The sequence below is a fragment of the Eucalyptus grandis genome, chromosome 8 (genome assembly GCF_016545825.1).
Source record: "Eucalyptus grandis isolate ANBG69807.140 chromosome 8, ASM1654582v1, whole genome shotgun sequence".
NCBI lineage: Eukaryota > Viridiplantae > Streptophyta > Magnoliopsida > Myrtales > Myrtaceae > Eucalyptus > Eucalyptus grandis.
In genome coordinates this window covers 33,748,945-33,821,033 of record NC_052619.1, presented here as the reverse complement: position 1 = coordinate 33,821,033, position 72,089 = coordinate 33,748,945, and the positions used below count along the sequence as shown (strand labels likewise).

The window sequence follows — 72,089 nt, the reverse complement described above, 5'->3', positions numbered from 1 at the left end:
CTTTAGTCATTCTTAAGGATAGCTTATGTGATCAGAATGTCAGTGAGGTTCATATACCTCATGGTTCTTAGGATTTTCTGTTCTTTTCCCTTCAGCACTTTTATAGGACTCTGCATTCTTGGACCCATATATGAATGGCTTGTATGATTCTGTATGTGCTCCAGTTTATGAGCAACAATATGATATGTTTATAACGTCCAAGGGAACATTGACAAGGTAAGAAGAAGCATGACCAGACGCAAGTTTCATTTGTTACTATGATGCCTCCTCAGCATATTGTAGTTTCATTTGTGCATGGGCCAGGGTACTGGACATGCTTTTGATTCCTTTCCTTTCAACATGGATCATTACACCCACTACATGTTGATGTCCTGCCTTTTTTCGCTTTTAAGCTGTATAACTCGTATTATTCTTTTTGCCAAAAAATGCAATCTGATATGTGAAAGATCCCATGTAGTTCACTTACACTGGAAAAGTGTATACTCTGACTTCAATATCTTTGAGCTGCAGATATTCATTAATTGGTTTGAGAGAGCATATAAAAAAGCGCCCCCCACTTGCCACAAGTGAGAAGGTCCAGCAGTATGTGAGGGTAAGAACTAAGCAGTCCTTGACTGAGCTCGTGGTGTCCTGTTTGCGTTTTTTAGTTCTCAAATAACATTTCAAGCAAAAGAAAAATCAGTTATCCACTTCTACGGTCCACAGCTGGTATGGATGCTTTGAGATTCTCCCTAAAAAATATATTTTATAGGAGAAGTTATTTTAGTATTCTTGCAGGAAAATTATGTGTTATTTGTGCATCAAAATAGACATATTCATTCAACTGCCTTACTTTTAGCAAATCTTTTTATACAAGATTACTGGCCAGAAAGTACTAAATATTTCCTTCTTACAGGCTACTGGAAGGGAAGCAATTGTTGCTGGTTTCTATCATGAAGGTTATGAAGAGCCTTTGCTCATGCTTATGAGGAGAAGAGGCATTCAATCTGGCTTGGTGGTCAAGGTTAGGGATGCATTTCTTTTTAAGTTACTTCTGCACGCCCACATTATTATTAGAGGATTCTTTCCGATGATAATTAGATAGTGGATGATGCCAGTCAAGAGATAGTTCTTTCTTTATCATTCTTAAGGCTCATTTAAGGTCAGTGATCTCATCAACCTGAGTCAAGTAAGTAGGGTTTTGCATGTGCTCTTTTGTAGGGTGAGGAAGGAGCGCTTTCCATGACAACAAGATTGCGATCGGCTAGTGTGTCGAAAGGGCTGCCTGTGAACTATTGTTCAGGGTTTCGTTCCTTGAGCACAGCATCTGCTCTTGAAGTTGATGGTCTGTTCCATTTCAGTGGCTCCGTTAGACTTGCCTCTTTTCTATTGATTCCACATGTTCTTTTAGATTTGGGAGCTGTCTCAAATTTTCAATTGAGGAACAAGATTTTATGTTCTCACTTCAGTGCTAACACTCAGGCCAATCATTTTGGTAGGGGTTTCACGGGAGAGCTTTAGTCTCGAGGTTAATGCTAAGGATTATGGTTTTGAGCCCTCTGATACCCCAAGAACTGACAGATCGGTAATCTTTCTGAATCTATTGTAATGCTGAGTTTTATTTTGGTTACTGGTTATACATGTTTAATCATGAAGATCGATAGCAAAATATGGTGGATATTGTTATTTATTTTTCCTTTCTCTCTGAGGTTGCAGTCTCTCAACTACGACGTTATTTCTGAAATTTGTTTTGAATTGAGGATCCCTCGTGTCGACATAACTTGCTTTTAACAACTGAATACATAATTCATTTGGTATGCAAATTGATGTTGACGTGGCATGTACGTTTATCGCTGAAATGGGAATGTCAAGTGAACTTCTTGATTTATATGGCTTGTGAATGCAGATCTCCAGGAACATAGAGTTGGGTTTAGCAGCTCTCCGTGGAGAAAAAGGACCTGCGTATGATCGAATCGTCTTGAATGCTGGAATGGTGGATCACCTGCTTGGATGCGAGGGAGCAGAAGACATCTCTGTGGCCCTGGAAAGAGCCAGAGAGGCCATCGACAGCGGCAAGGCTCTAAAAAAACTCCTAAACTACATCAAGATCTCCCACAAAGTGTAGTAAGACAGAAGCGTTCGCGCACTCTCTTTTGTTTCATTTACTTTTTACATCGGCCTTACGCCCTCCACTGTAATTTGCAATGAAGATGAAGTCAAAAATTGTTCAACTTTCATTTTCTTCTCTTTCTGCCCAATGCTTTCTTGGGAGTCGAAGCATAAGCAGAAGAAGTCATTTTTTAATGATCAGAACTCCTGGGAAAGTCGATTTCGTAAGTAAGAAAGAAAATGCCGAGTGCATGAAGTGCTTGTGCGATGGCTTCCGGCATACAAATTGCGTGCAGAAATTCTATACGCTTCCAGCGAGTCGATGAAGGTGATTTTTCTGGCCCTCTTAGGGCAGGGCTGGCAATTTTGGATCCAACACACAACACGATGGAAGTTCATTATTCAAGGGAAACACAAATCTTATGTTTCAGTTCCGACATTGCTTTGACGCCATTTCAGTTTTGAGACCAATACCTTCGCGGACTTGTGACTTGTTCTGATATTTGGTTGAACTATTTTAACCAAGATCGATGCGTGGCGGAAGTGCGCGGGCCCGTTGTTCATAGGTCCCGGGATCGAAGCATGACTCTGATACTGAATGGGCCTTAAGGTGAACAAGAAGACGAGGATTCAAGACGGATATGTTTCTTGAACCATATGTTTGTTCATGTGGGATCATTTCTTAAGAGAACCGGACAAAAATGATTTGAGTGCCGCATTGGCAATGACTTGACAACAATGTTGCAACAGTGTCCAAAGCACATGTCTAACTGGTAGGAAGCAAGTTTCCGACTGGACTTTTCAGGGGTAGTCCAATAACTCGATACCCAATCTAGATGCATTCTTTATTTTAACGTATCCGTGTCTACGTGCCTTATCCCTCGATTAGAGAGAATTTTTTCCCCTCACTCTTGGGAATATATCCCTGAATTTTACGTCCTAAAGTTCAGACGAAGCAATTTTAAGACATACTCAAGTCCAATCATATGACCATTAGAAACTTGAAAAATTAGATGAGTCAAGTCCAATCATATGACCATTAGAAACTTGAAAAATTAGATGAGCAAACCCCACTAGCAGTTGAGCATCGACGAGGCAGCGCCTGTGGCCACCGTTTGTCATTCTATTGAACCTCGACCTTCGTCCCAAAAATAGAGGTTTTAAGCACCAGTCCCACCATAGCCTACACGGAATGGGCACTTTGTAGATTTTTCGATTCCATAATTCATGAAGAACGACTTGTTTTCGGAGTTCCTTCATTGTCATCGGAAAGGCCATTGCTGCCGCCGCCCTTATCGCTGAAAAGGTCAGCAAGGGCTTGATGAGGGCTAGCGGGAGTCGCTGAGGCCTTGGCTAGGGCCAACAACCATCATCAACATAAGGCGAGGATTGCAGCCAAAGGCCTGCCGCCCTTGCCTTTAGCTTCTTCTCTTCTCTCCCTTTTTGTTTTTTAAAACACTTTTTTATTTTATTCAATAAATATTTTGGTTGAATAAATTAAAAATTTAATCCACATCATCGCCATGTTGGGAGAAAAGTTATTTAAAATAGCCATGTGAACATTTTTTATTAGCGTGAATGAATAGAGTTAACGGAGGTACTTGATTATACCAATTTAATAAATTTTGTGACTTAATTGTATTTTTTGTAAATTTTAGGATTTAGTTACACTTTGTGATCAATTTTAAGGCTTTTAGTGAACATATCTCATAAAGATATAGTTTAAGAATTCAATTCTGAAAAAAAATAATAATGGGAAATATATTGCGCAATTACTATAAATATGAACCACCTCTGTCCAGTTAGTTCAGACTTCCTAAAGGCTAGGGAGCACGAGCAAAGACCTTTCTCTCTAGTTCACATTAGTCTACGCCCAAGAGTGAACGCCAGAGATAAGGACCATAAATGGACCGGCAAGGAATTCTCTAATATAGCAAGTTTGTCCTTTTTTTTTTTTTTATCAGTAAATTAGCAAGTTCAATATAAGCTAGATTAGTCAACATTTACATGTCTAGATGCAACCAATGATATGTTCTTCGTAACAAGTAGTTTTGATGATGTTATCAAAGGATCCATCAGTGCAGACGATGGTAATAAGAGATTAATCCTAACACTCGTTAACAGGAGGCCAATGTCCTGACAAAGCATGATGAATTCTCATTGTTCCGTGTGCAATTCCTGAGCCAGCTTCAAAATCGAATACCATTCTGTGATCATGTAGGAAATCCGTATCTGATTCAGCAACCCTTTTTCGAACGAAAAAAACCTTGAAAGGCTGGATGAATCCAAATGAGAAGGATCACATTAAGAGTGGTGTCTTCCTCCCTACTGTAAGGGAATCCAAAACGGAGACAAATGTATCTCCATGGCGGGGCACCCAAAGGGAGCTAAGTATTCCCAATAACTATTGCACTCGCCAATGCCGATAGCAATCCCAATAACAGCCATATCAATTTGAAAAAAAAATCAATGCAAATGCGTGCCACTCGATAAATACTATTACTGATTCGATGCTTCAGTACACATCGATCAAATCTAAACCTGATTCCCGAAAAAAAAAAAAAAAAAAAAACGAAGAGATGATCAACTAATCATCTTGCTGTACTCTTCACCAGTTATTCCGAAGTTACAAAGATGACATCTCTTACATGGCTGCCTCATTTCCTCAGTTGAGAGGCAAGAATTTTTCCTTTGAAGCCAAATTATTGGCCCACCTATGCAAAATTTACAGAAGAATAGAGGGGAAATACAGGAAAAGAGAGGTTAAATAAGGAGATACATGCTAAATTAAAAGCTTCCTACCTCAGGTCTTACTCTCAGAAATGTCTCTCTTTTTTTTTAAGCCGCAGAAGAAGCAGATCATAGATTCTGATTCTGTTATATGAGCAGACTAGCTGCTATAGAACCAGCTAGGCTGAGAACCTCAAATGGTGGTCTATTCAGTACTTCATTCACAGTTTGAGGGCATGAATCTGTGATCCAAAAGTAGGTCAAGCCATTCTCTGGATTTCCTGGATAAGTGGACAGAACATTAAAAAGTAGAGTCAGAGGCAAGAAAACTACTTTTGACAGAACATTAAGATGTTCCAGTCAACTAATAAGAATAAACATCAAATATGATATTCCAATATATTCAATTATATATTGATTTTCTACAATAAAATTTGATACATGCATCCAGATTCATATTCCATACATGAGATGCAAACCTTCTTTCACCAAGTCACCTCAATGACAATTTTCCCCCACACCACGCAGACAGCAAGGTCATGTAGAGGCAACAGATTCTTCTTGAATCTAAATATAATATTATACTTTATAACAACCGTATCCCATGAGATGGTACCATGAACTTTGACATTTTATTAGTTAAAACCAAGAGAATGCTCAAAGGTCCTATAGGGAAATCTGAAAAAAGGACAGTCTCAAAGCCTTTTTTCAGAAGCTTGCATATCTGATGTAGTGGGAAGGTAGTCCTTGCAGATATTGTCATTTTATTTAGGAACAAGGATAATAACTTACTAGCAATGAAGAACAACAGCAAGAAAATACACAGCAATAAAAGAATGTCTAATGGTACCAATGTACACAAAGATTTGGTGTGAAAAGCAGAGGTTATCATTTCAAGGATATGACATGTCTGAATCAATGCAAATATTACCTCCATTGTCATGCTCAAAGCGCTCCCATGACCTCTTGGGGAAAATCCCATGTGTCACATAAGCACTAATTTTTTCAGCTCCATGGGCAGCCAACAATTTCTAGAAGGTTTAAAGTAAGTTAAGTAGCCATTCAAAAAGAAACCAACAGGTTTATGCAAAGAAGTCGGAGAAAACTTAATCATAGAAGCAATAAATAAATTAAAAAAGAAAAGGAGAAATCACCAGAAATCATGTTGAGGCATGAGAAACACAGTGATGTGGTGATACACAGCACAACTCATTTTCCTACTGTTTTATCTGCCTCAAGCAGGACCCCTTACTAGATTACTAATCCCAGAATTGGAGAATTCCTCACAGTAGCACGTACAGTACATTGTCTTTTGATTAGAATCCACCACTATGAGATGAAATTTACTTGACTCAAGCAGACGTAGCAAGAACTTGTTGATTTTGATGATAGAGAGTTGTGGCAACAACCTTCCAATGCTCATATAATGTGTACCGAGGATCTACTCTTTAGATAACAATTAGAGTTATATTCCTTGTTAATTGAAGAGTTTGAGATCCACTAGGATTTTAATAAGTTTCTGTTCCTAATTGATAGAATCAAACATTACTTTTAGTTTTTTGAATGATATATTGAATTTCCTGAAGAGTTCTTTACTTACGTTAACTTGGAGTAGGATCTGGTAGCATCTTCAAATACATGCTCTTCCTATGGATTTTTCATTGATTCTTTCATTATTACTTCAACTTTTAGGATTCTTTGCTATTGAGTCATGTGATGCAATTCTTTTCTTAGCGGTGATGTTTTTAAAACCCCAAGATGCGATGCTTGCAATGATTTGGGTATGATGCCTAAATATTTTTAAGATGTCTTTGAAAATCGCTTAATAAGTTCCTAATATATTGAATCAAACACTTCTAAAAAACTTATCAGTTTCCGCATAACTAACATGAAGAATCAGCCTCAAACCTTAGTCACTGTTCACGAGTACAATCCTTAACAAGGAATAGTACTTCCGGACCCGGTTGGCATATGATCAGGTTATCCTGCTTTATTAATATTAGACTGTAAGACAGCTTGCCTACAACATGTAACCATCCAATAGCCTACCCTGCAACTGACCTAATATGCCACTTAATTTCATACTTATCAATCTCCTCCATTTCATTGATGGAGAAGAAACAAAGTACAGATCAACTTCAAATGCAATTTACCTGACTTACTCTAGAATTGAACCCATGATTAATTAAAACAAAACCTATGCCTGTCATATCCTTTGAAAAAGCTCACTACAAGTCCAGAAACAGAATTATGATATTCTCTACTCGCTATTCTCCCTATCTATATATTCACTATGAGTTTAATACCTGTGTTAAAGGACTATGAGCTATATACAAGATTCCACACCTAACATGCACCTCACACAAGTCAACTTCCTTAGTTAGATAATAAGAATGTTTCAAAGAAGTAGACTGCATAATAGAAGTTCCAGGGGCCAAAAAAAAAAAAAAAAAAAGGAAAAACAAGTACCTGGCATTCAACTAGAGTGCCACCTGACTGCACCAAATCATCGACAATGACAACATGACGTCCTTTGGGATTTCCCTCCTTAAGGCGTACTATTCGCCGGTCACCTTCCCGAACTTTAGCGCATACAATCTAAAAATTTAAGGTTAAATGGTTTATGATGATCACTTACATAAAACAAAAGCATAACTCCACTGAGATAATGGCATGATGAAGCTGAAGCACATTCGTAATCTTATAAAGAAGATAGTGGTTTCTCACAAGTTTCATACTAGCTTTCCAGATCATTAACAAAGAGAAATAGTTGTGGTGCAGTCACCACTTCCAATTGTTTCCATTAAATGATAAATACCAATCAAACATTGTAAAGATCAAACCTCCCTATCTTCAAGAAAACACATAACTAACTCCACCTCTGTGCACGAAACTTTAATCTATGATTCAGCTGTCTCTATGAAACCAGTAAGCACATGGCAATACAAACTAAAGAACCAACTAACATGATTGTATTGAGATCAAAACAGTATAATCCAACTGCAGTCAGAATTATTGGTCAACTTAACAAGACCACGTCCACATACAACCAGAAACTGGTTCCATTCAGGGATTCTGTTAATGCTATTTCCATCCGATCAAAAAACTATCAATTACAAAAATTTTCTTTGTTAGAAAAATCTAGAAGACATCAAATATGTAGCCCAAGTGGCTAAATATATTCCACTACTTAGAATACCATATACCTGTCATGTAACTCTCAATAGGAGATAATAAGACACGGCATACTATCAAGAGTCTATCAATAAATTTCTTGATGATAGAAAACACAAACAAATATGGTATATGAAACCTCACTATATTTAGCAGTATGTATGCATACCATTGGAAAATGCTGCAGTTGCTTATGAAACCTCTTCCATGAACCATCATCCGGAAAAGCAATAGATATCTGGTCCTCAATAAACCAGCATAAATTGTCAGAAATCACAGGAATAGTTAGAAAATGTATGGGCGAAGCTTAAAACTAGAACATTAGGTAACTCATCTCATGTTTGCCACTATTGTCTAAAACCATAGAAATGAACACCAAATGACAAAGACCAGCAAGAGTAATGCTGCCAACTCTAAGTCAAGACACAGTAATGTTTAGATCTAAAGACATACTATAGTTACCTCCCAATTTCCCTAATAAAATAAATACAAAAATGATCTTCATAAGTAGATAAATTCATCATGACGAGAAGAATAACAAACAAGTACATATCTTCCGAGCCAACAAATAGATGTCTCACATTGTCAGAGTCCGGAAGCTGCTGGAGACGATTCTTAAGCAATGGTATCCCACTCTCGAAACATGGTAAAATGTTATCTCCAAAGTAAAATCTTTCCTGTGAAGATCCATGAAAGAAAATAAGGAAAATGGTATTCAGCACGAAGAGATTGAATGGCATCAAGTGTGATCCGCTTAGTGTGCTCATGGATGCACACGTGCTCTGTGACATTGGCACGCAAAAAGGGTACATGCACCACTATAAACGAACCGGCAAGGCATGGATGTCGAAGATCACTAAGTTAGTAGGCCCGCCCCTCGAGATTGGGACGTTGGACAAGATCCTGGCGAGGGTAAAAGCCGTCGCGACGTCGCCCTCGTCCTCCATGCGCTCGGAAGTGCCCGTCGGGAAGAAGGGCAGCACGAGGGTGAAGGAAGAGACGAACAGCTTCGGCAATGCGTAAATGATGGAGAGCTGCTCGAAGATCACGCCCGGGGAGCTGAAAGAGGCCAGAAAGGCAACGTGCTGTCCCCGAATTCCGTGAGCATTGTGTATGAACAGGTCGGGGAACCCATCAGCAAACTTCCTGAAGAAACCAACACGGAACGAATCAAAACCCTGAATCAAACAACAATGGCGGAGAGATGCAGCGTTGCCGGCCAGACTCTGCTGAGTTCATATCTCCGTCATTACGCGAATCCATCAACCGACATTGCTCGAATTCCGGCATGCCGATCAACAAGCGCGAGACGAAAAAGGAACTCTTATCGATTCAATTGCTCGTTGGATGGCGAGCCTCGAACATGCGTACCTCCAGTTGATGCTGCGGAGCTCGATGGCGTCGGATCGAGCGGCGACCCGCTCCGCGAGCGGCTTCGTCTCCGCGCAGTAGAACAGGCACACCTTCTTCGAGCTCTCGCCGGACGAGTCGCGGGCGCTCGCCGCCACCGACGCCGGAGGGCCGGCCAGGGAGCGCGACGGGGCGGGCAGGATGGTGATCGGATCGAGGTCCGGGAAGCGATCGACGGTGGTCCAGCTCTGGGAGTGGTGGTGGTGGTCAAAGCTCTTGACCTCGCACCTGCACGAGCAGCCGAGCTTGTAGCTCGGAAACGGCTCGCGCCAGGCGGAGGCGGAGGCGGAGGAGGAGGAGGAGGACATGGAGAAGGAGGTGGGTTTGAGGGACTTGGCGAGGGGAATTCGGAGCGGCGGCGCGGCTGCCATGTGTGCGAGAGCGACGGCGGCTGCGAGGAGTGCGTGTGCTTTTGTTGTTTATCCGGCGCGGCGGCGGTTACGGGTAGCGCTTCTAATGGGATTCTTGTCGGCGGCGGCGGAGATTGCGAATTTGAGATGGCAGTCTTCCCAAAATACCCCTGGTTCATTTGAAAAATGGTATCATAACACGCGGATCCATGAACTTAATTTTAATATACAATGCCGCCCTTAAATTTTAGAGTTAATACCTTAAAAAATCCTAAACTGGTACACGTGTAACAAATTTACCCCAAATTATTTTTTTGACCATAAAAATTCCAAATTAATATACTTGTGACAAATTTACTCCGACTTACTATAAAAAAAACCCTAAACTTGTATATTTATAACAAATTTACTCCAAACTAATTTGTTCGACTGTAAAAAAAACCCCCAAAATGGTAAATTTGTGACAAATATACAATTTGCTAAATTGGATTAATATCACAAAAAAAATCACAAAAATTGTAAACTGTGACAAACAGAGCATAAAATCTTAAATTGGTATACTGGTCAACTGTCACGTGTCATTTAACTTAATAATTTGATAATAAAATTTAATAAAAACTAACAAAGGGTAAATTTGTTACAAATATACCAGTTTTGGGTAAATTTGTCAAATGTATACCAATTTAGGGTTTTTGGTGATCAAAAAAATAGTTTGGGATAAATTTGTCACAAGTGTACCAGTTTGGAGTTTTTCAGGGTATTAACCCTAAATTTTAAATTTATGTATAATGTGATCCCTTAATTTTGATCTAATATGTTTTAATTTTTCTGATATGATTTCTGAATTATTAGTAAATATTCAATGTGATCTCTACACCATATGAAAGTATTTAACAATTCATAAGTTATATTGAATGTTTAGGGATTACATTTCACGTTGAACTAAAATTTATGAACAACATTAAATCAAAGTTTAGGAATTATTTGTATGATTCTTTCTCAGAAAATCACATCCTCATGGTCAAATCCAATCTTCTTGGTCCAAAATGCATTGGATGTGGTAAAGTGTGTACATAATCCAATACCCTTTTTGAACCTATGATAAAATCGGATAAAACTAGAATATGAATTGATTAAATCTTAAGTAACTCATAAGCAAGATAATTTATTCAAAATGATGGAGCTATCATAATGTGTGATGTAGGAGAAAATGGAAAAAACAATCCTTAGGCAAGAGATCTTGATTAAATTTGATGGTTTAAATTAGGGGAAATTGGCTAATAAGTTTCAAATTAGGAATCTAGAATCTACTATATCAGAATCGATTCCTAACTTTTGAAATCGGAAATCAATTGGTCCTGAAATTAGCTTAGAACCTTGGAACGATCGCCAATTATCAGGTCAACTTAAGAACTAACCTATCTTTTGTTTATCTATTATTTGATCAAATCAATAAGAAAGTTGATAATACCCACTTACTATAAAAACCTATTTCTAAACACCTAACTATAATCCCATTAACAGGCTTTATGACAGCCAACACCGCAAATTGAGAGCGCCAAGGACGTCATTCAAATAGGTGGGCGAGAATGTCACGATCTTGAGATTTCCTCTAATCGAGGGATGGCGCTTGATCGAGAAAGACTGCCTAAAATCATCTAGAGTTTTCTAAACATTCACTAGGATAGGCGAGATGACAATTGTACCAAGTTCTAGAGCATTCTTGAGTTAAATGTCAGTAGCTAGTGGGAGGGGAGATGTCATTTTGTCCATTAGATCGAGAGTCGATCAACTATTGTAACGAGAGACTTCTTGTATAAAAAAGGGAGCTCTTTCCCTCATTTATAACCACTCAAGCAAATTCAATAATACAAAGCATTCTCTCCAAAGAGTTTCTCTCTAGGATTTTCTTTCTCTATGATTTGAGTGAGCGAGCGAGCCATTAAGAAAATCGATCCTTGCAAAAGGCTTAGTTTAGGCGCTTCACCGATCCAATAAAGCTTAAGTTACCATATGGTCTCAAATAATCCCAAAGCTGACCGAAGACGTCCCTGGAGCAAACGAAAAATCGGCTTAAAAACGCCCATGATCTTTTGGGCTTTTTTCCTTACATGATTATGTCTTTTCACTAGGCATTGAATAATCCAAAAAAAGAAAAGTTGGTTTGGTTGGTGGAGTGTTGACGCTTCCCAGCGCTTATTGGAGCGTTGTAAAAAAGAATATGATTGAAGGAACTCCGAAAAGGCTTAAAAAGAAAATGGCGTGATTCTGTAGTCGATCATAGTGCCGCTAATGAAAGTGCGACAAGTGGTGCACACGCTCTCAGACACAATCGTGGGCGTGAGGCACTAGAGGGCCTCGGGTCTAATAGCCTATTTCTTCTGATAATTTGTTAAAAGAAAAATATGACAGTTTTTGCCACAAAACAAAATCGTATACGTAATTTTGTTGCCTTTGATTAATCCAAATGTGACAAAATTATTGATTTGCGAGAACTAAATTGACAAAATATTATATTTATTGTCATTAATCAAAGCTGGTGTTGTCGCTCTAGGTCATACCTAAGCAACAAAATCAGAGTTTCTTCTATATTTGACGCTGAAACATAGATTATGAATGAAAATTGAATACTTTTTTGTACTTATCAACTAATACAGCACGTGGGGGTACCATTGGAGAAATATAATTTTGACGTAGTATAATTAACTAAATTACTAGTGTAATTGTCGGAATAATTAGTAATTTTAAGTATTATTATATTTTTATTTATGAAAAGTCAAATAAATTAGTTCTTAGCTTACTTAGATTCCAATGAAATCAATTGCATAAAATTTTCATTTATTGATTTCATAAAGTTCTTCGCTAGATTCGCAAGTGGATTATGACTTTCCAATATTCCTTGACACTAACGAATATGCTATTTATCACTTTTTTAAGAATTAATTAACTTTGTCATTGTAAATAATATAATCGTGCTTGTCATTAATTCTAAATAAACATGGCAATGCTAACAGGGGTTACAACAGTAATTGAATATTTATTTCAGTCTTCTCAACTAATACTACACATGCGGTATAAGAAAAAGAAAAACCTTCATAGTATAATTGATGGCAAAAGAAAATTATGTAGTATAATTGGAAATATTTCATTCTAATTATTGCAGACAGTTTTACAAATTATATAGATAGATAAGTAAGAATCAGAATTTATAGTCTTTGACATTTTTTATTAAGAGTGCAAAGAGCTGGTAATTGAAGCTGAAGCTAAACGGGAAAAAGATTAGATAATTAGCTCAAGTTAAAATTGGAATTTCTTTACAAGTAAAAGTTGGTCAATTATTTGCAAATTGTTTGTTAGGTTCGTCATGCCACAACGGTCAGTTTATCGTTGGTAAATAACATAGATAGCGATCCATAAATACCTAAATGAAGAAAAGTTCAACATTTTGACATCATAACTCTAAAACATTATTGTCAACTTTATTGTAAAATTTGCAAGAGGTTACTTATAAATCAATTCGAGATTGTATCAAATTGAATAATCTGCCACTCACCGCAAATTGCAACAATCGATATCATTATTGATTTGCTAAGTATCATACTAAATCCGATCCATCAAATTACTTCTTTTTTTTTTTTTTCTAAAAAGACAATGCATGTAAATCATATAAGCAAATAGATCTATATATAAGTGATTTTGAATGATTATAAAATAGAATCCTCGGCCACGAACCATACCTGCAACCATGCCCGAGAAGCAGAAACATTAAACTAAAAAGCTCATACAAAATGAACACCTAATTACAAAAGGCCACGTACAAATATTGAAGAACCACAAGACTCTGATTTAGTTGAGATGCCTGTGCCCATAAGAAATATAGAGGGTAGCGGTTCGGATCATGTGTGTTGAAATTGATACAGCCAACTTAGGTGGGGGAAGAATGACAAGACATTGAAAGAGACGATGAAAGCGGGAGTTCGACGGTCACGGTACTAGTAATTGGAATCGAACCCAGAACATTTCAAGGACGCTCGATTCATTCCCAAAATTGAGGAACAGAAGCAGTCTACCATTAGTAGCTTTTGGGTAACCTGAGAAGCTGAACACTATCAACAGTTTCTCTGCAAAAGCCAAGACAAAAGGTGGCTACTCACCATCTTTGCCATCTGAACAGTTAACAATCCTATGCATTCACTCAAGCATGGAATAGAAATCATTGAGCAAGTGACTAAATGAGGCAGATTCCTAACTACACATGACCCACTTCACATTGTCAGAAGATACCTTGACCATAGATTTCTGTGGAAATTGATTTGTAAAGTTGGAAAACTAAGGGAACAAATTTAAAGATAACTTTGATCTAATCGATGAATGGAAACTGCTAGCGACATCTGCTATTTTCCCACACGACCTGCTGTGCTTTTTCATTCTGTGCTCCGGATAGTAAACTTAGAAAGGAACAAAATGAGTAATGCAAGTGAGATGTTCCAATGAAGTGAAAATTTGGTTCGATAAGTTGAAGGAAGGTTAGAGCCTACGCAAGAATGTACCAGACAAGAAAAGATATTGCACAACGGCAGAACAATCATCTTATAATGGTTTCCCTCCATTCTCAACCCATTGATTTATATTGAACACCTTCAGTCTTCTGTCTCCTGTGGTGAGACAAAAACAAAACTCGAATATAACATATAATTTACATTACTCTAAGCAAAATTCATCTCAATATAAGGATAAGGATACCCGAAGCAAAATACATTCAGAAGGGAAAGAATGCAACACCCTGTGCTGCTAAGAAGATGAACTTGATAAACCATAAGACGCAAGATCACATCATTTAGGTGGCTTCAAAATGCTCAAAAAGCTTTTACTCACACGAAGGAAGTTGGTGTCACAAAACTTTAGGCTTGTTAGCGTAAATCTCCCTTGCTTCCAGCATATCAGGGCAATATCGTTCTGAAAGAATTTCCACCTGCTCAGGAAATGACTTGCTCCAGTAACTGCCAATGTATTTAACCATTTGGTTCCACCGCTTTTGACATAAATCCCCAGATCTATTCTCAATGAGTTTGTCCCAGTCGACATCTTCAATTGAGCAAGCATCCAGATCAACAAGAGCATTGAGCAACCGATAGTCATCGGTATCTGCCCAAGTGCCTTCGGCTACCATAGGAGATGTTAACTGCTTGTACCACTTCTCACAACAAACAGCATGATTGCGAGAGCCCAAATTGTCACTTATAGCCCCCCAGGCAATATTGTCAAGAAGCATGCCATGCTTTGACTTTCTCTCCTCAGCAGCTTTCATTCGTAGGTCCATGTTTACTAGATCAAATAGTTGCTGGTACTCATCCTGGGACCAAGGTCCTTTCTTATATGGAAATTTTATTCTTCGCCAGGTATCCTTCACATGAAACCTGTGTCTACCAAGAGCATCAGCCAACGTCCTCCAATTTGACCCATGTTGCTCATGAAACTTGCGAACAAGCTCACATTCTTCAGGAGTCCAGGTACGATTCTCGCTTCTTTCAAATAGCAGATGAGCACGATGATATACGCTTTCATTAGGCCTCCAAGGTAAATATGCGCCTATTTCCTTCCAACAATTTCTGGCCTCGGGATGGCTTCCACAGTTAAGTACCATCTTCAAGCCATCTTCACCTAAGTTATGAGCTTCTATATAATTGTAAACAGCCTCTTTGACTAGCTCATCTTCTTCTTTCGAGAATTTCTTACCCCGCACAAGGTTTCCATCCTTGCTATTATCTTCCTCGCTCAGACCATCTGAGGGAGGAAAAAACTCAACATTTTCAGCAAAACTTACTCTCTTTGCTTTCTTTTTTCGATCTTTTCCTTCAATACCACCTTTTGCAGCCTTGTCCTTCTTGCGCTTCCTATCTTTTATTGGCTTCTTCTCTTCACTCCCCATATTGTCATTTGTAAAAGCTTCAGATTCCATGTACTCCTTATCAAGATTTCCACTTGCTACATGACCCTGTTCCTCAATCCGTTTCTGTTTCTTTCTCTTTCTCCTCTCCTTCTCACGAATATCCTTTTTCGCTATCTCCGCATCAGAAGATCTACTTGCTTCCTCCTCCTTTTGGTTATCCCCGACAGGATCACTATCCCTCCTCCCCTTTTTCTTCTTTTTCTTCCTTATACCGCCTTCATCTGTATCTTTTATTTCCTCGATGTTCTTAACCAAAGACTTGTTCTGCTCCTGAACACCCGCCTCATGTCTGTCGTCTGCAAAATGCTTAGTTGCTGAGAAAGCCGCATCTACGTCATCCATCTTCTTAAAATCTTTGTGCTTCTTATTCTTTTTCTTCTTTGTTTGGATCTGCAGTCTTTCTTCCATGTTTTCAAAGTCACCATCGTGCGCCCATCTCCATCTTCGACAATCTGGGGGACCTCTGAGACACTCTTACCTCCGCCGCGTTCATTGCCCTCGCTAAGTGTACTTCCCTTCTTCACCGCCTTCTCGAGCTCCTTCTCGTCCCGGCCTACTTCTCGCTTCCTCTTCTTTTTCTTCTTCTCGCTGCGACCCCCTTCGTTCTCATCACCAACGGAACCCTTCCCATATTCCGCTACAAATTCACTCCCATCCCCAAGAACCTCCCTTTTCGTCTTACCCTTCTTCTTATCTCGATCGACCTTATCATCACCATTCTCGACTCCATCGCCCGCGTCGACCTCACGGCGATCCACACCCATCGCGACACCGATCCGATCCTCCTCTCTTCTCCCTCTCTTCTCCTTCTTCCCTCCCATCCTCGCGCCAGCCACCCCAACTTTCGATCCAACCCCTCGCCAGCACTGCATCTATCAACTCAGGGCGAAACAAAATCTGGATAAAAAGCGAACGCGACCCCGCGATTACAGACGCATTAGACGCACAGAGTCACCTCGAGATGATGGAGAGCGAGATTCGGAGGCGAGCTGGGCCGGGCGACGAGAAGCGATCGGCGGCGGCGGCGGCGGACGACCGTAGAAAACGAGAGAGGCGGAGACAGAGATTTAACTCGGTACGGTGCGGAAGACGAAACGTAGGTGTTTTAGGGTTTTTCCAATTTCAGTCTCTTTTTCCTCTTTTCATATATTATAAGGATTAAAAAGACATTTATGTGTAAAATTAACCCAATAAAAAAAATGCAACAAGCCACGAGCATTAAAATAATTATATGCGTATTTGCATTTAAAATTTAATTTCCCAATTTCATTCAAAATAAACATGAAAGTAATATAGAGGATGATATCGAAAATTTTAATTAACAAAAAATATACCTCCGTATAAATGTAAAATTGGAAATAAATTATTCACTTTTTGATAGAAATTAATAAACGAATAAGTGGATACACAAACTTTGAACTTAAAAAGCTCATGATGTAGAGTAAACTGAAGTTCAAGATAAGAGGGAAAATTATTGGTAAGAAATACGGGTGTAATTAGCTTTAGATTCTAAACTGGAATTGAAATTTTCAAAACTGTTTATTTCAAGACTCTTTAACTAAATAATCTTGATAAAGTAATTTCAATAATGGAAATGAGAGTTGAAATGTCAAAACCCTATTTAAATATTTTCACAATTATTGAGGAAATTCGAAGAGAATAGATGAAAATTATAAATTGTTTCAGGAAAGAAAAATAGGCAATACATATCTAACATACCTTTCTTTTTCTTTTTTTGGGGGGTCAAGATACCTTTTAAAAGGCAGTAATTTCCCCAGTTGAAGATATGGTATGAAATGGAGCTGACTATTTGGAAATCTCATCTCTTTTTCCCCATGAAGGGTGCCTAGGCTCTAACCTTATTTGATTTGGAGGGTGAAAACAAGAACTTACTTGGCATTTTCATGTGTACAAGTTTGCTTAGTTGGACGCTATTATAAGATGCTCTCGCATCTGCTACAAAAAATTTCGATTGAACTACAGCTACTTGTCAAACCAAAAAAAAAAAAAAAAAAAAAACTACAGCTACTTCGCATCATCCGTAAAATGAATATCCAAAGTTAGCGAGCCCATCGCCACAACTCCACTTAAACACTAGTGTCACAAACTGGAGAATTCAAGACCCAACTGAAAGTGAATGTAGTGTAACGTTGTGGCCATGGCCTAGATGATCGACAAGACTTGAAGTGTATTGGGTTCCAGGATTTTCATGAGGATTGTAAAATACTCCTAGAAACAGTATGGGAAATGTATATTTGTTTTCAAGGTAGTTATTGTATTTAATGGGTAGATTGTACTCTTACATTTAATAAGGTAGATTGTAGTTGGGGAGAGTAGTTATCCACCATCTTGATAAGGGGCAATCAACAGCAGTAATTGAAAGATATAAATTTATATATTGAATCTATATTATAAGACATAATTAAATTCGAATATATAAATAAAAATAAGATTAAATTAAAAAACTAATTTTTTTGTTATTTTGAATTTCTTATATTAGAATTCAAATATTATTTATATTGAAATATAATTTTAATTTGTTAATTTAAGACATTTATTATATGAGAAAAAAATTTTTTTCTTATTATGGATATTCAAAATTTCTATCCGTCTTTATCTCACCTCTCCATAGGATAATTTTATTCAATATTTATCCCATTATATCCGACTTTATCCTATTTTGAGTAATCAACAAATGTAAGATATGATAAATTTTATCATATTTTAAATCTTATCCTAACCACCCTAGAGTTTCTAGAACATTCCTAGGATGGGTGAGATGGTAATTGTATCGAGTTCTAGAGCATTCTCGAATTAAATGTCAGTAATTAGTAGGATGGGAGATGTAATTTTATCCATTAGATCGAGAGTCAATCAACGGTTGTAATGGGAGACTTCTTGTATAAAAGGGGAGCTCTCCCCCTTAATTATAACCACCCAAGCAAATTCAATAAAACAAAGCATCCTCTGCAAAAAGCTTCTTAGGCTGTCTCGTGGAAAATCAAGTTAGTCACTAACCTCGTGTTAAATGGTCTTGTAGTGTATGAATGTATGAGGGTTTATATTGAAGTGCTGGATGTTTAAATTTAAATGCATGTTTACAAGCTTTAGCATGACACCGCACACACAACTACGGTCTAAAACCCCGATTGCACAATCTAGGATCTTAGGAGGTTTATGGGTGGAATCTGCGAGTGAATGCTCGTGGTAATCCATTACTTACATAAGCCCACTCATCCCACTTAATAAAGATAGCACTGACCGACGATAGTAGTTGTGGGTAAATTATTTTTATCCTTTGGGATGGGGACCTAAACTTTTTTATCCTTTGATAAAGATATGGGGGTACTATTTTTATCCTTTGAATTGAAACCTTTTTAGTACCCTCACCTTAGGCATCGAAACCTCACTGTTTCATGCGACATGTGATTTGTGCTTGCCATGTGTTTGGTGGGTAACATATTGTTCTTCTTTTATCGTTCTTATCTTTTTACTCTCCATATTTTAATTATGCATTTTATATTTCAACGACAATATATTTTAATCATGGTGCCTCTTTAGGTTTAGGTTTAAACCCAAAGTGGACGTGATCCCCATGCCTGGGAATCTCAAGACTCTATGGGAGAATCTCGACCCAAGACATTAAGACTACGTGGAAAAAGGCATAGGCTTACGTATTGCGATGGTCAAAGCATCGGTTCATTTTTGGAATCCCATGACTTCCACTTTCGTGTTTAATCAATATGAATTGATCCCTACAATTGAGGAGTTCCAAAAAGCCATTGGATTAGGTAAAGCTTCTTTCATCACTCCTCCTATTGGTCAAAATCCAATTTCTCTTCTAAGTCAATTCCTCAATATCCCTACCGATAAAATTGAGGTTATTCTTAATGGAAATTCTCATTCCATGCCTTATAATTTCCATGAACAACATTTCCTTAGCCTTGAACCTAAATTTGGGAATCAAATACCTTGTGTCTTCTTACTCATATTCTTTGGCTTTGTGATATTCCCACATACTCAAAAAACAATAGATCCTTTAGTCACTCACATTGTCAATCAAGTTTGCGCATTTAATTGTTTTACACACATGATTCTTGCTGAAACTTTTGTGTCTCTTAATCGTTTCAAAGCAAATGGTCGAGGAACTCTAAGAGCCCCATTAGGACTTCTCCAAATTTGGCTATTTTTCGCATATCAAAGAATTTTCCCCACACATGAAAATTGTTGTTGTCACAAAATATCATCATCCCATTCTTAAATTTTGCAAAGAAATGAATTCTTTCCATCATGGTCTTTCTTGGTTTCATTTCCTCAAAAGCCTCAACCCTAGCCTAATTCAATGGCATGTTCGGTGGCTTGGGAATCCCGAGGTGCGCCTTTTTAGTGGAGTTGATGACCCACTCCCCTCATGGGATTGATGGGTTTAACGTCATATTACCCTTTAATGGGTTTAACGTTATATTACCTTTAAGGTTTCAAACAATCCTGCCAATCCTCAATCCTCAAGGGTTATATCGTATTGATTATCACGATAAAGTCATCGAGGAAAACCAAATTGACCATATCAAGGCCGCGATTCAAGCTGCTATTGGAATTTGGTACTCACATTCCTTGCATTGCATGGTTGTTGTCGATGAAGTTGACTTGGAATGAGAGATGAAGACTCACCAAGCTACCATTGATTACATATACCGTCAAGTAGAACCTGAGCTCAAGGTTCAGTTGTCGGATACGAGCTCATATTAAGGAGCAAGAAGACAGTGCCTTGATCGATGAGGAACGCTTGGCCCATGATAACAAGCGTCTCCGCACGATCCCACCTAGTCCTTAGGTTTCCATTTCATATTCTTTTCTTGTAAAGGGATTTCCTTTGTGTTTCCCTCCTTTCTATTGAGGTTTACTTGTATTCATTTTCATATCACATGTAAAATCACATGTAAAATCGAACCACTTTGTAATCCTAAAGAAAGCAAGGTTCTGTTTCCCTTGTAATTGTTCGACTGAAATGAATAAAATTCATGAACATTTTCATGTAATTTTTAGAAAATGGGCATTCTGATTAAATATTTGTCGTCGTTCCTTTTCAATTATATAATTTTTTTTGAAGAAATTTGGATAAGAGAATGTTATATGATACTGGGATCATATACACTTCTTATCATTATTTCATCTCAAGAAAATATAAAATTGACTAGGATTTGTATTTTAATGGTTTCTTTTAACTTGTACTAATTCGAGTCATCTTCTTTTACAGGAGGTATTGAAAGACAGCTGAAGAAAGATTTGTTATATGTACTCGCCACCAAACAAGGATGGAGAACGAAGATACCCGAGCCCGTGTTATTAACATGGAGAATCAAATGGCGCAGATGATGGCATTGTTTGGCTAATCTCTCCAACCAAGTCAGGAATTTGATGTCTGTAGTTCCTGCTTCTTCTACCATGAATAATCGTATCGCCCCTTGAAGTGCTAGTAGTAGAGCCCATGGGGAAAGGGCTTGCGGAAGAGATTTCCACTACAATCCCGATAGTTATTGGTCTAGAGCCTCCATCTAAGGAGACTCCAACTCCGCATTTCGATGAAGAAAATTCAAGGCGCCTAGCAAAGATTGAGGAACGCCTTTGTATGACTATCAAGGATTGCAGGGTTTGATAAGTTGTCGCTCTTTGCCAAAGTTAAAGTCCTCGAATTCTATAAGGAGCCCGAGTTCATGAGGAAATGCGATGGCATTGGATGTCCTAAGACCCACTACTATTTGGGCTCTAGCATTTTATTTAGGTGAGTGAATGAACGATTTTATTTAGGTGAGTGAGTGAACGATCGATCCTTGCAAAGGCTCTTCTTCCTTAGAAAATTTTTTATCCCTCACAAACGTTTCTATCCTTGCTATTATCTCCTCCGACTCACTCAGACCATAGGGAGGAAAACCTCAACACCTCACTCCGACTCTCACTCAGACCATAGAGAGGAAAACCTCAGCACCTCACTCCGACTCACTCGGACCATAGAAAGGAAAACCTCAACATTTTCAGCAGAACTTACTCTTTTACTTTCTTTTCCGATCTTTACCTTCAATACCATCTTTTGTCCTTCTTACCCTGTCTATCTTTTACCTTCGATACCATCCTTGCTATTAACTTCAACCTGTTCCTCAATCGATCCACATCCATTGTGACATCAACCTGATTCTCTTCAATTTTCCCTCTCTTCTCCTTCTTCCCTCCCATCCTCGCGCCGGGTATCCCGAGTTTCAATCCAACGCCTCACCAGCACTGCAACTATCTCCTCTATCAACTCAGGGCTAACACAAAATCTGGAAGAAAAAGCGCAACGTAACAATAAGATATGGTCATGGAAGTATCGAAAATCTGAATCTAGGTCAATTACGCAATGAAGCACCGGTGTAGCAAGCCAAATAAGTTCGGTCAACGAGAAAAATGCCCAGCAGCATGCACAAGCATAAATTTTAAGAATCGTGCAACCCCGCGACAAAGGCGAGCTGGATAAATTTTAAGAATGCACAACGCAGTAAGATCTTTTTTCTAGTTACATGGTCACAGAAGTATCAAGAATCTGAAAATAGGTCGATTACGAAATGAAGCACCAGCATAGGCAGCCGAATCAGTTTGGTCGATGGGAACAAATGCCCAGTGACATGCACGTGCATAAATTTCAAGATTTGCGCGGCCCCGTGATTTCACACATGGAGATGATGGAGAGCTACGACGGCAAGGACCGGAAGGGGCTGGCGACAGGAAGTGATTGGCGGCGGCGGCTCGCCGACCGGTAGAGGCGGAGACAGAGAGATTCAGGCGGGGTCCGTACGGCGTGGTAAGAAGCGGAGGGCGAGACGTAGATGTTTTTCCGATTTCAGTCTCTCTTTTTAGTTTTTCTCTCTTTTTCATATATATTATAAGGACTAAAAAGACATTTATGAGTAAAATTAGCCCAATAAAAAAAAAGCAGCAAGCCACGAGCATTAATATAATCATATATGTATTTGCATTCAAAATTTAATTTCCCAATTTCATCCAAAATAAACATGAAACTAGTAAATAGGATGATATCGAAATTTTTAATTTAACAACAAATATACCTCCGTATAAAAGTAAAATTGAAAATAAGAAATTAATAAACGAATAAGTGGATACATGAACTTTGAAAAAAAAAAAACTCATAATGATGTAGAGTGAAAACCAGTGGTATTTGCTCTGGTGGCTATTCTTCCCTCAAAAGAATGAGGAGGTGAGGTATTTGAATCCTCACATTTTTAGGGGGATTGGGTTGGAGATGATTTATTTATGTATAGGTTGATTTATTTATGTATAGGTTTCGATTCCCATAGCCTGTAAGGGGGCAAGAGAAAATTATTGATAAGAAATATAGATATAATCAATTCTAGATTCAAAATTGCAATTGAAATTTCCACAAACTATTAATTTCAAGACTCTTTAACTAAATATTCCTGATAAAGCAATTTCATAATGGGAATGGGAGTTGAAATGTCGAAACTCTATTTAAATATTTTCACAATTATTGAGGGAATTCGAAGAGAAGTGATGAAAATCATAAATTGTTTTAGAAAAGAAAAACAGGCAATACATATCTAAGATACCGTTCAAAAAGGCAGTAATTTCCTCAAGTGAATATATGATATAAAATGGAGCAGACTATTTGGAAATATCATCCCTTTTACATATGTTGCCTGGGCTCTAATCTCATTTGATTTGAAGGGTGAAAACAAGAACTTGCACCAGCGTTGTCCAAGGGGATGGAGAATTAGGCATTCACAAATCATTTTTACCGCGTCTTCATTTGACGAAGCGGATATAAACTAGCTATCAATGTTATCACATTCAATTTCCATGATAAAGGGTCACTTGCACCAGCGTTGTCCAAGGGGATGGAGAATCCATTCTTCTTTGGATACTATGATCATATTTGTGCACTTCATCCCCTGGATCGACATATACAGTCTAGGAAATCATGCGATAAATGAAACTTAGCAAAGATAATGATATGCCCTTTTTTTTTTTGGGGTTGGGGGGAGGAGAGAGAGAGAGAGAGAGAAAAAGGAGGAAAGAAAATGTTTCAGGCTCTTTTTGGAACTTCAGTTAGCCTTACGTTTGATTGTGTTGGGTTTCTCTAGAGTTTGGAAACAATTTTTATAAAGTCAACCTCGATATTTTCAAACTTATAAGTCGTGTTTACAATTTAACTCCGAAGAACACACATATTTATATTTCTTTTACTTTGCAGATTACATAATTACTCTTTTTTTATTTATTTTATAAACTTTTTATAAGTTATGGTTGCGGAAATTTTAAGTTCCAGAAGAATTAAATTTGACTTTTCAACTTTTATTCGTAACCATAAGAGTTGATACTTTTTGAAAATTATCTATGTAATTACTATGTTTTGATTTTTAATTGTTGTGCTCATAGTATCATATCTTAAATTCTGCGAAATCCACATTGATTAGACATAGCTTTCTTAGCTTTTGAAATGACTATTTATTAGTAGATCTGTTTATGCCTATTATTTGCCAGTTTTGTACGCAATATTTGTATAATTTTTTAGTCATTTGCAGAAGAATTTGAACTACGTGAACTTTTTAGCTTTTGCTATAGTATCGTAACATTGGAGATTTCTATGGGAGGGCCACAACACATCCCTCATGACCAAAGCAGCTCATAAAATTGATGGTAAAATTTCACTTTAGGTCTCTGAATTTGTGGATTTATTTCCATGAAGTCCTTAGATTTTTTGTTTACCTAATCAAGTCGTTGGACTTGCATAATCTGTCAAATCAAATTTCTTTGGCTCACAAATCTAGTTATTTGGATACTACAACATCAATTTGACGTGGAAACCTTGATGAAAACATCAATTTCGAGAAATCTCATCGCTCTTGGTTAAGTTACGACGTGATCTTCGAGGTTATATTATCTGTTCATTTATGATAATAAAAGGTTTTTTCGTGTTAATCTCTTGCTAACTCTAACCGACACATCAGCTCTAATTAATTGGGCGTGGAATGGATAAATTGAATGGCAAAATTATGCAATTTCTAGACTTGATGAGGCAAATTTATGGTTCCAAGATTTGATTAAAGAAGGTTAAATTAAGGATTAAAAATGAAATTTTACCAAATTAGTTATGTTCTTCACTTTATTTATTGGTATAATTCTCCACTTTATCAATTAGGTATAAGTATATAATAGTTATAAACTTGTAGAAAAAATGCAATTGAACTCAAAATCTAAATAACGCAATCAAGTCATCAAAATTTATACAAAAAGATTGAACTAACTTTTTTTTTGCCACCCTTGTCCATTCTAAGTGGCGTAAAACTACAATGTGACTTCATTCGATATTTTAAGAACATTTGGTACTGATAAATGCCTAATAGGTGTCACATCAAAGAATAGAGTGGGACGGGTGGAGGCAGGTGGGGGCTATCGATGGTTAAGGCTAAAGGAAAGGAGTAGAAGGTCTCTATAACTCACGACAAGGCTTGGAGGTTGCCCTAATAAAGACCCTAGAGAGGGTCGTTGAAGGAGGGCTAGCGGCACCTCACCCTCCATTCTCTCTTTGGTTTATATAGCTTTTATTCTACATATTATTGTGACACCCATTTGACGGCATTTTAACACCAAATGACCTTGAAAGCATTAAAAAGAGTCACGTTAGATTTTTTTAATCATACAAAAATAAATAACTTAATTGATTGTACTTTTCAAGACGAATTTAGGATTTGAGTTTTCGCTTTTTTGATGTTTTGTAATTTGACAGTATACTCATAACGAACTTAATTTGCTGCCCAAATACACTGGCCAAAGTGTAAAAAAATGAAATTCAACCTTTGACACAGTGATATCGATTTTGACGCTTAAAAAATCAATTTCTTATTAATGTTTCTCGTCTGAAAGTTATCATTAACTTGATTGAAAGTTAGAAGATAGGCAGTAGAGAACTACAGAGTGAAAGCTTTTCATTCATAAAAGGATTATGTTGCACATACTCTCTGCAATCTGCAGCTAGAGACGATCGAGCATGTTCTTTTGCTTTGCCCTTGGGCGTCGAAGTTGTGGTCTCACCCGGCCATTTTTAACACCCAAAAGTGCCCAATATTTAGTTATTATTGCTATGTGATGATCATTTGGAAGCATCAAAAGTGGATTGGACAACATCATGTGCAACAGTCAAAATTAAAGAAAAAAAGGGAAAGAGTGAAGAATATATTATCTAGGCATATTTAATCATCCGTGGAGGAAGTCAATTTAATGGATTAAAGATTGGTCAATATCATATGCAAATGATTGATTCAAAAGATTGCATCTAAGGTTTAGGCACCTATAAATCCATTAAGGAGATCATGAAGAATAGTTAAGTGAAAATGGAGAGTGAATTGCTATTTTAGAGGGATTTGGCAACATGGGAAACGAACAACCCCTTGGAGATAAGGTTGCTATTTTGAAGGGATTTGGCAACGTAGGAAATGAACAACCTCTATTTTGAAGGGAAATGACCACGTGGACAACGAACAACTCCTTGGAGATAAGGCTGCTATTTTGAAGGGAATTGACGACGTGGGAATATGGACCATTAATTTCAAAATTCAACCACAAAGAAACTGCTCCCAGACGATTTTGATAGCAGGTCTATAAATACCAAGTTCTATCAATTGGAAGAGGACCCCTCAACAATCAAAATGTAATCTTTTATTATTTTTACTTTCCTGCACTTTATTTTCCTTAGTTGTAGCTTTTCGATTCATGTCGTTGATTAAATTCCAATATGTATCTTTATGCCAATACTTTGTCGTCGATTTAATTCTGGCATGCATCTCTATCATGAGTGTCGCACCGTCAATTAAATTCTAGTGTTACATCTTTGCACATTCTCAAGCTTTGTTTTCGATTAAATACCGACACAGTTTGTGCACGTGTATTGCTGTGGAAATAGCTATATTTTCAAGCTTTGTTGGTGATTGAATTCCAACACGGTTTGTATGTATAATTTGGTTCGAAGTTTGAAATAAAAGTTTGCCATTATTTATTGTCTACCTAGATATTTCTTATTAGGAGTCGCCACGGAACCTATCTCCTCTCATCAAAAGCTGAAGAGCGACTTTCGAAAAAGATGTTTCGTTGTCAATTAGATTCCAGCGAATCAGCCCTAAATGTCAACATAACAATTCCAAGTTTGTCTAGAATTAAGGAATGACTAATTAAATTTCAAACATACATCGGTGCCTTTCTAATTTTTCTTTGTTGTTCTTTGGTTAATTTGGAAGGAAAGGAACAATTTTATGTTTTAAGCGCAAGATCAAGACTCGGGGAAAATACTGAAAACTGCTTCGACCTTGTATGATAGTATTACTTGATGGACATATAGATCTAAGAAAAGAACCAACTTTCCACAAGCTTTGGATTGAGTTTAAGAAGACCAAAACTAAGTGCTTTGGGGGAAAAAACCATAAACCTATTGTAATTATACTAATGGAGTCATAAACCTTTTGCATTTATGTCAATTCAATTCATCCAATCAATTTTAGTATGAAATCTTGACATGGATGCCAGTCGTCCTATGTGGCATGGCTTACGTGACATGGCCAACTCCGACAAGGAAAATTTTAAATAATACTTCAATATCTTTTTTCAACTTTTTTAATTATTTTTTCTTTCTTTTTCCTTCATTCTTTTGTTTAACAAATTGCGAGCAAGGAGAGCCTTGTCGACCGGGGAGGGGGGAAGGCGATCTCACTTGTAGCCCATGAGGCCATGGCCACCTTCACCGATGGTTAGTGAGAACCTGGGGTTGTTGCCCTCCCCCAAATCTAGGTGAGGCCAAATGAGGATTGCCTCCATTGCCAGCGACTAGTGAGATCTTTGTGCCCTTTCCTAGTGAACAGGAGCTCTGGTGACCCTTGTTGGTCACTAATAGAAACAAAAGAATGAAGGAAAAGAAAGAAAAATATAAAAAAATTCGAAAAATATTTTAAAATTTGTTTATGTTGACGCCAGGTCATGTCACATAGGATAACTAATATCAATGTCCACGATTTTTAATCAAATTGGCTGGATAAATTGAAATGGTACAAATGCAAAATGTTTATAACGCAATTGGTTAACAAAAAAAAAAAAAATTTTAAGATTTAATTGACACGATTGTAATAGCTTAATGACTTTTTTGGTAATTCTTCCAGTGTCTTAAAGTTAAACATCATGGAGCTTACATGGAAGGGACTAACAAGGGAGCTATAACATGTGTGTCACAATAGTTGTGGTCTTCTTGTGGATGAGTTTGCATGAACTATCATGATGTGTCTGTAGCTCATCCAAAGCCCTGTGTCACGATCCCAACCATCTCTATGGTCACAAGTGACAATGGTTATTTTGTCGACGTTGTAGGCTCAACGCCATTCCGATTCTTTTTATCTTGTTATGATGAACATGCAAAAATATGAACAAATAACTCTCCAGACAAATAATAGTTGGAAGATTGGGACATACATCACACAAAATACACTAATTTATATTATAATAGCACTTTTACAAGCCCTTTCTCTACGAGCCATTTTTTTCTTTTTGCATCATACTACAAGTTTTCCATATAAGCCAAGGGAATTCCTATCTCCTCTAGTGTGACTATATCTCCCAAAATTGACGTGAGACTACCATGCCTACAAGACGAAAAGATAAGAGAATGAGTTTTGGGGGAACTCAGTAAGTAAAATTCCTAATTATCTACTAGGAAAGTATCTCAACATCAAAGCCTAACAAATACAACAATAGCAAATAGTGTCGATGACAGATTAACAACAAACTTATTACTACATCTCGAATACATGCAGATATACATAACAACATGCTTCAATACATGCTTACCTTTAGCTTAACAATGAACATATCAACATATCATGTTTATGCATAATCGGCACTTATGCAAATTCATTTAGCATCATTTTGGCTCGACCAAGCCCTCTCAGCTCGACCGGGGCTTCTAACTTCTTGCTGGGCTTTCTGACTCGACAAGGGCATCTCAGCTCGATTGAGGCTTCTTGGGGCTAGCTTCTTAAGGCTTCTAGATTTGAGACCTAGGCATTTTGGCTCAACTAGGGCATCATGTTCAACGAACAAGGTATTGCCACCACGCTATGTGACGACAAGCGCTTTTTTCTATTTTATGTGCACACACAAGTGCATCACACAAGCTGATTCTTATCTTTTCTTCTTAGCCAACTCATACATGGCCTAAGGGCATGCTCATTCATATGTGTGTGCCATGAATCCTAATATTGCACTATACAACATGTTGGAAACGACCCTTAGTTCGTGACTTGAACCAAACACGTAGCGTCGATCCCCGCATCGAACAATGCTCGGAAACAACATACCTCAATATCAATCCAAGACCTTGAGGCTTGGGTACACCTCGCTTTCATGTAGATCCTAAGCTCGACGGACCTCGGCTTCAACCTAGCGTGAACATGCTTCATGCCATGAATGGCCTATGGGTCATGGCTTGATTTAAACGCCAAGCACAAAGTCCCTGCACCAACCAAGGCATAAAACTGACGCGTTTTAGTGCCTTATCAAGATCTCGTGGGCTTGGGTGATCCCTGTACCGATCAAGACTTAGAACTAGCATGCCTCAATGCCGATTTAAAAGCTTGCGGCCTTGGGTAATCCTCGCACCGAACGAGACTTAGATTTGGCATGCTTGAATGCTAATCCAAGGCCTTGTGGCCTTAAGCGACTTTGCCTTGCGTTGAACTTAACCCAAGCAAACCTTAGCCTCATTTCAAGCATGAACAACTCAAGTACATGTTCAAGCACAAATACGAGTAAAACCACACAAAAGATCCAACATCTTACCCACGGCTTGACTAGGCAAACTGGCCTTTTGCTTATGTGATTGAGGGTGGGAAAGAAATGTTTGCATGGTCAATACTGAAGCGATGTCACGTGTATCAAGAGGAATTTACGTAATCGAGTTCTTTCACACTTTAATATCAATAATAATTATTTTGATAATTAGTTTAGAGCTAACGAAAATTGGTGTCGTCACACGTTTTATTATTCTCTAGATACGAGAGCTGTTATAATGCCATTATCATGCTAAATCGGGGGAGTTTTTTCGATTCATAAAAAGATTATGATTCCCTCTATTTTTGAGCGGAGGAGACTTCTTTCAACCAAACTTTCAATTGGTTAGTTACGAAGGCAAACCTCATTTATATTTATATGTAGTTAAATTTGCATGTAAGTGATGTCAGTAACTAGTGATCCTCCAATCATAAGTATAATTAGAGGCAGTTTCCACCAATTAGGGATGCAGAAAAACATAGCCCTGCGAAGAAAATACTGGCCATGCATAAGCATCGCACGGCCAACCACCACGAGGCAAATAGAAGCGTGTGATCTCTCGTATCTAGTATTTAAACAAAACCTGTTACAAAACTTTCGAAAAAGATATTTAATATTGATTTTTGGGCTCTCATTTTGGTGTTGAAGATTTCGGTTATTAGAGGGACCAAACAATGGCACTTTCGCAACTCGTACTAAAACAACAATGAAGAGATCCTCAAGCATGTTGGCTTCGTCCTTGTGTTCACCGACAATAATCCCTTCTGATCATGCAATCGAATCGCCTCAATACGCAGTGGGGTTGTTCGCCTGGGATTTCGAGATCAGACTCTAGAGGAATTCCACCTGGATGTCTGCTCCTCTCCAAGGAACCTCCTTCGAGAAGTCCACAAAAGAAGGATTTCACAGTTTTTGAAGATCGATTTTTTATTTAATCATGTAGGATGTGAGATTGCTTGGTGTGGTAAATGACCATGCACTTGTAATCCTTCTTAATGTTCGTAGGCTGAACCAATTCATTCGTGGAACAAACCTGGACTACTCCCATATCGATATTATTGCAGTAGCAAATCAGAAAGGAAAAAATCAGAATATTCGTAGTGCAGAATTTTCTACAAATCAGTATGAAGATAACAAATCAAATAGAGTATAAATTAGAAGGGAAAAAAAATTTAGAATATCTACAGAGCAGAATCTTCTACAGAACAGAATCTTCTAGAAATCAGTATGAAGATAATTCTACCCAGTAGATATTCTGATTTTTTCCCTATTCTATTTGTTATCTTCATACTGATTTGTAGAAGATTCTGCCTTGCAGATATTCTGATTTTTTTCCCTTCTGATTTGCTACTTCAATAGATATGACCGCTCTTGTCGTGACGAGCATCGCGCAATCTTCTTAAGGGTCTTTCAGATCATACTGGGTCAACTTCTATTTACCAGCCAAGTTCAAAGGAGCCCCTCCAAAGCCTAATCCCGAGCTCAACTTGAAACTCGATGAGCGGAAAGCACACTGCGTGGCCGTGAGGAAGTTCTTTGGGTTTGTTAGTGATGATAACATCGACGAAGAAATGGAGGCTCGTGTCAAACCGCTCGTCAAGTCAACAAATTCTCTCCGCATGCATTGCAAAAAATTGGAAATTTGTCTTGGGGCACCATTTGAGGAAAATTAAACATTTTTTTTTTTAAAAAATTTTTTGATCTTCTCAAGGTGAGACTAATCATGGTTATTCCCCAAGACGTGCTTCTTCATGGTTGAGTCGCTGGCCCCACGCCATAATCACATTTGGCAGTTTCATATGTACTTGGATTTGTAATTTTTTCATGAACATTTTCTACGGTCCCCTCGAAGTTGGCTAAATTATACGGTTTGATTTTTTTTTCCCATAGATTTTGAATTTGAATTTCATCGTTTTAGATGCCTGGCATGTATTTTTAAGGATTCTTTGTGTAGTTTTTTTCCCTTATGTATTGATGAAACATCACAAATCGTAGAGAAAAAAACCCATACAAAACAACAATTTATTCATTACTTTATTTTCCAAGTACACATCATCAGCCCCTTAAAGGTGATGTAACTAGATCACTCCTTAATTGAAATATCGAAATTTTAAGATAAAGAAAAGACCAATTCATTTTAATGAATAGCTGATATTATTCCCACTTTTTTTTTATTCCCTTTTTCTTCCTTGGTTTTACCCACAACCCCAACTTTTTATGCACACGTCCCAGACCTTCCGGGTCCTCCATAGAAGAAAGAGGACCCCCAATTTGGATCGTTCCCTGGTTCGAGGTCGTAGCAATTTGGGTAACTCACCACGGCCTCGGCGTTTTGCAAAGAGAGGAGTTCGTTGCTCCCATTCACCACTTGCAATTGCTGAAAATAGGCGGCTTTTCTGTACCCTTCTTCGGCGAAATGCCCGCTCCCCATCTGGGTGCTCGTATGGCTGCCCATGGGGACCGAGTTCACGACCTCCCCGCCGAAATGCACCTCGCTCGCGTGGTCCTCGAGGTGAGTGAACAGGACCGATGGCCAGTAACCGAGAAAGATGTTTGGTTCCAATAAGAGCCACCAATTCCCGGTATCCCGTTCCTATGCAAGGTAAGAAAGGAGGACCATATGACTACTTGATGTCTAAGGCAATCAAGCTCACGCTCACCAAACTCTCTTTTCATGGAGATATTTCAATGGATCGGATGGGATGTCGTTATATTAAGTGGGTCTCATCAACTTTTCCGAACCCATTAAATTTAACAACTACAAAGAATTTTAGTGTATGCACTGGATTCACCTAATAATTTCTTCATTTCAAGTGTCTTGTTGCATACAAATGAATCAATGCTCAGAAACGGAAGTCCACGTGCATTGTGGTCCATCAAATCAACTTAAAACAATTTAGAAATGACTTTATTACTTCCCTATCAAAACAAAGAGATCATTCTTTTGTTTTTCAAGACGAAACCATAGAAAAATTCACACATTACTTCAAATGACTTTAAATATTTGGAATTTCTATTTCTAAAGATCAGAGATGTGTTTATTAAACAAAATCAAGAGTAAACAAGAAGAACATAATAAAAGCAAAAGATCATTGCAATCACCTAAAAATAAATCAACTTTTTCCTATCCTCGTATCCATTTGATGAATGACACTACGGTATTCAATTTTGAAGACACTATTCAAAACCTTGAACTTGTCGAATAAGTTGTGAGAATTCCATTTGCTGATACTTCATCACAAGTTAGAAAATAAAGTTGCATTTTCATCAAAATTGGTACCAAAGCAAGCCAAAGTGATTAAAAAAAAAAGAAAAAAAGAGGAAAAAGTGGGGAGAATCTTGGAGCACAAAGCAACAAGGCAATCAGAGTCATTGTTCCATATTTCCAGTGTACGCGTGAACATATATTTTAAAGCTGTAGCTATAAGCCTTTGTTGGGTGACTATCAATCTTATTTTATTTTATTTTTTAACTTTAGAGGGTAATTTTGTACTTTTATTTTTTCCAAACACCTTTCGGAGCCTCTACAACGATTTCTTTTCATGTTTGATGGGGCAAATGGTGTTGACATTAGATGGTCCAAGTTTTTGCTAGCTTCTAAGACCGACGACTTCTGTCCATTGTCATTCGCAGAGGTGGGCCCCCCTCTAAATCTCTGCCGTCGGCTCATTGGGGGGGTGGTGGTTCGATGCCTTTTGAAGACCCTTACAGCCAAGTGATGCAAGCATCGCCAAATAACGGCAAAAACTAACAGTAGGCTTGACATATACAGCACTCCCTGGTGTTTCCCTCTGAAAAAGCGTAGCCCTCGCCCACTCTATACTTAGTAATTCTTGGTTGTTTGTACAGTTCAATTTTAAGTTTATCGCCACAAAAGAAAGAATATAGCCCTCAATGTTGGTATATTCCGAAAATTGGTATTTTAGTGCCTAATTAACATCCAGTGTGATTTTACATAAATAATGTACAGAAACTACTTAATTCGAAGATTGGATGACATCAAAGATGCTAGTCTCGGGATCATTTTATATCAATTCAAGCATTACGACAATTCTATTTTTGTAGATAAAAAAGTAATTTTAATTTATCGTGAAGCGGAAAGTAATTTTTTTCTGTTATGAGCAGGGGTTATTTTTATTCTACCTTTTGGCAACAAGAATTACATCCTTTTCATTCAATTTTGAGTAGGTTTTGGATGATGGGTGATTCATAAAATAAAATAAAATAAAACAAATGTGAACATGTATGCATAGGCATGGACTTTGAATCATAATATCTTTTTTTTCCCCTAATAAAGCAAAAAAAGTAGGGCTCTAAATTAATTATTACCTTCCAAACCAGCAAGGTTATATCAATTTGAGCACCACCGTAGGAGGACATGGACTCAAGTGGTGACCCAATTGCAATCCCATTGTTTGTCTGGACAAATCCTGGGCACATCAAGTTGTAACATCCTGTTTCGTTGTAGTTATCATTCTGCATGCAATCAAAGTTGCAAAAAACATTAATCTCATGATTTTAAAAAACTAAATCTAGAAAAATTATTTTATTTTATTTTGTTACTTGCAGTCCAATAAATGAAGAGCCTCGTACTGTTGTCCCCATACAATTCTGGAAGAACCTGAAGAAAATAAAAATAAATTTATTCTCTAATTAGTAAGCCCGTCCCACACATACTGTAAACATGGCTGAAAAGACTTGGCAACAATGTCAACTAACCATTAATGCAATCCGTTGGGAAATTAAATTTGGTCTTTAGTGTGTTTATGTTATATAGTCAGTGACTTGCCAACTACACGATAATTGCATGCCACAATAAATTGACCATCCAATTATGACAACCCTTTGCTTTCCTTAATTTCCCCAACCTTGATAGAGGCAGATAATATTGTAGTTTCTATTTCAAGTTTTTGGCACTTTGTTATGAAAACACATTAGTGTATATTTTAGATTGGCTAAGTATATTTGAATTTGACACTATCCCCTACCAAAGAAAGAAAGAAAGACAATGACTTGATTAAAAAACCCAACTTCTGGTGGAAAAAAAAAATTCAAAATCTGTCAACTCAAAATTAGCCAAACATTAAGAGTAAATTTCCATTTAAGAAAAGAAAAATAATTTCAACCCTAAATTTATTTTGTAGCCGAAAAAGGGGACGAGACCAAGAGGGCTGATCAAAGCTAATTAGCTATTAGGAAATGTATTAAAAAAATTAAAAATTTTATTGGGGGTAAAAAGGAAGAGAAGAAAAAATGAAACAGTACCTGCCAGCCAACTTCAATGGTGTTAAGGTCAACGCCAATAGTGCCGGCGGCGAGCCACAACTGGGCGAGGCTCATTTCACTTTGTGCAGCCACATATGGTTGCCACACATTTATGGTTGCTTGGGCTCCATAGTATTGATCTCCATCCACAAACACTATCGAATACTGCATGAAAAAAAAAAAAAAAATATATATATATATATATATATATATATATATAATAAATTAAATCAACCATTACACAAGAATAACACACTTTACAATATAAATCTAAAAGAATAAAATGAGGCGACTTTTTTATGATCTCAGATTGAAATTGAATACTAGTAATTGTCTTATGGTGAAATTGTGTAAGATTCCCACTAAACTTGCCACTTTGGAAAATTGGCACATATGCAAAATAGAGAACAATCTACCGAGGAATTTCTAAATTTAATAAACATTGAGTTGCTAAATCCACTTTGGCTTGATTGAGTTCAAAACTAGCATGTACCATATGTTTTTTTCCTTTTTTTTTTAATTAAATGAAAAACAGGGGAAGATTTTTTAGTACAAAGTGAATGAAAATGTTTCACTTGCTTGATAATAAATAGCCTGCAAAAATTGGAGGAAAGCGCAAGCAAACATGATGGCAAAATTAAAAACCAGTCTGAACGGTACAAGCCAAAAATAAAAAACAGTTTCCTGTCTTCATGCTATGAGTTTTTCTTGAAGCTAAATTTGACCAATTAAAAAAATGAAAAGACAAAAAAAAAAAAAAAAAAAAAAGGGAAAGAAGCAGCGAGACTGAACACCAACATAAGGAAGATGGGAACAAAGAGATAATTATGTCTGAATTTTCTCCTCTACTTTTGAGACAAAAATAGGCGGAGAGACTTACTTTTAGATATAAAATTTAGGGATAAATACATTCGAAATCCTAAAACTTTTCAACAAAGTGCATTTTAGGTCTAAAACTTTCAAAAAGTGCAATTAAGTCTTAAAATTATCACAAAAGTACAATCGGGTTCTAAAACTTTCAAAAAATGCAATAGAGTTCTGAATCTTATCAAATTGTTCAAATCAAGTCCTTTTATCAATGACACTTTTTGAATATTATGGGATTTGATTGCACTCTCTTGACAAGTTTCTGAACTCGATTATATATATTTAAAATTTTAGAACTCAATTACATTTTCTTAACAAGTTTTAGAACTTCTAGTACACTTATCCCTAAAATTTATTTAAACTTAGATAATAATAATTTTTAATTTTAAATGAAATTGTTATGATTTCTTTTAAATTACTCAGAAAATAAAGAAAATGCTTAAGATGTACAAATCTTTGCTCAACTTCAATGGCAAGGTCTCTTCTCTTTACCTCATGAGCATTGTTTGAAATGTCTGTGAGGACATGACTTCTCATTTCTTCCCAAACGTTTGAACTGAAGAAGCCCTCAACACGTCTGCTTCACTCGTCCTCCGTATCGGCACAGTCCCTTCTGGGCACACCTCACCTGACATTCTCCACAGTTGAAGAATCTCCACGGCCACAGTAGTCGAATTATACCCTTTCGGCATCTTTGGCGGATCCTGCGAATTTCGTGAAAAAAAGAAAAAAGAAAAAGAAAGAAAGAAGAATGGTAAAAATTAAGGGCTTCAAAAGTCATAGAATTGATTTCTTGTCATAGGTCAAAGAAACTGTGGTGATACCAATGGCTTTTGTCCCTTTAATAGAGGATGATCAAAGGCTGGTTGCTGGTGAGATAGAATGCAGTCTATTATATCTCCATCAGGGCTCTGCAAATAAGGGCAAAAAAAAAAAAAAAAAGAAAAAGAAACAGAGAGACAAGAATGAGGGGAAACCAGGGTCGGTTAGCAAAGAAAATGTAGTTTAGCAGATGAAATTAGTTATATTATTAGTGCAGCATGCGATTGATGGATTCAGGAGCGCTGGTCCAAGTTATTTTTCTTTTCTCATGATGATGTTGACAGTTTGATGTCCAAGGTCTCTTAAACACAGCAAATTCAGGGGAATAAGAAGGCAACATTCTCTTTTCTCAAAAGCAAAAGCAAAAAGAGACAAGTGGGTATGAGACTAAGCATAGAAATTTAATTAGAAAGGTAAATGGGATCTAGTAAGATTTGAACCAAAGATCATCAGCTTTGATATTATGTTAGATTTCGTGGGACCACTGACAAGTATTCAACTTAAACTGTTAAATGAATGTATTGTTTATTATTTAAATATTCTAAAAGGGGGGTTTGCCTGAATTGTTTTGAGAGGAGGCTTATTGATGTCCTTGAGATGAGCCCTTATCATCTTCAGCTTCTGTAGCTCATCCCCGGGCTGGAAAGTCTGATTCGTGGCACGGAAGGTGGCGGTTTCCAACGAACGAGCCTGACAAAAGAAGGGAGAAGGGACAAGGAGGAAAAGCACAAAAATGGGAATGATTGGCGACCGGGAGAGGGAGATCTTGAAGGAGGAGGAACGCCAACGACAACAGCTACAAAAAGAGCTGCTCGTGCCACAATCCATGATGGCCTTTGAGAAGCTTCCTGCGAGGGCCTGTCGTTTCTCTTCGGCTACACCCGGTCGCCCGCTTCTCTGCGCGCAGCAACATTGGCCTTCCTCTGTTGCGCCCGCACTGATTTCCGCTGAGAGATTGAAGGCCCTGCACCGGTTTTTATAGTCCGACACCCCTTGAACATCTAGGCACAAGAGGAGCAGCTAATTTCACTTATTATATTTCCAAAAAGCCAACGAGGAACGAACGACAGGGATAGAAAAGAAAATTAAGCTTTTTGCCTTCTAAACATGCTTATCTTTTTCATTGGGATTAGCACCATGAAGAATTTCAACTTAGTACATTTGTGACAAATTTACCTTAAACTAATTTTTGGGTCATTAAAAACCTCAAATTGATAAAAGAGTGATAAATTTACCTTGAACTAATATGAATTTTCACTTGGAGTTACCATATTAATTGAGTTATTGCTAGATGAGCTATAAAATTTGATGAAAATTAATAGAGGATATATATGTCACGAGCGTACCAATTTGAGATTTTTAGTGAGCTTAAAAATTAGTTTGGGGTGAATTGATCACAGATGTGTCAATATGGGATTTTTTATGACCAAGGATTAGTTTGAGGAAAAATTTATCACAGATAAGTCTGAAAGCAAAGTTAGTCTCGATTATTTGATGTATAGTCAAAATCAAAAGGATGTATAATCAATTTATAGACATTTTATATGGTCCGATATATTAGGGGAAAAACAAATTTCAAATCATGGCATTATAAGCCAACCGCATATAGTATATGCTTTATCCAAATCCATTATTTGATGTTTGATTTTATTTTATGAGTACCGTTATATTTTTGCACCCTAAAATATATGTGTATAGACAATGCATCTATGGCAATGGTATAGCACCATCAAAGGGATATCTAGACATTAGCGCCTCTTTTTTTTTAAAAGAAAAATGCATTTTATCTATTGAATAAATCATGATAGTAACACATAATAAATAAGTCAATCATATGCGAGAGCTCTCAAAGTTCGAAAGCAAAGTTAGTCTCAATTCACATCACCTACAAAATTGAATGGTCTACATGCACAATAGTATCTTTTCAATAATTTTTTGAAAATCGAATCTTTTGTTATGTATGTTTGATGGGTACCGCCGAGGCACAAGGCACTTGTAAACTTGACCATAGAAAATATTAATAATTTACTTTTCGACTCTATTGTCCTTGGCAAAAGTTTCGGAATACTTATTTAAATTATATTACCATTTTACCAATCATTTTATTATGGTGCATGAGCAAGCAAATTGCATATGATTAGGGCCTACAAGTTTCTACACGTGCAACAGTTATATATGGAGTACGTGCATGCTCATGTCCAACCCCCCCAGGGCGAAAGTTTGTAGAGTCAAATAGAACAAGAAATGTCTTTAATGAGGCAAATGACTCCTCTAATTTTGACATTTAACGATCATTTATCTGCCTCTAGATCATTTTTCTATAGCACGTGTCTTTATATAACTAAAATGAAAGCAAAGTATTTGTCTACAAAAAAACATTCAAGCATGCGAATTTCCCGTGTTTGTTGAATGATTGATGATTGGAGGTAAATGAATATTACCAATTTCAAACTAATCACTTCAAATTTCTCATAGACGTACTCGACATTTATTCTTCTATCTTTTACACAATTATTAATAAGCTTAATTTTAGAAATATGGACTTGCGGCTATGGTTGTCGACGACGGCAACGCCAAGAAGAGCCGAATGCTACTGGTAGCAGCTAGAGAGTGGAAAGTGCACATAAATTATGGAATTTAAAATTAGGTTTTTGGTGATAATGGCATGAGATTATGGTTTCGAAGAGAGTGATGAGAGAGATAAATTATGAGAACCTTAGATTTGGTGGATCTCAAGGTAATGTATCATCGAAATCGAAAGGATGTATAATCAATTTATGACATGTTATATGGTCTGATATATTAAGAAGAATACACAAATTTCAAATCATCGTGTTATAAGCCAACTGCATATGATATTTGCTCTTGTTTGAATTAAATATTTGATGTTTGAACTTATTCTATGAGTAACATTATATCTTTGTGCCCTAGAAATATATGTGTATAGACAATGCATCTATGGCCAAAGTATAGCACCATCAAAGGGATAATGAGACATTAGCCCCTCCTTTTTTAAAAAAAAAAATGAAAAACTGCATTTTATCTATCGAATAATTCACATGACAATAACACATGAATAAAGAAGTTGGTCATATACAAGAATTGTTGAAGTTCAAAAGCAAAATTGGTCTCAATTCACATCACCTACAAAATTGGATGGTTGACATGTACAAGAGTATGTTTTCAATAATTTTTTTAAAATCAAATGATTCCTTAATTAAATATGCTTGCTAAGTACAGCCAAGAGGCACGAAGCACTCATAAATTTGACCATAGAATATATTAATAATTTATTTTTTTTGACTCTATTGTCCTTATCGAAAATTTCGGAATACTTTGCTCAATTACCAATCTTTTTGTTATGGGGTCATGAGCAAGCGAATTGCATATGATCAAGGCCCGCAGGTTTCTACATGTGCATTAGTTAAATATGGAGTGGGCACATGCTCATGTCCAACTCCCCCCTCCCCATGTATCCATGAGTTTCAGCATGTAGAATAAAAATACCATTGACTTTTCAAATGACTAAACAATTTCTACCAACTTTTTATTCAAGGGATAAAAACTCACCATTAAATATTCAGTCCAAGCAAGATGATGTGACGCATGATGTGAGAAAAATGACATTTTAGAGAAATAAATTAGTAGGAAAAAGTGCCGCATCAATCTAAAACAATGTGTGTGATGCAAATAAGTCCTAATCAAGAAGAATCATAAATGACTAAGACTTAGATTAAACAATGTCTTCAGGTTTTTGCTGACATGCCCACAATCTCTTTTTAGCTCAAGATAAGGTGTATTTTTATAAACATTAGTCTAATTAGCCTTGCCATTTACCACATCGATTGTATCAATGGATATTTTTGCCCATCAAATAAAAGCTTGTGATTTCTTTCTTTTTGGATCATTTGAAAAGCTAGGTATTTTTGTCTCTTGAGTAAAAGCTGGTAACTTTTTTATTTTTAGGAAGTGAGGTTTGATAAGACTAAAACTTACACACTACAATAATAATGACTTTTGTAGTAAAAATTATTTGTTTTTGCAAGATAGATTTTTGTCCTGAAAGTTTATAGAGTCAAATAGAATAAGAAATGTCTTTAGTGAGGCAAATGAATCCTCTAATTATGACCTTTGGCTATTATTTAGCACCTCTAGATCATTTTTCTAAAGCTTATGTGTCTTTATATAACTAAAATGGAAGCATAAGTATTTGCTTCTAAAAAACATTTTTGGGCATGTGAATTTCTATCTAAAGATCTGTTTGACAAGAATGTGCTTTGCTAATTGCCAAGTACAATTGTTTTTATCCCATGTTTGTTGAATGATTAATGTTTGAAGGTAAATGAATTTTACCAATTTTGAACTAATCAATTCAGATTACTCATAGACGCACTCCACAATTGAACCTCTATCTTCTACACAATTATAATCGACTTAATTTAACAAATATGGGCTCGCCGCTGTGGTTATCGACAACGGCAATGCCAAGGTGACACAGATGCTACTGGTAGTGGCCAGATGGGTGAAAAATGCACATAAATTATGCAATTTAAAATTAGGGTTTTTATGATGATGGCATGGGATTATGGCTTTGAAGAGAATGGTGAGAGAGATAAATTATGAGAACCCTAGATTTTGTGGAGCTCAATGTAATGTATCGTCAAAATTGAAATGATGTATAATCAATTTATGACATGTTATATGGTCCGATATATTAAGGAGAATACACATATTTCAAATCATCGCGTTATAAGCCAACCGCATAAAGTATGTGCTCTTATTCAAATCAATTATTTGATGTTTGATCCTATTTTCTGAGTTTGTGCCCTAGAAATATGCATATATACAATGCATCTATGGTGACAGTGTGGCATCATCAAAGGGATAATGAGACATTAGCCCCTCCTTTTTTCAAAGGAAAATTGCATTTTTATCTATTGAATAATTTGCATGACAGTAACACATGAATAAATAAGTCAATCATATACAAAATTGAATGGTCTACATGCACAATAGTATGTTTTCAACAAATTTTTGAAAATCGAATCTTTTGTTATGAATGCTTGATGGATACTGCTGAGGCATGAGGCATTCGTAAACTTGACCATAGAAAATATTAATAATTTATTTTTCAACTTGATTGTCCTTGGAAAAAGTTTCTGAATACTTTGCTCAATTATATTACCATTTTATCAATCATTTTATTATGGTGCCACAAGGAAGCAAATTGCATATGATCAAGGCCTGCAAGTTTCTACATGTGTAACAGTTACATATGGAGTAGGTGCATGCTCATGTCCGAGCCCCCAGGGTGAAAGTTTGTAGAGTCAAATAAAAGAAGAAATGTCTTTAATGAGACAAATGACTCCTCTAATTTTGATCTTTAACTATTATTTATATGCATCTAGATCATTTTTCTACAGCACATGTGTCTTTATATAACTAAAATGGGAGCAGGAGTTTTTGTCTCCAAAAAAAAAATTCAAGCATTTGAATTTCCTGCTTTTGTTGAATGATTGATGTTTGGAAGTAAATTAATATTACTGATTTCAAACTAATCACTTCAAATTTCTCATAGACGTACTCCATGTTTAAACTTCTATCTTCTGCACAATTATTAATTAGCTTAATTTTAGAAATATGGACTTGTGGCTATGGCTGTCCACGACGGCAATGCCAAGGTGACCCGGATGCTACCGGTAGTGGCTAGAGGGTGGAAAGTGCATCTAAATTATGGGATTTAAAATTAGGTTTTTTTGTGATAATGGCATGATATTATGGTTTTGAAGAGAGTGGTGAGAGAAATAAATTATGGGAACCTTAGATTTGGTGGATCTCATGGTAATATATTGTCAAAATAGAAAGGATGTATAATCAATTTATTACATGTTATATGGTCCGATATATTAGGAAGAATAACTTCAAATCATCGTGTTATAAGCCAACCACATATGGTAGCTGCTCTTGCCCGAATCAATTATTTGATGTTTGATCTTATTCTATGAGTAACATTATATATTTGCACCCTAGAAATATATGTGTATAGATAATGCATCTACAGTGATAGTAATAGCACCATCAAAGGGAAAACGAGACATTAGCCCCTCCTTTTTAAAATAGAAAAACTGCATTTTATCTATTAAATAATTCACATGACAGTAACACATGAATAAAGAAGTTGGTCATATACAAGAATTGTCGAAGTTCAAAAGCAAAGTTGGTCTCAATTCACATCACCTACAAAATTGGATGATCAACATGTACAAGAGTATGTTTTCAATAAATTTTTGAAAATCGAACGTTCCTTCACTAAATATGCTTGATAAGTACTGTTGAGAGGCACAAGGCACTCGTAAACTTGACCATAGAATATATTAATAATTTATTTTTTTGACTCTATTGTCCTTGTCGAAAGTTTCGGAATACTTTGCTCAATTATCTTACCATTTTACCAATCTTTTTGTTATGGGGTCATGAGCAAACGAATTGCATATGATCAAGGCCTACAGGTTTTCTACATGTGCATTAGTTAAATATGGAGTGGGCACATGCTCATGTCCAACTCCCCCCTCCCCATGCATCCATGTGGATCATGGAGGGTTTGCTGTCCACAATTAAAGTTTAAAAAGTTAATTATCGGTATATCAAATTGTGGCCAAACAACTTTCAGCATGTAGAATAAAAATACCATTGACTTTTCAAATGACCAAACAATTTCTTCCAACTTATTATTCAAGGGATAAAAACTCACCATTAAATTTTCTGTCCAAGCAAGATGATGTGACGCATGATGTGAGAAAAATGACATTTTAGAGAAACAAATTAGTAGGAAAAAGTGCCGCATCAATCTAAAAAAATGTGTGTGATGCAAATAAGTCCTAATCAAGAAGAATCATAAATGACTAAGACTTAGATTAAACAATGTCTTCAGGTTTTTGCTGACATGCCCACAATCTCTTTTTAGTTCAAGATAAGGTGTATTTTTCTAAACATTAGTCTAATTAGCCTTGCCATTTACCACATTGATTGTATCGGTGGATATTTTTGCCCATCAAATAAAAGCTTGTGATTTCTTTCTTTTTGGATCATTTGAAAAGCTAGGGTATTTTTGTCTCTTGAGTAAAAGCTGGTAGCTTTTTTATTTTTAGGAAGTGAGATTTGATAAGACTAAAACTTACACAGTACAATAATAATAATGACTTTTGTAATAAAAATATTTGCTTTTGCAAGATAGATTTTTGTCCCGAAAGTTTCTAGAGTCAAATAGAATAAGAAATGTCTTTAGTGAGGCAAATGAATACTCCAATTATGACCTTTAGCTATTATTTATGCGCCTCTCGATCATTTTGCTAAAGCTTATGTGTCTTTATATACCTAAAATGGAAGCAAAAGTATTTGCCTCTAAAAACCATTTTTGGGCATGTGAATTTCCATCTAAAGATCTGTTCGACAAGAGTGTGCTTTTCTAATTGCCGAGTATAATTGTTCTTATCCCATGTTTGTTGAATGATTAATGTTTGAAGGTAAATGAATTTTACCAAGTTCAAACTAATCAATTCAAATTACTCATAGACACACTCCACAATTAAACCTCTATCTTCTACACCATTACTAATCGACTTAATTTTACAAATATGGACTCACTGCCATGGTTATCAATGACAGTAGCACCAAGGCGACACAGATGCTCCCGGTAGTGGCCTAAGGGTGAAAAGTGCACATAAATTATGGAACTTAAAATTAGGGTTTTTCGTGATGATGGCATGGGATTAAGGTTTCAAAGAGACTGGTGAAAGAGATAAATTATGTGGACCTAGATTTTGTGGAGCTCATGGTAATGTATCATCAAAATCGAAAAGATGTAGAATCAATTTATGACATATTATATGGTTTGACATATTAAGGAGAATACACATATTTCAAATCATTGCGTTATAAGCCAACCACATAAAATATGTGCTCTTATTCAAATCAATTATTTGATGTTTGATCCTATTTTTTGAGTTTGTGCCCTCAAAATATGCGTATATATAATGCATCTATGGCGACAGTATGGCACCACCAAAGGGATAACGAGACATTAGCCCCTCCTTTTCTTAAAGGAAAAATGCATTTTATCTATTGAATAATTCTTATCACAATAACTCATGAATAAAGAATTCAATGATATACAAGATTTGTCAAAGTTGAAAAGCAATGTTTGCCACAATTCACATCACCTACAAAATTGAATGGCCTACATGCACAATAGTATGTTTTCAATAAATTTTTGAAAATCGAACCTTCTGTTATATATGCTTGATGGGTACCGCTGAGGCACTTATAAACTTGACCATAGAAAATATTAATAATTTATTTTTCGACTCTATTGTCCTTGGCAAAAGTTTCTGAATACTTTGTTCAATTATATTACCATTTTAACAATCATTTTATTATGGTGCCATGAGCAAGCAAATTGCATATGATCAGGGCTTGCAAGTTTCTACATGTGCAATAGTTATATATGGAGTTGTTGGTGCATGCTCATGTCCCAAACCCCCCCCCCCGGGGCGAAAGTTTTTAGAGATAAATAGAGGAAGAAATGTCTTTAATGAGGCAAATGACTCCTCTAATTTTGACCTTTAACTATTATTTATGTGCCTTTATATCATTTTTCTACAGCACGTGTGTCTTAAAATAACTAAAATGGAAGCATAAGTATTTGTCTAAAAAAAAAAATAAAAAACATTTTCAAGCATGTGAATTTCCTGCGTTTGTTGAATGATTGACGTTTGGAGGTGAATGAATATTACCAATTTCAAACTAATCACTCCAAATTTCTCATAGACATACTCCACATTTAAGTTTCTACCTTCTACACAATTATTAGTCAGCTTAATTTTAGAAATATGGACTTGTGGCTATGGCTGTCCTCGACGGCAATGCTAAGGTGACCTGGATGCTACTGGTAGTGGCTAGAGGGTGGAAAGTGCATATAAATTTTGGGATTAAAAATTAGGGTTTTGGTGATAATGGCATGAGATTATGGTTTTGAAGAGAGTGGTGAGAGAGATAAATTATGAGAACCTTAGATTTGGTGGATCTCAAGGTAATGTATCGTCAAAATCGAAAGGATGTATAATCAATTTATGACATGTGATATGGTCCGATATATTAGGGAGAATACACAAACTTCAAATCATCGCGTTATAAGCCAACCGCCTATGATATGTGCTCTTGTCCAAATCAATTATTTGATGTTTGATCTTATTCTATGAGTGACATTATATCTTTGTGCCCTAGAAATATATGTGTATAGACAATGCATCTACAGCGATAGTATGGCACCATCAAGGTAACGAGACATTAGCCCCTCCTTTAAAACAAAAACTGCATTTTATCTATCAAATAATTCACATGATGGTAACACATGAAAAAAGAAGTCGGTCATATACAAGAATTGTCAAAGTTTGAAAGCAAAGTTTATCTCAATTCACATCACCTACAGAATTGGATGGTTGACACATACAAGAGTATGTTTTCAATAAATTTTTTAAAATCAAACATTCCTTCATTAAATATGCTTTATAAGTACAGCCGAGAGGCACAGGACATTCATAAACTTGACCACATAATATATTAATAATTTATTTTTTGATTCTATTGTCCTTGTCGAAAGTTTCTGAATACTTTGCTCAATTATCTTACCATTTTACCAATCTTTTTGTTATGGTGTCATGAGCATGGGAATTGCATATGATCAAGGCCTGCAGGTTTTTACATGTGCATTAGTTAAATATGGAATCGGCACACGCTCATGTCCAACTGCCCCCTCCCTATGCATCCATGTAGATCATGGAGGGTTTGCCATCCATAATTAAAGTTTTAAAAGTTACTTATCAGTATATCAAATTGTGGCCAAAAAACTTTCAGCATGTAGAATAAAAATACCATTGACTTTTCAAATGATCAAAGAATTTCTGCCAACTTTTTATTCAAGGGATAAAAACTCATCATTAAATTTGCGGTCCAAGCAAGATGTGACGCATGATGCGAGAAAAATGACATTTTAGAGAAACAAATTAGTAGGAAAAAGTGCCGCATCAATCTCAAGAAATGTGTGTGATGCAAATAAGTCATAATCAAGAAGAATCATAAATGACTAAGGCTTAGATTAACAATGTCTTCAAGTTTTTGCTGACATGCCCATGTTCTCTTTTTAACTCAAGATAAGGTGTATTTTTTATAAACATTAGTCTAATTAGCTTTGTCATTTATCACATCAGTTGTATCAGTGGATATTTTTGCCCATCAAATAAAAGCCTGTGATTTCTTTCTTTTTGGATCATTTGAAAAGCTAAGGTATTTTTGTCTTGTGAGTAAAAGCCGGTAAATTTTTTATTTTTAGGAAGTGAGGTTTGATAAGACAAAAACTTATATACTACAACAATAATGACTTATGTAGTAAAAACTATGGGCTTTTGCAAGATAGATTTTTGTCCCAAAATTTGTAGAGTCAAATAGAATAAGAAATGTCTTTAGTGAGGCAAATGAATCCTCTAATTATGACTTTTAGGTATTATTTATGTGCCTCTTGATCATTTTCTAAATTTTATGTGTCTTTATATAACTAAAATGGAAGCAGAAGTATTTGCCTCTAAAAAAACATTTTCGGTCATGTGAATTTTCGTCTAAGGATCTGATCAATAAGAATGTGCTTTGCTAATTGCCGAGTACAATTGTTCTTATCCCATGATTGTTGAATGATTAATGTTTGAAGGTAAATGAATTTTACCAATTTCAAACTAATTAATTCAAATTACTCATAAACACACTTCACAATTATCTTCTACACAATTACTAATCGATTAATTTTACAAACATGGACTTGCCGCTATGGTTATCAACAATGACAGTGCCAAGGTAACACAGATGCTATCAGCATTGACTAGAGGGTGAAAAGTGCACATAAAATATGGAATTTAAAATTAGGGGTTTTGTGATGATGGCATGGGATTATGGTTTCGAAGAGAGTGGTGAGAGAGATAAATTATGAGGACCTTAGATTTTGTGGACCTCAAGGTAATGTATCATCAAAATTGAAAGGATGTGTAATCAATTTATGACATGTTATATAATCTGATATATTAAGGAGAATACACATTTTTGAAATCATCACATTATAAGCCAACGGCATAAAGTATGTGATGTTATTCGAATCAATTATTTGATGTTTGCTCATATTTTCTGAGTACCATTATATCTTCGTGCCCTAGAAATATGTGTATATACAATGCATCCATGGCGACAGTATGGCACCATCAAAGGGATAACGAGACATTAGCCCCTTCTTCTTTTTTTTAAAGGAAAAATGCATTTGATTTATTGAATAATTCACATGACAATAACATATGAATAAAGAAGTCAATCATATACCAGAGTTGTTAAAGTTGGAAAGCAAAGTTGGTCTCAATTCACATCATCTACAAAATTGAATGGTTGGTTGGCGTGCACAAGAGTATGTTTTCAATAAATCTTTTTATAGTTGAACCTTTCTTTGTTAACTATGCTTGATAAGTACTGCCAAGCCACGAGGCACTTGTAAACTTGACCATAGAAAATATTAATAATTTATTTTTTGACTCTATTGTCCTTGTCAAAAGTTTTGGAATACTTTGCTAAATTATCTTACCATTTTACCAATCTTTTTGTTATGGTGTCCTAAGCAAGCAAATTGCATATGAATGGGGCCTACAGATTTCTGCATGTGCATTAGTTAAATATGGAGTAGGCACATGCTCATGTCCAACTTCCCCTCTCCAAGTCATGCATCCATGTGGATTGTGGAGGGTTTGCCATCCATAATTAAAGTTTAAGAAGTTTTTTATCGATATATCAAATTGTGGCCATACAACTTTCGACATATGAAATAAAAATACCATTGACTTTTCAAATGAGCAAACAATTTCCACCAACTTTTTATTCAATGGATAAAAACTCACAATTAAATTTTTGGTTCAAGCAAGATGATGTGACACATGATGTGAGGAAAATGACATTTTAGAGAAAAAATTAGTAGGAAAAAGTACTGCATCGATCTCATGAAATGTGTGTGATGCAAATAAGTCCTAATCAAGAAGAATTATAAATGACTAAGGCTTAGATAAACAATGTCTTCGAGCTTTTGCTGTAACATCCTGAATTTCCAATTTTATTTTCAATTGAATGAATTGGGCTTTTCATCAATGCACCTATAATTCTATTCTATGAGCTGATCACTCACGAGATAACTAGTCTATCTAGTGAAGCCGTTAAGAGATTTTAACACAATAGATTTGAGAATTCAACCAGAAATTGACTACTTGACCGTGCTAATTTGCAAGGGTCATTACGGCACAGTTAAAAATCGATTAAAGACCGGAGATATGTCAACTCGACTAAGCCATGTGATTAAGTGTGAGTGATTCCACTTAATTGCAAAATTCTCGTCGATTAGCACTAGACCAATTTTTCTATCGTTTTGGTACCCTATATCCGTATTTGAAATCTTGAGATTTTCACGATAACCGAGAGTCGCCAATGTGTCGAAGATGTACAATGTGACTCGAAAATAATCGACCACGAGTCAATTGCACTAAAAATTTCCTAAAAGTTACCCGGTAGGTTAAGTCACACTAAAATTGCGTCAAATTGAAATTAACCACGAATTTAAACCCGATTTCAGAAATTGAAAGTTTTTTCATGTCACGATTTATTTTAGGACCGTCGAGTCAACCTCCGAAGATTTTTCTGCAAACCGAGATTTTTGGCGAAATTTTAAAATAAGAGTATTTTTTACTGGAAAAATCATAGTACTGTTTTTTATCGCGTTTTTGGGATTCCAATTGGACAAATTGACGAGGAAAAATGTTGTTTGGGATTATGGTACATTGGTTGGATTTATAGACATGTCAAATTGGTTCATAAAATTCAATTTGGGAGAAATCCCTTTCATAGGTGTGCAACATTTGAGGCATCAAACACCCTTCTAAGGGAAGATTATGGGCTATAATTTGGTTGTGGATAAGGTAGAGCTGGTGGGGGGGCCAAGTAATGATCAAACTAAGGGATATTTGTGGCCAAGGGGGTCCCTCCAAGCCTTCAGTAGTCTTCTTCTTCTTGCTTAGACCCACTTTATCCATTTTAAAGTGTTTTGAGAGCTTGAAGTTGTAGAGAATAGCCAACTCCCTCCCCTGAATCGTTGACCTCCTCTCCTGCCACCGTTGGACCTATCGCTTGATCGTCGCGCCACCTGTGCACATCCGCCCGTTCTTGCCCGTCCCGCACGTCACTTGTCCCGAGCCTCCTCACCATCCCCCCGAGCCCCTGGTCATTGTAGGAGCTTAGCCAAAGCTCCACCATCGCCGTCCAGCTGCTGTTGCCCGCCGTCGCCTACTGCAGCCACCAATCCATCGCCTTGCTCATTCCAACTCAAGCCGAGACGCGCTAGCTCTCTCGACCCAACAACCAAAATCGAAAGCTAGCAAGGGCTTTGTGACTTAAGGGCTCATTTTCAGCCCGTCCGATCCTTGTTTGGTGTCGCCGCCAAGAGGTTTGTCGTCCGTCTCATGTCACCGTTGCCATCGCCATGGACTCATTGGATTGCTAAACCGGTGAGTTCACTTGCTAAACTTTGCTTATGGAGTTAATGATGTTTAAGTGGTGATTAGTTTAGGCTAAGTATGGTTTAGGTGGTTAGTTAGAATGGATTAGCGATTTAATTATTCATTTGCATGTTAGGTGGTTAGAATGGATAGATTAGAGACTAGATAAGTTGTGTTATATATCTAGATAGGTTCAGAAATTTTCCTGCCCATTCGGGATAGTTAATTAAGCATTTCCGGCCTAAGTTTGCATTTTTGGTAATTAATTGTATTTATTTAATTATTTTTGGTATTTATTTAATTATTTATTATTTTCCGAAAATTATACCGGGATAGCCAATGATCGGAATTTCATGCTGATTGCAATGGTATGCTTGGTTTATTTAATCGGATGCTATTTTGTGCAAATTGAGTGGTGATTGTAATTTTGGGTATTTATCCCAAAATTGTGTAATTTTGGTATTTAATCAGAAAATACTAGGGCGTAGGTTTTTAATGACAAAAATGTTTTTAGGCACTATATTAAATAATGGGATTTTTGAAAAGAAAGATATAGCATTTTGGCTCGGATCGACCGTGTACCCACACACGATTATTTTTATCGATATTTTTAACACGTTATTAGGCCATTATTTTTTAATTGAGGAATTGATGTGTAAAGCACAAGATCCTTGGCCAGGATTGATTTAACATGTATCAGCTTGTGTGAGCATTATTGAATCGTCAGCTTATGTGAGCAATGATCGTTTATCAACTTGTGAGAGCAACAATCTATTTTTCAGCTTGTGTGAGCATATAATTGTTATCTTGTGAGAGCAATATACTATATCAGCCTATGTGAGCTTGATATGTCAGCTTGTGAGAGTAATATACTATATCAGCTTGGGTGAGCTATAATATATATCAGCTTGTGTAAGCTACCATCATCTATATATCAGCTTGTGAGAGCTATAATTATCTATTTCAGCTTGTGTGAGTAGTAATGGTATTGAATCAATTGAATTGATAGATGGTATCGATTGGATTGAATGATTGAATGGATGGAATTGATTGGTTGAGATTATGAATTGTACTAACGTGCAGGAGGGAACTAAGGCAAGGTAAGTCTTCTAACTTGTGTGTATAGTTGCCTCTAGGCGTATTTCCTTCCTAGTTGGAGTTTAGGGGGTGAACTTGCCGAGACATTGTCTCACCCTATCGTGAGCTCAACCTTTTCAGGTCCTTAGATGGTAGTTCCTCCAAAATGTTTTGGTCAGCCTAAGAGGATCACCAAGCAAGTCACTGTTATCCTTGTTCCTGAGGGCAACGAAGTTTGGTTCTATGAACTCGTGAAACCATCGTCTGGGTCAATGTGGGTCTACCCTAAAGGGTACCCCATCAATTCAGAGCATGGTATCGTCGAGGGCTCAATGGACATAAAAGGTCCCCTACAAGATTTCGATGTCCCAGTTTCAATGTTAGAAGTCACTTTTGGGGAGGAGTACAACTGACCCTCCTGGTGGTGCAGTGGTGGACCCAAATCCCCAAGAGACCTCGGAGTTTTCAGTTGGGGATTCATCAACCTAGTGGGCTTGTAGACTTTTGTCTCTAAACTAGTCTATATATAAACCGGGGTGTTTATAAAAGTGTTTTGGTTGTGAATATGTTTCCTATTTTTCTATCCCGTGTTGGTTGTTGTCAAGGGTAATCATTCGCTTCCGCATGCGTAATAAAAATGATTGGGTCGGCAATGCGTCTTGGGACATCGCAAAATTTATCAACCACCGAGGGATGGGCACACGCTCAAGGATCGGGCGTGACATCCCCACCCGAAGTGGTATCAGAGCTGGTCGATAGTTTGAGTGATAAGGTGCGATGGTTTATGGGATAGTTAGTAGGAATGACCTTTGTTTTATGTTGGTGCATGTGATTGATAGTTGATTGGTAAATTGTTTTGTGGGGATTGCTCAACTTCTAATTTTGTGTGGAATTGGAAGGCAAGTTTCTGTAAAGAACTTGCACTATGAGTGATCAAGAGTAGAGGACTCCTAGGAAGAGAACCATTGGACCCGTTACTCGGAGTAGGACACCGGCGAGAGTTGGTACCCGAGGGAGTCGTGGTAGAGTGCCAGTTCAGGCTAGCGCTAGTGGTGTAGCATCGCCTCCTGTTGGTGTTAGGGTAGCAGCCCCTGGTGATCCCAGGATCGAGGGGTTATGCAAGTGCTTGAGACGTTGGGAGCACTGATGGGGCAACAAGCTTAGAATCAAGCCGCCGCCACTACCGCCGTCGCTACAGCTACCGTTATTGCTGCCATCGCCGCCACTTCTGATGCCGTTACCGCTACCGCACTTGCTAAAGTTCCAACTGGGTACGTAGTCATTAAGAGGGAGAGGCCGATTCATAAGCTCGTGGAGCAATTCTTGAAGCTGAACCTGCCGAGGTTCACTTGGTGTAGGAGATCCCGAGACTACATCGCTCTAGATCCAAGACCTGGAGAAAGCCTTTGCATTTCTGATGTGCACTAAAGAGGACAAGGTTGTCCTGACAATATACCAGTTGCAGGGTAATGCGAATACTTGATGGAAGGCCACCAGAGGCATAGTTTTCCCAAAAGGCGTATTCCCGGTATGGAGTGCTTTCCTCAGAACCTTTAACAGCAAGTATTTTTCGGGTAGCGCCCAAGAGCAGAAGATAGAGGAATTTTAACACCTCCATCAAAGGATGCTGACCGTAGATCATTATGAAGCAAAGTTTGTTGAGTTGTCTCAATATGCTCCAAGATTGGTGGAAGATTCCGGAAGACAAAGCTCGGAGGTTCATGAACGGCCGTCAACTAGAGCTGAAGAACCCGCTGGTGCCGTTTGATCTCAAGGATTACAATGAGGTATATGGTCGGGCCCAATTGATAGAGAGAAGTTTAAGTGAGCAAGCTGCCTTGTCTAGTTCAAGGTTCAGTTCGAACAGAGACAAGAATCGGTTTGGGAAGAGGCCCATGACCGAAGAAAGGTATTATGTCTCGCCCAATAGGAAAGGTGGGATAGGTAAGTCAGTGCCAAGTCAAAATGGTGCGTGTCACTTTTGTGAAAGGTGACATGGTTCAGCCCCATGCCATTTAAGGATGGGTGCTTGTTTCGAGTGTGGCCAGCCGAGTCACTTAGCTAAAGATTGTCCCAGAAAGTCGAGGGGACTATAGTAGTTACCGCCACCACCACCGATGGGTCAAAATAGAGGGTTCGCACCGTAGATATTGCACAATAGGGTGGATTGAATAGACCTCCAGCTTAGGGAAGAACACATGCTATCATGAGAGGACAAGCAGAAGACGCACTTGATGTGATTACAAGTATGGTTTTGTTGAATGACCGCGTTATTTATGCTTTATTTGATCCTAGTGCAACTCATTTGTTTATAGTTGAACAATTTGTTAAGCTGGTAAGATTGATTCCTGAGTTGTTAGAGTTAGTGGTTAACATATCTACATCGTTAAAGGATAAGGTGTTAGCTACAGTGGGTTATCCTGGTTGCAAGTTAGTGATTGGTGAGCGAGAGAGGAGGATAGATTTGTTAGTCCTAGCCATGTATGATTTCAATGTGATAATTGGCATGGACTAGCTCACCAATCAATGAGCTAAGATGGATTGCTATCATAAATCAATTCAGTTTAACCCGTTAGGGGGTGAAAATTTTGAGTTTACTGGGAGTTAGGGAGGACCCTCGATTTCCTTAATCTCATCATTTGAGTTGACCCGTTTGTTAGACAGGGATTGTTAAGGTTACCTGGCAACTATCATGGATATGACAATTGAGGAGTTGAAGATCAAAGATATCGCAATGGTTCAGGAGTTTCCAGATGTGTTTGCGAAAGAGTTATCAAGCTTGCCGCCAAAGAGAGAGAGAGAGAGAGAGAGAGAGTTTGTGCTCGAGCTAGCACCCAGGACAGAGCCAATCTCTAAGGCTGCTTACTGGATGGCGTTATCTAAGTTAAAAGAACTGAAGGTGCAGATGCAGGAATTGTTGGATAAGGGATTACATCCCAGTGCACACCTTGAGGAGCACCAGTTCTGTTTGTGAAGAAGAAAGATGGTTCGTTGCGTCTGTGCATTGACTATCATCAACTCAATCAAGTGATGATCAAGAACAAGTATCTACTCCTAAGGATTGATGACTTGTTTGACCAACTACAAGGAGTGTCAATATTCTCTAAGATCGACTTGAGGACAGGGTATCATCAGTTGAGGATCAAAAAGAAGGACATACCGAAGTCAGCATTTCGTACTCGATATGGCCATTATGAGTTCACTGTGATGCCATTTGGTTTGACGAACACTCTTGCTGCTTTCATAAATCTGATGTTCCGAGTGTTTAAAGAATACTTGGATCAGTTTGTGATCGTGTTTATCGATGATATCCCGGTGTATTCGAGAAGTTTAGAGGAGCACGAAAACCAATTTGAGGATGGTACTTCAAACCCTAAGGAATCATGAGTTATACGCCAAGTTCAATAAGTGCGAGTTTTGATTGACTCGTGTAGCATTTCTAGGTCACGTGATTTCAGACGAAGAAATCTCTTGAAGCAGTTATCAACTAGCCAAGACCGACGACAGTGACAGAAATCATAAGCTTTTTGGATTTGGCAGGTTACTACAGAAGGTTCATTGAAGGGTTTTCAGCTTTAGCGTCACCATTGCCTCGACTATTGAAGAATGAAGAGAAGTTCATGTGGACAGACAAGTGCGAATGTAGTTTCCAAGAGCTTAAGTAGGCGGTTGAGGGTAGCCCTTGCCACAGCCGCCTCCTCGCCACTAGCCCTTCCAACGGCGAAGGGGGAAGGGTCCGTTGAGGTCACCGACCCCATCAAGGGCGAGGGCCCATGAGCTCTCACCCCAGATTTAGGCGAGGGTCGCAACCCTCGCCGCGACCCCGCCGGAGCTGGGTGAGGGCTGTAACCCTCGCCTTAGTCGGCCGGGGTCGCCGGCCCTTGACCCGGGCTTGGCGACCCCAACCGACTCTACCCCTCGCCACTTTTTTTTTTAAAATATTTTTATTTTATTTTTAAATTTTTAAATAAATTTAGTTTTAAATTTAATTTAATTAGTTTTTATTTTAATTTTTTACCATGTCAAACGACATCGTTTTTGTATTGTCTAGCCATGTCAGCATGCAAAATAGCATCGTTTTGCATTGACTTTACCGGAAAATCGCCACATCAACATTTTGGTCGGAGTGGCATTTAAGCAATCCATTTTGCTTCGATTTTAGCACTTAAGTGTCATTTTTCTAAATTTTGGCACTTAAGTATCCCTCCGTGCCAAATTTTGGCATTTGGGGTGTACCTTTTCCGAGATATTTCCATTCTTAAGCATATACCTGAATTAACATTCTTCAAGACAATTAACCAACTCAATAAAATTTATGGAGGATGTAATATGTTGGGCAAAGCCCCTTGAAGTAAAGTGAGTGTTTTGTGAAAACTCTCAATGGCTTTCTAAACTCATCTTCTTCTCCAGCCTGGTAGGAACCTTTGAGAAATGTAGCTCGGATAGTTAGAAATGTTACCATCTTGGCATCTTTGAGTGTCTCTAAGCTCTGAACTAAATGTTAGAGTGGTTTATTTTCAAAAGGCTATCCCTGAAGGGCTTGAATGGGTGAGGTTCGCCTATTGTGGGAAGGCATACTTGCATGAAATTGACTCCGTCTTCCCTTAGTTCTAAGTCTAAGTCCATTCATGGTATTAGAGCCATGGTTTCATTTGTAACCAAATCCATTCCATGCTTTTAGTAAAGTCTAGTACTGAGAAGATCTCTTTACATCATGATTGATCCAAAAATACTTGAAGCACTAGTTTCTCTCGCCTCATCTCCATCTTCTTCAACCCCTTTAGATTTTCGGGTGTCAAATGCTTCTAGGATCGACTATCTCTATAAAGTCTCTCTTAGCGATGAAACCAAAATTTCTGAAACTCAACTTCCCCTTATGAACCCCTATTTCGCATTTGCTAAACCCACCTCATCATTTTCCCCCATCCACTCTATTCAACAACTCATCCACCAAACTCTAAAGGAAGTAAAGGAGTACATTAAGTCCTTCAAGTTCAACCAACATCCCATTCCAGCCAGAAAATGAGTATTTTGTTACCCTTCAAATTCTTCTAGAATTTCCCAGGCAATGGACTCAACAAGGATACTCTCATGTTCATTATGGAGTTGTTCGTCTTGCTCTTACTTTTCACATTCACAAGGGCTTGTCAGTTGTGGCAAGAATAGCGTTATTGGATATTCGGTTCTTAGAATACCAACATGCTTGCATTGATATTGTCCAAATCACTTTAAATGCTGAAACAGTCTTTGTAATCTTATATCCAAACTTCAACATCACTCTTTCAGACCCCCAGTTACTTTCGTTTCTAAAAGTCCAAGTCCAGCTCACCAAAACTCCTTAGACTACTAATTCTGTTGCAGCAACATTACACTACCATATGGTTTATCGAATGCAGAACCATGCTCTCGATTTGAATTTCCACAATGGAAATGAAAATGCTTTATTCATCTCCATGCAGAATGATCAAGCATCTTGCATTCATGTTCCCTAGCAAATCCCAAAAGAAAAGTTTGCCAAGCTCCTTCGAGAGACATGGATCACCAACTATGAAAAGCTGCATCAGAACAATAAGCCTTTACAGTCTTTAGATTCTGAATTTGTCAAAAAGAAAGATACCATTGTTTCCATCAAATTTGGCAAAGAGAAGGAAGAAAGTCTTTCTATCTTCCATACTCTCTTCATGATTGAACCATGTGATGCTGAGTCAATATCTAAGCCAGACCCCAAGAAGCTTGTTCAATATTTCCAAAGTAATGGAACCATGTCCATTACTACAAGGACCAATATGGTCACTGCTTCTAGGATCCTTTTTGTCAATGTTCATATTATATAAATTCTCCTGATGAAATAGACCTAAATGCAAAACACTCACTTTACTTCAAGGGACTCTACCCAACACATTACATCCTCCTTTCCTTTTATAAACATTGGGAGGTCACACACAAACAAGGACTATGCTCACTGGTCCTGTAACAAACAGAGGCTCCAGAAACTTCCAATAGGGAATTATTTTGGCGATATGAACAGTGACAATGAACAGTGATTTCCCTAGCCCACTACTACAGTGACTTGTTATAGTCAGCAGTCTCATCCGTCACGAGTATTGTAGTCATAGTCTAAGTTATCAGAGCTATGCATTACCAGAAGATGTTCTTCATATTTTTGCTCAAGTCTTATAAGTGAATTTGGTGAGAGAATTTGGTTTGACGAGGATGCTCCCTCTTGATTCTGGGAGGAGCCTGTAGTATCAGCAAGAATGTTTAGCTGAGGTGAATTAAATGGTTGAGCATAGTAGGAAGTGTCCATGCCTAGAGATAAGGACAAAGGTCCTTGATCATAGGGATTTTGGGAAAGAGGATCTCCCCATTGTGCATAAGGGTCTTGAGAGGACTATGCAGGGTCATCTGTGTCTATCATTTCTTATTCATGTGATGATGTAGCTTGTCTGAATTCCTTGAGTGCTTCCTTGGCTTTTGGTATAAGGTTATAATGATTCCATGCAGTGGGTACATTATAGTTCCATACATCTTCATAAATGATTTTATTTTCCTGACATAAAACTCTTTGAAGTTCTCAGTACTATTGCTCACAAAGAACCAACGTGTCTTGATTTGTAAAGGATTCGTAAATGCGAGGTTTATAGGATATGATACCTATACTTTGTGGAGCATTGGTGAAGCTACATTATTCTTTACAAAAGCCCATAAACATCAAAAGAATATAATAGAGTGGACTTCAGGGTTTGGTTGGATGGTTCTCAACTCTTGCTGTAAGAGCTACTTTTAGTGAGTGGGAGGATAAAACCAATTAAGGAAGGCTAAGAGGTTTCTGTCACTTTCTTTTCAATGTTTCGACCGAGTTTGAATATCCTAATGAGGTTGGCAATGAATTTTGTGGTTAAAATTTCAATAGCTATTAAATACTTATTGGTTAAGTACCATAATAACCATCTCAATTGATTAGGGAAGTCTTCTTCTTTCCAAATTAAATGACGTATGAACAGATAATTTGGATTTAATCCAAAATAATAAAGAATTGAACCTCCATGGAGTCTGAATAGACCTATGTGACATTGCCACATGAGGTTTTCCAAATCTTCAGTGAGGTTATCATTCTGGACTTGTTCAACAATCTCCTGAGGATATTGCCAGCTTGGCTAATCTCGTATTCTTTCAATCTTATACTTTTCATTGTGATGAAGAGTATGGAAGGCATGCCTCATGATGTACATGTTAATTTCTGCTAGATACTTTGGTCTTGACAAAAAGTCAACGATGACGTTTTTCTTTTCGACAATATGTTTGGTTTCAAAAGAGTATTTTGAAAATCATTCAGCCCATCGAAGCAATTGAGAATTTGAAATCTACTTCTGTTTGAACTTGGTCATCCGAGGAAAAGATGTCATGTCTAATTCTACTAGGAAGTGATGGCCGATGAGATGGAATTCAAACTTTTTTATTTTATTTTTCACCTTCAAGATTTATTTAAAAGTGGAGAGTGATAATGCATTTTAGCTTGGGAAAGTTTTCCACTTTTGTAAGCACACAAATGTCTCTTACCATCGATTTCTTCAAACAAGATGGCTGCCCAGTATTCATCATTGGCATCAGTTTGGAGAATTCTCTTCCCCGTTCAAGGGATTTGCAATGGAGGAAGAGTTTGCATAATCTCCTTAAGTTCAACGCCTATTTTAGTCTGATATTTTCCCCAAGGTGGGGGATTATTCTTCAGCATTGATTGCAATGGAATCAGCAATTTGGCAATATTTGGAACAAAGTCTCTGAGATAATTAATTATCCCAAGAAATTGTTGCACTTGCTTTGTCGTGAAGTTCTCTTCAAGAAATTTCAACAATTCCTAAGCAATGTGTGGACCTGGATAGTTTGTCCCTTTGTTGAGGTGCATACCAAGAAATTCAATTTCTGTCTGGGCAATACTCATCTTTCTTTGAGAAAGCATGATCCCATGTTTTTTTCACAATTTCTACAAACTGCCCAAGAAGTTAGCAGTGGGATTCTTCATCAGGGCTGTAAAGTAGAATATCATCAATATATATTGCCGCACTTGACAGGATTGATTGGAAGATTCGACACATGGCCTTCGAATAGATGGTGCAAAAAGAAAGAACTTTCCATTGAAAATGTTTTTGGTCTGTTTTGGATTTGTCTTAGGATGGATGCCCAATTGCCAAAATTCGGCTTTAAGATCAAATTTGGAGAAAATATGGGCTTTCGATAATCCGATGAAGGGGAGTTTCTAGAAGGTAGATGAAATTTGTCATCTTGAAGAAAAATGTTTAGGTGCTGATAATTTATTACCAGCCGCATCTTTCCTCTGTTTTGCTCAGCTTGTTTATTGACATAAAAGGTTTCACAAACTCATTGAGAATTTGAAATTTCAATAAGATATTGTTGCAACAGTTCTAACCATTCCTTCTGAGCAGCAGCCAGATATTCTAGGTTCATTCCCATATGACTTGCCTTGGTTGGATTGACGTCTTCATTTTTTTTTAAGGGAAGGCAAATAAAGAATTTCATATTTTTCCATAAAGGATGAAAACACTTTTGAGAGAATTCAGAATGGAATTCTAAATAGGATTTAACAACTTTTGCATAATGGGATCTAACATACTCATTTGGAGGGAAAAAAATCTTTAGTTATTGACAAATTCAGAGAATTGGTCCTTATATTTAAGATATTTTCTAGGAATGATACGAAGCTAAGAAAATCTGAGTCATAATGTCCCACCCAATGATCAAATCTTTGTTGAAAAGCTTGGATCCAAAGATTTTTGTGGTTATGGAACATTGTGAAAAAAACTGGACAATTACTGGGGTAGTTCTTACATTCATAAAAAAAAAAAATATATCTCTTAAGGCAGATTTAAAATATCGAACACAAGAAGTCCAATATTCTTCAGAAATAACTCTAGTGTCTAAGATTAAACAACTTGCTCCAGTATCTATAAGAGCAATGATAGTGATGGGTTTGACAAATTTTGAAGTAAAGATTTTCACAAGGAAATGTAGACAATGAAGTTGGCTTGAAAATATGTCAGGGTTTTGTTCTGAATAAGTGAGAGATATGTGAAAAAGGTCTTCAAAATTTGAATCTGAATCTGAATCACTTTCCAAATGAGTTCTTACAATCTACCCGTTGGACATAATCAATTAAGGAGATCTCGAGTCGTTTAAGGAATGTGATAATAGCACATCAATCCTACTCACCTATACAATCAGGATCTTGGTTTCCATAAGTAGAACCTTCCGAGTATACTTGTTTTCCAAGAGATCTGATTATCGAATTGATTTCAATAAGAATAATTGATCATAAAGTGCTATATCTAGGATCTTCCACAAACCATACGAATTGAATCATTGAAGATTAACTCGCATCTAAATAAGTCTTCACTTGTCGGTTTAGAATCTGTCAGTGAGGGCAGACTTTAAGATTAAAGTCTAATGGTCTTCAGATTTTGACAGAAGAGTCTAGATTTTTTCAAACTATAACACTTGAGTCTGTAAGTCTTCAGGTTAAACTTTCAAAAAGGTTTTGTTAGCTTCAAAACAATAAAGGAGTTTTCTCTAACAATCTCCCCATTTTTTATGATGACAAAACTTTCATGTAGATTTGAAAAATTTTGACCCGCAAAAAAATACTTAAACAAAACGTGATATCTTAAATAAGATGATTAGGACCTGGATGACTTTGATTCTGCAACTACAAAAAACATATTAGACCTGTAAAGTAAATATCTTATCCAGCCGCAATCTATATCACGAAGTTAAATACTGCAAGCATCTTTCACACTCTAACAATAGTCCACAGTCCAAAAGTAAACCAGTCCAAAGTCAAAAGTCCAAAACCAAACAAACCAAAAAAGTTATCAAAAAGAATCAAGCCAAATATGCATAACTCTCCCCCTTTTTGTCAACAACGAAAAATGGAGAAAGATTTGAAAAAAGAGTTTGGTAAAATTAGGGCTGCTTGGGGATGCGAACGATCTGGAAATCCCCCATAAATTTGACAGTCTCCTCAAGATTTTTCAAAGCCTCCTTCAGCTGTTGAATGTCCTCACCCTTTGCATTCTCCTGCACTTGAGTCTTCAGGGCTTGTAGCTGCTCTTGCAAAGAGTCTGAAGTTGACTTGAAAACTATCATCATGTTCTTCATCTCCAACTTGAATCCATATTGCTGACCCTTCAAATCCAAAATAAGATCCAGCAGTCTTTGAAAGTCTGTTGTTAGTTTCGATGTAGCACTGGGTCTAGTCGAATCAATTCTAGGAGTTTTGAGATGTGAGGGAACATCAATTGTTCAATCACCAGGACTTGGAGAGGATGCCTCAGGATCTGCTTCAGGATATTGAGAGGCATATACATCCTCTAGATCTACGGGAGATCTATTAACATCACTAGTGAAGACAGGTGAAGAAATACATCGCTTATCAGCAGCTCCCCCTATTTCTGTGTGTTCAGGTGGAGAAAAGTATTCTTCTTACCGTTCTTGGTCTTCTTCAGCACCAAGGTGATGTTGTTCTTCTCCTTCTTCTCCAAAAGCAGGTTCAAGAGAATCATCTTGACCCTCTTCTTCATCTTGTTCTCTCCATCTCTCTTCTTCCTCTATTCTTCCTTCCTCTTCCTCTGTTCTCATTGCTTCTCTTTCTTCATCTCTCTTCTCTGTCTCTTCTCTTTCTCTGTTTTCTGTGTCCTCTGGCCCTTTTAAGCTAATATAACTCTATAAATTATGTAAGGCAAAGGCAGAGAGAGTGATGTCGTCCTCATCCTCTTCATCCCGCAAGATGGGGGCTCTCCACTTCTTGATAGGTTCGCTTATGGGCTCTTTGCCTTTTATTTTTCCTGCTGTAGAGTCTTGTCGTGCCTTGACAGGGGACTTCTTCTTAATGCTCTCCAAAACCTTGTTTAGCTCCTCCAAACGCATCTTGGAAACCATCTTCAGTCCCACTACCATTGGAGCAATGGTTTAAACACATAGAATTTTAGGAGGCTGAATATTGAAATGTCTAAATAAGTGAGTAACAAGAGCAGAATAAGGAAGTTGCCCCTTGTCCTTCACCACTATCCTATACATGTGCATAAGAATAGTGTGAGGCATAGAGAACTTGAATCCAACCTTGATTGCATACATTAGTTTCTCTTCGCAGTTTGAGACATCAGTCTTTGAGGTGGATTTGGGTCTGAGACAATTGATCACAATCTTGTGAAGCAAAATATTTGAGGCAGTCATCCTAGCGTAAGAAATCCCGCCTTCAGCAGTCCTATCTCGAACAAGTTCCAAAGTCGCGTGACCAATAGACACACTGATTGGTTGGAAACTTCCTCTTTCCACCCCAATCACATAAGCCAGAGTGTCCACATCGACCACAAAATCTTTGTCTCTAACAGTAAAAGAGAATCTATTCGCATCTAAAAAGGATAGATTTGAATAGAAGTAAGCTATAAGTTCTGGATGAGCAACAGTTGTCTCAGAGCAAAAATTTTCGAGTTGAAGGAGTGCAAACTTCTATCTCAATTTTACATTCAACAAATCAAGAAAGTCAAAATCCACACTTCTAAGGTTCATTACCCCTAGCTTAAGAAGTTTAGAATAAGTCCTCTTGTGGTCCTTAGAACGAAAAAGATCCGTCCTTTCACCGCAAACATTTGCAACAACACCCATCCTAGGCTGAAAGTTGGTGTACATTCTTTCATCGTCATCTTTCCTTTCAGGTTGATTAAACGATCCAAACCATGGATCACTTGGAAAATTTGCAAAAGCCCTTGTTGCCGTACCAACAAGCGCAATTCCCATACTTTCCATTGTCCTCAAAAAAATGAGTCTCATTTATGTACCCTCTCTCACTCAAAAACTCATCAGTGAAAGTCATGGCAGTATCTCCCTCTTTTAACTTAGAGTAGAGTTTTAAACAGAAATTTAGGCTCAGAGTTCTTACAGGTTTAGCGTCTACAATGATCTCTTCTTCAGCATGTTGTTGTATAGGGTTTTGAGTCTCTTGCTGTGAAGAGTGACGCTGTTGAGAATGTTGTTGATTTTGCCGCTGTTGCTGAGGAGAGTCTTCTTCCTCGGTCAGATCAAAGTGCGTAAGACCCTCACGCATACATTGTGGTCCCCTGCTTGCGATTCTAGAAGACTTTCTTTGAGAAGACATTGTCACTTTCTTTGGGAGATTCCTCAAACTCGATCGCAAACAAAAGGTGAAAACTTTTTGGAATAAACTAAAGAGAAAGTGTGAGAAAGTGAAGTTCTGTATTCTAGGGTTTGAGAGTGAAAACAAAGAAGAAGAATCTCGACAGTATATAAAGCAAACGAAACGGAGTATACGAATCGTCACAAAGGAAAAATAAAAACTGCATTTTTGAAAATAGAAAACTACCGTTTTTGAAAAAGAAAAACCGCCATAAATTCAAAACTAGAAAAAGATAATTTCTAAAAATAAAACAAACACTTAGTGATTAAAAATGAACGTACCTTTTCAAAAACATCATCCGCAAGTTAAATTAATTATGTTGAAAAGGAATTAACTTATAGTCGTAATTTTGATTGCTCTGAATCTGACCATCTTCAAACTTTAACCAATAGAAGATATGATGTTCTGTAATGACCCAGACCCCACTGTGTAATATTGTCCGCTTTGGACACTGAGTCCTCATGGCTTTAAAACGCGTCACCTGGAGACAAGGTTGCACTCGGCCATTCCTTTCCCCAAATCGATATTGTTCACTTTGGCGGCCCCACAGTGGGCCCCTCACGGGTTTGTTTTCGGGCGCGGAAGCATACGTGAAATGCATCACATAAATTAGAGGGAGCCAAGCCTTATAAATTAGCCCCAGGACTCCCCCCAAGCGATGTGGGACTAGAGAGGACCCCCTTCCCCTTCCCTTTGGGCCGTCACACTCTCCACCCTTTAGGGGCACAGTGTCCTCATTGTGGCCCCATACGCGGTCGGAAGTCGACTCTGATACCATTTGTAATGACCTGGACCCCACTGTGTAATATTGTCCACTTTGGACACTGAGTCCTCACGGCTTTAAAACGCGTCACTTAGGGACAAGGTTGCACTCGGCCATTCCTTTCCCCAAATCGATATTGTCAGCTTTGGCGGCCCCACAGTGGGCCCCTCACGAGTTGTTCTCAATGCAGCGGAAGCATACGTGAAACGCGTCACACAAATTAGAGGGAGCCAAGCCTTATAAACTAGCCCCAGAACTCTCCCCTAAGCGATGTGGGACTAGAGAGGACCCCCTTCCCCTTCCCTTTGGGCTGTCACATGTTCAGTGTGGTGCGAATTGACTCAAATAGACTTTTCTCCAGTGGCTTTGTAAATATGTCTGCCAACTAATTCTTCGAGTCAATGAACTGTATCATAACTTCTCCATTTTGAACATGATTACTAATAAAGTGATTCGAATTTCTATATGCTTTGCTCTTGAATGAAGAATTGGATTCTTTGTGAAATTGATGGCACTGGTGTTGTCGCATTTAATTTCGGTGCAAGATTCTTCAATTCCAGAATCTCTTAGCTATTGCCTTATCCAAAGTATTTGAAAACAACAACTCCCAAGAGCCACATATTCTGCTTCAGCTGTTGAAAGAGCTATTGTACTCTGTTTCCTTGAGAACCAAGATACTAGCTTGTTGCTCAGCAGTTGACAAGTACTAGAGGTACTCTTTCTATCGACTCTGCAACCTGCTAAATCTACATCTGAATATTCAAGGAGAGTAAAGTCTCATTCTTTGGGATATCATAGACCTAACTTTGAAGTGGTTGCAACGTATTTAATGCTGCGTTTTGCAGCACTTAGATGAGATTCTTTAGGATCCAATTGGAATCTAACACAAATGCAAACACTAAACAAAATGTCAAGTCTAGAAGCAGTAAGATAAAGAAGTAAACCAATAATACTCTTGTAAAGCTTCTGGTCAACTTTCTTTCCTCCTTCATCTTTATCCAACTTCGAAGAACTTGACATAGGTATCTCAGTCTTTTTGCAATTCTCCAAACCGAACTTATTGATGAGATCTTTTGCATATTTTTCTTGGTGAATGAAAATTCCTTTCTTTAATTGTTTCACTTGTAATCCGAGAAAGAAAGATAATTCACCCATCATGCTCATCTCGAATTCATTCTGCATAGACTTAGAAAATTTCTTGCATAGAATTTCATTAGGTGATCCAAAAATAATATCATCGACATAAATTTGAATAAGTAGAAAGTCTTTACCTTCTCTTTTAACAAATAAAGTAGTATCTACCTTTCCTTTAACAAAACCATTTTGAGTTAGGAATTTACTTAACCTGTCATACCAAGCCCGAGGTGCTTGCTTTAATCCATAAAGAGCCTTTTTCAGTCTAAATACTAAGTATGGCTTTCTTGGATCTTTAAATCCAGGAGGTTGTTTCAAATAAACTTCTTCTTGGATGAATCCGTTTAAGAATGCACTTTTTACATCCATTTGGAATAACCTAAAATCTTTGTAGCAAGTAATAATCTAATTGTTTCTAACCTCGCTACCGGTGCATAAGTCTCATCATAGTCTATCCCTTCTTCTTGCGTATATCCTTTGGCCACAAGTCTTGCTTTGTTTTTTATCACTTTTCCTTTCTCGTCCATCTTGTTCCTAAAAACTCATTTAGTTCCAATAATAGACTTACCTTTGGGTTTAGGAATTAGTTCCCAAATATCATTGATGCTGAATTGTCTGAATTCTTCTTGCATGGCTTCAATTTCATAAACAAGTGCTAAAGCACTAGACTCTTCTCGCCTTTTGGATCTGGTGTGACTTCCTTCATCAATGTTGCCTATGATGAGGTCCTTGGGATGACTAGACTTATACTTCCAGTTGTTAGTTGATCTTGAAGTCTACTGATCCTCTATTTCTATTGAAGCTTCTGATTCTTCTTGTTGTTTATCTCCGGAAGTCTGAACCACTTCAGGGGAAGTAGACTTTGTAGGATTTGGAGTAGGTTCAGATTCTTCAAGTTGAGTCTGATTCAATTAATTCTGCATAGATTCTTGAAACTTGACGTTCATCGATTCTTCCACAGACTGAGTCTTCTTGTTAGAAACTTTATAAGCTTTGCTTGAAGTTGAGTAGCCAAGGAAAATTCCTTCATCTGATTTTTCTTCAAACTTACCGATTCGATCATTTGCATTATTCAAAACAAAACATTTATAACCAAACACATGAAAGTAAGAAACATTTGGCATTTTCCCTTTAAACACCTCATAAGGAGTTTTCTTTAGAGTAGGCCTTAAAAATACTCTGTTAATGATATAACAAGCTGTAAAAACTACTTCAGCCCAAAATCAAAAAGAAATATTACTTTCAATTAAAAGGGTTCTTGCAATCTCTTGTAGGGATCTATTCTTTATTTCCACAACCCAATTTTGTTCTAGAGTATATGGAGAAGAGAAAACATGCTGGAAACCAGATTCATCACAGAATTTTGCAAAATCTTGATTTTCAAACTCACCTCCATGATCTGTCCGTATGCTTGAAATAGTACACCATTTTTCATTTTGAACTTTCTTGGCAAACTTTGAGAAGTGAGTAAAGGTTTCAGACTTACTTGCCAGAAAGTAAACCCATGTAAAGCAAGAGTAATCATCCACGATTACTAGGCAGTATCTTTTTCCACCAATACTTTAAGTTCTAGTTGGTCCAAAGAGATCCATATGCAAGAGTTACAAAACACGATTAGTAGAAACTTGATATATAGGTTTAAAGGAACTTCTAACATGTTTTCCCATAACACATGGTGTGCATAGGTCAGACTTTTGGTAAGTCAGGTTGGGAAGTCCACGAACAAGCTTCTTAGAGGAGATTTTGGCAATCTGCTTCATATTAACATGGCCAAGCTTTTGATGCCAAAGATTTTATTTGTCTTGAATGGATATTAGACACTAAGAACTTTCTGGTTTTATGTCTAGAAGGTCAATATGCACATGTCTTCGTCTAGTGAAAGATTGAGTGAGATCTTTACTAGTTCCCAAACAAATACCTTCTTGAAAATTGATTCTAAAACAAGTGTCACACAGTTGACTAATGCTGAATAGATTGTAATTTAAACCTTCCACCAAGGAAACATTGTTAATTGTAAGGCTTCCAATCTTCACAGTTCCGCATCCAACAATTCTTCCTTTGCTGTTTCCTTCAAATGAAACATTTCCACCATTTATTTGCATAATCTTTATAAAACAACTTGAATCTCCTGTCATGTGTCTAGAGCGACCACTATCCAAATAAAATTTGATCTTTTTCTTGATAGTGACCTACAAATATAAAAGAACTTAAGCTTTCCTTGATACCCATATCTTCTTGGGTCTAGGGGAGTTAGTACAAAATACAGTCCTTACCCATTCCTTCTTAACGAGTCTCCAAACCATAAGACATTTTTTCTCGAAATGTTTAGAGCTATTACACTTTGAACATTTGAGAGCACTTTAGCCAACAGGTTTTACAAAAACTCTTTGAAAATGATTTCTGTAAAATGTTTTTGTAGGTCTTTGTTGTATTCTTTCCTTTACTTTTGGAAAATCAATTAAAGGAATGGTTTCTAGCATCATTCCCAAACTAGATTTATTAAAATAAGGTCTTTGAATTGAAAGAATCTTTTCCAACTTCTCAGATCCAATTGAGAACCTTTTTGTTTGTAATATTTGAAATGTCTTCTTTCAAAAAAGTATTTTTCCTTCGAAAGAGAATATGCATTTTTTTCAAGTCGACAAAATTCTTGTTTAGATTTTCAAACTTTTCTTTCCAAGTAATTTCCTATTGCTTAAGTTTAGAATTTTCCTTTTCAGTTCGGAAATCCTTTTAAGAGAGGTTTTGAGACCGAGACAAAGTTCATCTATGTACTTCGAGATTTTAGCAGGAATTTTTAAATTACTAACCTCAATTTCGCTTGCCGAGTCTAAATCTAAATCCATTTCAAAGTCTGAGTCTGATTCTAAATTTGCCATTAGACATATATTGACATATTCTTCATCACTTTCTTCGCATTCAGTATCGCTCCATGTCTCTGCTTTGAGAGCAATTCTATATTTCCTAGTTATTCCCTTCTTTTTCTTCAACAGAGGACAGTTGGGTCTGATGTGCCCATTTTTCTTGCATTCAAAACAAATCACATCTTTGTTGGTCTCATCATCTTCAATTGATTTGTTCTGGAATTTTTGAGTGCCTTGCTTCTTCCAGTTAAATCTTCTTCCCTTTCGTTCAGTTTCCTAAACCTCCTTATCATGAGTGCTAGCTCTTCATCGTCCATGCCATCTTCAGAATTTGTATCATCAGAATCATCGTTAGATTTTAAAGCAATTGACTTCTTACTTATGGGATCTTCTTCCTCATTGATTTGCTCCACTTCATACGACTGAAGTGTGCCTACAAGTTCATCTATTGTAAGAGGCATGATCCTTTGAGTTTCTCTTATTGAAGTCTTCATGTGATTCCAATCTTTGGAGAGTCCACGTAACAATTTATTGACCTTCATTGGTCCTGAGATTGATTGTCCTTGATATACTAGACCGTTTACAATTTTTGTAAAATGACTAAACATGTTGGTGATGGATTTTCCTGGCTTCATCTTGAAGGCTTCATACTATCTGAGCAAGATATTGATTTTTGTTTCTTTAACTTGATCAGTTCCTTCATAGGTAACATGCAACCTATCCCAGACTTCTTTGGCCGTTTCATAAGATGAAATTATGTTATACTCAGTAGGAGATAAAGCACAGTATAAAGAGTAGATGGCTTTAACATCAAGAGCTTTTCTCTTGGTTATTTCTTCTTGAGCCATTTCGCTAGCATCTACAACTTATTTTGCTCTTTCTGAGACTGATGTAGTTTTGGGAATGATTCCTTTTTTCTACTACATCCCATTCTAGAGGATCTTTCAATCTTAGGAATGCCTTCATCTTGTTTTTCCATACGCTATATTCCTTTCCATCAAGATAAGGAGGTATTGTGTTGCTTTGGCCTTCAACCAAACCTAGAGCCAAAATACTAACCATAGATCTTTAACTAAGAAGTAAAAACACTTCAATAAAATGAGCACACAGGCTTTGATACCAATTGAAATAGCTAGTACTAACACCTAGAGGGGGTGAATAGGTGTTTGAAAGAAATTTTCGCAAGACTTAGTAAATTGCTATTGGAAGATAATAAGCTAAGGACGTAATCAACTTTAATAGTTATAAAAAAAAAACTACGAATTAAAATAAGGAGTTGTAGGGAGAGAGAATATAAACACAATGTTTATAGCGGTTCGACTTAGATCAAGCCTATGTCCACTCTTCCGCGCTGACAGCCTACTGGCTGGATTTCACTATGAACCAAAAGAGATTTTACAGTCTCACGTCCTTAAATTTTCAGTGTAGAACCTCTACTACACTCCACCAAAGTCTCACAAATGTTCGCTCTCTCTTTCGAGTACAAGTTAAACTCAACGATTGAAGTAGCAAAGAACTGGGAAGCTTCAAACTTTGAAAATTTTCTTTCACGCACACACTCAAACAACTTGAGAGTCTTCCTTATATACTCCTCTATGTACCTATAACCGTTGGCACTTTCCAAAGGAGTTCTTACAATCTACCCGTTGGACATAATCAATTAAGGAGATCTCGAGTCGTTTAAGGAATGTGATGATAACCCATCAATCCTGCTCACCTAGACAATCAGGATCTTGGTTTTCATAAGTAGAACCTTCCAAGTATAATTCGCTTTCCAAGAGATCTGATTATCTGAATTGATTTCAATAAGAATAATTGATCATAAAGTGCTATATCCAGTCGTAAGATCTTCCACAAACCATACGAACTGAATCCTTGAAGATTAACTTGCATCTGGATAAGTCTTCACTCGTCGGTCTGAAATCTGTCAGTGAGGGCAAACTTTAAGATTAAAGTTTAACGGTCTTCAGACTTTGACAGAAGAGTCTGGATTTTTCAAACTATAACACTTGAGTTTGTAAGTCTTCAGATTAGACTTTCGGAAGATTTTGTCAGCTTCAAAACAATAAATGAGTTTATTCTAACACTATCAAGTTCTCTGTTGTCTGTAAGATAAGTTTTGACCATTTCACGCTTCAAACATAAATCATCAAGATACAAATGGATTTCTTGTTGTATTTCTCCAAAGGAATATCCATAATTCTTCTCTGTCTACTGAGAAAAGATTTCTCAACCTGTTGAGATAACTTTTTGGGAATGGAAGTTAGGAAGATTTGCTTTAAGTTTGGATCAGCTCCAATACCATAGAAAAGCTTGAGCATTTCCCAATAATGTTTATTGAGATGCTTTTTCTGGAGAGAGCAGCATTTTCTCTCAAAGAATTCTCTTCTTTTGATCTCACGAGAGGTCATAAGGTTTTCCAATGAAAAAATGGTATATGAGGGTAATGGCATGGCTAAAATCTGGTGAGACTAGAAATTGAAACTGGTCTTGTTCTGTCACCGATTGCCACCAATGTTTAAGGCTCCCTGTGAACCTTGTAACAAAACCGAAAAAGACATGATATTTATCCTGATTGGTAAGAACTTGGGCATTCAGCCAAGTATGGAATTCCTCAAATCTTTTTGGCAATTTTGAATAGGGAATATCCTCAACAATGAAAAATTGTTTGGAGGAAGTGGTCACGTTCTAAGAATGATTGTTTGGTTGAACAACCCTGGTTTAGAAGGATTAGATTCCATATCTTGGTCCGGAGGGTTAGTCATGAATATTGATGAAGTTACTGGCATAATAGGGAAGGAATCAATGTCAGGGATTAAGAAAGATGAAGATGATGAGAGGGATATCGATTCTGATGCGGTATCCGAGCTGCTTGGGGCAACTGGTTCTGATGAGAATAGGATCTAGTCTTTTGTCATAGTAGGATCGGGTTGTTCTTCTTGATTGCTCAGATCTTTCAAGAATGATTCCAGCAAATTTGATAGCATCATTTGGTCTGGCTTTTCCTTTATAACCAGTGGGGATTCTACAGGCATCTTCTCATTTCCCTTTTCTTTCCATATTCGATCCAATTTTTTGAGGCAATTTCGCATATCTACCACATCTGTCTTGTCCTGTCTGACAGGAGCGTTTGTGAGGGCAGCAAAGATAGATGTCTGAGGTGGTGGAAGTGAATGCTCTGTTCGCAACATAGTTGGAAATGGGTTGAAAGGATTGAACCTTCCTTCTTCAAAGAGTTGGATCTGCCTTTTGAGCTTTTCTATCTCTATCTTGGGGCTTTCATGATGATGATATCCCAAATGTTGTCCAGATTCCAAGGTATAAAGCCTTTTCTGGAAGTTCGAGAGCATTTTCTTGGTGGTTTCATCATATCTTCGAAGATCTTGTTGCACATTCACAATTTTGGAGTTGATTGCTTTGAAAGCATTGTTGTGTGCTAAAAGACTCTCTGATTGCCAATTCATGATGGTTTCAGCGACAGGAGTCCTTTTTTATCTTCCATGTTCATCCACATCAATGGGGGTAGGTATTTTGGGAGTATGTCGATATCTGCCTTGTGGATCGATGAATTCTTTTGGAGCAGGGAAGGAAAGTTGCGAGCTTTCACGTGTGAGAAGAGGAAAATCTGCCTCTCTAAATATAGTAATGGAAGAGTTAGGTGGTGTTGCTTGTGGAGTCTCGAGTGGGTAGGAATGCTTTTTTCCCATTTTAGGATTGGCTTATAAAATGGGGAAATGACTGGTTTTTCTGAGGATAAGGTGGTGGTGATGACATTGGTGTATTTAGTGAAACGGATGATGGAGTAGTGAACTCTAGTGGTGGAGTTGGAGTATAAGAAACCATAAATTGGAATTTATCACACTCACCAAGAGTATTAATGGAGGAGT

General features: G+C 37.2%; 4 protein-coding genes and 1 non-coding gene across 6 annotated transcripts in view; 2 read left to right on the top strand and 3 right to left on the bottom strand.

Moving 5' to 3' along the window:
• LOC104414153 (anthranilate phosphoribosyltransferase) overlaps window positions 1–2,303 on the top strand; it is a 4,834-nt gene extending 2,531 nt beyond the window's left edge. The window contains exons 6-10 of the mRNA XM_010025179.3: window positions 511–592; window positions 896–1,003; window positions 1,201–1,324; window positions 1,479–1,564; window positions 1,886–2,303. Coding sequence (XP_010023481.2) covers window positions 511–592; window positions 896–1,003; window positions 1,201–1,324; window positions 1,479–1,564; window positions 1,886–2,104 — 619 coding nt within the window. The 3' untranslated portion in view covers window positions 2,105–2,303. The remainder of the gene's footprint in view (window positions 1–510; window positions 593–895; window positions 1,004–1,200; window positions 1,325–1,478; window positions 1,565–1,885) is intronic.
• A 2,238-nt stretch (window positions 2,304–4,541) lies between these two features.
• LOC104414152 (ribose-phosphate pyrophosphokinase 4) lies at window positions 4,542–9,888 on the bottom strand. The gene is made up of 7 exons (XM_010025178.3): window positions 9,364–9,888; window positions 8,823–9,138; window positions 8,574–8,669; window positions 8,162–8,230; window positions 7,288–7,416; window positions 5,750–5,849; window positions 4,542–5,099 (listed from the first exon to the last, which is right to left on the bottom strand). Exons 1-7 carry the CDS (start codon window positions 9,771–9,773, stop codon window positions 4,966–4,968), a joined length of 1,254 nt encoding a protein of 417 aa, XP_010023480.2. The 5' UTR covers window positions 9,774–9,888; the 3' UTR covers window positions 4,542–4,965.
• A 4,409-nt stretch (window positions 9,889–14,297) lies between these two features.
• LOC104414151 (cyclin-D-binding Myb-like transcription factor 1) lies at window positions 14,298–16,817 on the bottom strand. 2 transcript variants are annotated; one of them, XM_039300958.1, is made up of 2 exons: window positions 16,658–16,817; window positions 14,298–16,574 (listed from the first exon to the last, which is right to left on the bottom strand). In XM_039300958.1, exon 2 carries the CDS (start codon window positions 16,108–16,110, stop codon window positions 14,644–14,646), a length of 1,467 nt encoding a protein of 488 aa, XP_039156892.1. In that variant the 5' UTR covers window positions 16,111–16,574; window positions 16,658–16,817; the 3' UTR covers window positions 14,298–14,643. The 2 variants fall into 2 exon arrangements, with proteins under 2 accessions (XP_039156892.1, XP_039156891.1); XM_039300957.1 differs by having other exon boundaries at window positions 14,298–16,568.
• Window positions 16,818–31,784: 14,967 nt separating this feature from the next.
• Window positions 31,785–49,914, bottom strand: LOC104417019. Its single transcript, XR_005545645.1, has 8 exons — window positions 49,759–49,914; window positions 37,093–37,224; window positions 36,537–36,623; window positions 36,205–36,416; window positions 34,846–35,010; window positions 34,148–34,201; window positions 33,910–34,056; window positions 31,785–32,173 (listed from the first exon to the last, which is right to left on the bottom strand). It is a non-coding gene; the product is annotated as an uncharacterized LOC104417019 (transcript).
• Window positions 49,915–52,906: 2,992 nt separating this feature from the next.
• Window positions 52,907–54,620, top strand: LOC120287187. The gene is made up of 2 exons (XM_039299899.1): window positions 52,907–53,177; window positions 54,322–54,620. Exons 1-2 carry the CDS (start codon window positions 52,907–52,909, stop codon window positions 54,618–54,620), a joined length of 570 nt encoding a protein of 189 aa, XP_039155833.1.
• Window positions 54,621–72,089: the final 17,469 nt, after the last annotated feature.

Coding starts and splice junctions, on each gene's coding strand:
- LOC104414151 (XM_039300958.1), bottom strand. CDS start 16,110: ATGGAAGAAAGACTGCAGATCCAAACAAAGAAGAAAAAGAATAAGAAG.
- LOC104414152 (XM_010025178.3), bottom strand. CDS start 9,773: ATGGCAGCCGCGCCGCCGCTCCGAATTCCCCTCGCCAAGTCCCTCAAA. Junction 8,670..8,822: donor TCGACATCCATGCCTTGCCG/GTTCGTTTATAG, acceptor GGATCTTCACAG/GAAAGATTTTACTTTGGAGA. Junction 5,850..7,287: donor GCACTCTAGTTGAATGCCAG/GTACTTGTTTTT, acceptor TAAACCTTCTAG/AAATTGTTGGCTGCCCATGG.
- LOC120287187 (XM_039299899.1), top strand. CDS start 52,907: ATGCTCCAAGATTGGTGGAAGATTCCGGAAGACAAAGCTCGGAGGTTC. Junction 53,178..54,321: donor CAATAGGAAAGGTGGGATAG/GTAAGTCAGTGC, acceptor ACCAACTACAAG/GAGTGTCAATATTCTCTAAG.